Raw genomic sequence first — 72,089 nt, forward strand, 5'->3', positions numbered from 1 at the left:
AATAGAAGTGGTAAGCGAATATATCAACGTAGGCCAAGTTGAGACGCCGGATCCCCACGATGAGGCAGAGGTAATTAAAAGGATAATAAAGGGGTGGAGTGCATTTGGCAGGCATTCTCAGATAATGAATTCCAGCCTACCATTGTGCCTGAAGGACAAAGTGTATGAGAGGTGCATCTTACCTATCCTCGCCCATGGGGCAGAAACTTGGAGGCTCACTAAGAGGGTTCAACCTAAATTAAAGACGACTCAGCGAGAAATGGAACGGAAGATGATAGGTGTAACACTTGTGGGCAAGAAGAGAGCGGACTGGATAAGTAAACAAACACGTGTTCAGTTGAAGTTCAGTTCAGTTTCAGTTCATTATTCGTAACAAAGTAGGGATATATTAGAAAAAAATTGAGAAGAAATAGACGTGGGCAGGGCATTTTATGCGAAGGCAAGATAACCGTTGCTCATTAGGAGTAACAGATGGGATCCCTAAGAAAGGCAAGCGCGGCAGAGGGTGGCTTTGGTTTGATGCGCAGATGAGATCGGGAAGTTTGCGGTGATAAATTGGTGGCAGTTAGCACAGGACCGGAGTAATTTGAGATTATTGGGAGAGGCCTTTGCCCTGCAGTAGCGTAGATAGGCTCGTGCTGATGATGATGAGATCTGCGCTTGCTGCATATGCCCCTTACATACAATGCAGTGTGTAAAAAATAGCTGAAACAAATGACTTACATTTAGTGTGGTTTCTTTGGCGGGCTGTCATATATCTCCAAAATTCGTCCGCGTTAGCACGCGCTCGAAGCCGCCACCAAAGCCAAAGAAAGTCCCCGCGCTACACACCCAAAAGAAGTGTGAGCTGGGAAGCGATATAAAAGGATTCTGATGGTCGCTGGTGTGAAAAGTGGCGATACTCATGTTTAATGCTGGCCACAAACACCATTTTGCTAATTGGTGCACATATTACTGATCTTCACCGCTGCTAACCCCGTAATCCTCTTGGCTTTGAGGGTGGCCCGTTGTTTGCAGAGAAGGTGTAGGAATGTGTAAAAGAAAATGTGAGATGGTTTTCAAGAAATTTTCATTTTTGTAACACTGTGTTCAAAGCTTGGCTGAAACCATTCCAGTTTGTATAACAACTGTAACGTAAATGTATCCGTCCATGCGTAGATGTCTTTGAGAAGTGTTGGAATATCTTCGTGTATTGAGGTATGCTCACCGTACATTTTTTAGTTACCGGAAACAGGCTCTACCATTTCTCCCATTAGTGTTTTTCAAGTAAGTTAAATTATTTCAACTTTTGCTGTGTTAAAAAAACTTGAACAGGTGATGGTATGGTGACGGCAATTCCTTATGATTTTGCTGCTTCACGCATCCTTGGGTACCCGGTTCTCCAATGCATACTTGTGCATTTCAGCCTTGCCCATTGTTTCAAAAGGTTAGTATTTTACCTCACCTCTGACATGAATGCACCGTGCTATAGTCAACCTTAGGAAGGCGTTCTTGAAATATACTGCTAGGAGAATAAAAGAAGAGGGTAAAAAATGTATTTACAAAATTTACAGGTGGCAGCAAGGCAGAGCAAAAAGTAACATTAGCTTCTTCTTTGAAGAAGCTAAAAATGTCCTTTAACATCTTTATCACCCATCAGCATTACCAATGATTAGCATAACACCGCCAGATAAGGTGTCGTCCAGAACCTTTGTACAGTGAAGTTCAGTTCGGGCAAACATATGGCTTTACCTGCCCGACGGGCACAATTCGTCTTTCTGGCTGTGTGAAGATTGCAGAAGTGGTAAGATTTGAGAGGTCAAATCAGTGACTTGAAGCACCAAGATAAACGCCAGAGTAGTGGAATTACAGTTTAACTGTGAGGCCAAAACGACGCTTATGTACCCACAGAAGCCAAAAAGGACCGGGAAGAATTTACCTTCACCGTGGTGCTCATGGTAGTTAAGCTTGCTTGAGGACTCGGGTGTATTGAGACAGGTGCGTGCAATTTGAGAAGTCGTATCGGCCTTTTGATGGGGCCGCTATAATATTGGAGTAGCTCGCTGCAGCAGAGGCAAGTAAAGTTTCCAATGACACATTCAGGATTCGATAGTATGGGCCTCGTGCATTGCAGTTTAAAATAAACATGTGGCACCACCTGGGAGCGGCGGCGGAATTTTTTCTGAAGAATAAAATAAACATATACAGCAGTTCACTACGCGGCTTATTTAAACAACAACCGCAAAATAAGTATACAACAATTACCGCGTTTTTTTAAATTCACAATTGCTGTATAAATAGAAATATTACGCGGCCGAGTTGTGCGAGAATACAAGCTGAAATAATTTAGAAAGCGCCCCTTCTCCAATAAAAGCAGACGACAGTACACGGATCAGCTGCCTGCGACGCCGACGTTCACGAAGCACCTAGTACCCGAAAAAAATAAAACGAACAGATCGATAGGTGCAGTTGCGTATGTGCACGGTACTTGGCGTAAGACCGCTGCAAAAAAAATTCCCCCGCATTTCCCCGAGGGGGAGAATGTGAAAGTGCGAATGCACGGTTGTCGGCCCGCTTGCGGCGCTTGCGCTCGGCCCCCGCAGCCCACCGCCTCGCCGCCTTCTCTTCCATCTCTTCCATCGGGTTTGTAGTATCACGTGTACACCACGCAGTTATCAAGCCGCTATAACGCCGCTGAGTCGCCAACGCACGCTGCTGACGACGTAGTTTGAATGCGTTAAAGATATAAGGCGCGTCACTAACACTGATATCAGCGTCGCGTCCGTGGCTTGGTCGGTAGAGCGTCGCGCTGCGGCCGCAAGGTCCTCGGATCGAAAACTGGCGCCGGATGCTGTTTCTTTTTTAAATATAGAGGAGCACTGCGGACGCCGCCGCCGCCGCCGCCGCCGCCGGCGGCGGTGGATGGTTTGGGGTCGCTTATAAAGTGCATTCGCACTTAAAATGCCGTGCGTCCAGTGCATATATTTGTAGCGCCTCAAATAGCCTTTGGTGTCAATATAATCTGTGCACGCATCAGAAAATACATGGAATGGAACAACCCACGCATATGCATGCTTGAATTGTACGTAGTCACTTGAATTGTAGGTCACTTGAATAATAGCTTGAATTGTACGTAGGCAAAATATGAAGCTTTAAAATTAAAACAGAAACGTAAATATTCACGCTACATTGCGACACAACCGTAAACAGAAGGAAACATACCAGCCACAATTCGGAGAGTCGCATCTACACTTTCATTGAAAGTACTCTCAAATATCTCGAACATATTTTCCTGTAAAACTTGTAGTTTGCGTTTCTGTGGCAGTGGATGAAAAACGAGTTCAAGTGGGGATTGTTGCGCAAAATATTTTTGCTGACAAATATAACTTAATTGCACCAGCACACCTATTCACGCTGACATGTAGTTTCAAAAACATCACGTGCAACTCTGTCAGCTTGAAACAATCTCCATCATTCCAAATGGTCTTATATTTTCATCGGCAGAAAAACCATTTGTGCACAATTAAAGCTCCTGTTGTGTGATATACCATATCTGTGCCCGTGTCTATGTCGAACGATAAACAACAAGGTAAAAAAACGTTCAGAGGCTTTCATGAAAGCTTCATCTCGCGCATATACCTCCAAAAGTATTCACATATTAAGTACGCGTTTATGAACCTATGAAAGCACTTTGAAGAGCATCGCGATATTTTTATGAGCCCATCCAACGAACTCATCGTAGCTTCAGCAAATTCAACCCGGAGCTCCAATGTTATGTACAACAAAGCGAAATTCCAGTTGCAGGATACACGCAGGCGATAATTTTGAAAACGTAGCAAAGACTAAAGTTTGAGGTAGAGTTTAACTCAAGCAGTTGGCATTTTGAAATACCTGCCTCTACAAACCTGAATCTTCGGGCTCTTGAAGCCGCTTATCCTTGGTGTCACAATATACACACACACCTTTCGCCGCGATTTCGCACACACAACACATCAAATCACTTCCTGACATTTACAAGGCACAGTGGAGTGTAAACACGGGAGAAATTCGCTTCTACAAGCACCACGAAGTCGCGTGGTCAGTCTTCAACTCACTATAAGCTGTCTGCCAACTGCTTGGTTATACTAGCAGTTCTAACCCAGCTGTTCTGATCTAAAGCTCAATAAATCAACTCCACCAAAGCGACCACAGCAACCAAGGCGTCGCTGGCATCGTTGGGACGTTATGCCGTTATTTCATGCTCTTCGGTTGCCGAGGGCCCCACAAAACATTTTCCTCTGGTGGAGAGGTGCACCTTCACTCACACATACATTATCGCTTCCGGGAGGCGACGCACACACAGACGCACACTACTGCACTCCTCTCGTTCTCTTGGTAACATCGCAGGCTTCCGTCTTTTTATTTTTATCTTTTATTTAGGCGGCGCTGCTGGTGTTCAGTGGAAGCCGTTGCGAAATGACAGCGTGACCGCGCGCTGCTTGGAGACAATCCCGCGCTTGTATAAAAGTATTTTTTGTGTGATGAATCGCTTTCCTTTCGCCTTTGCGAACCATATTCTATTTAATAAAGTACCGTTTGGCTGTTCGTATCGCATGGCAACAGAATAGCGGTCATTTCTTCTTTCTCTTGCTAATAATCGTACTGCGTGGGATACTATGCTCCGGACGTCATTGGCTCACGGACTTCAGAAATTATGCCTCTGTTGTCCGCAAGATGGCGCTGAACACAGCACATCAGTGGCGCCACCATACAAGCGCACGAGGCCCATAGCGCGCAAAACGGGGAATATCGGGCAGCGAGATTGCATAAAGAATTCAATGCAAAGGCGCGTACGGCAAACCATCTTGCCAGCTCTGGTGCATGGTGAGAGGTGCACACACAAAATATTGGTTAAAGATTGAGTGGGGCGCTGCGCTAAGCCATTTGACCGTGAACGGTAAGCGGTTGCCCATATAGGTCTAGTCCAGTACAAGGAGATTATACCACCGATCACTTTAGAAATAAAGTAGCTCCGGCGATAAGTTAGCAGCTATTTAGTGGCTGCAGGGGTGAAAATGATGTCGTTTGGCGCAATGTCTGCTACGTCTGTAGCGCAACTAATAGGAGCAGCACGGGTTGTGGCATACCAGATTGCATATTCAGTGGAGACTGCAATCCTCTTGTTACACGATTTTTACGTAAGGAACGGCCCCAAAAGGTACAAGCCATCTCAGAAAAACGGTTTACGCTACACGTGGAAAGGTTCAATGCGCACAGTTTTCATTAACGTAACGCTTGACAATACGGTATATATTTGCCAAAAAAGATGATGCTTGATACGTTCGTAAGTGTGCGCTCCTCCAAAGTGTAAAGCGGCGGGCCAATCGTAGAATCTGTGAGGTATAGCTCGGCGAGAGGCCAGGGGAGAGGGCATCCATCAGGGACCGTACGGAGTCGTGGCGGCCTATTTGGTTGGATAAGCGGAGGAAAACTGGAAAAGGCAAAGTCCACGCCACTAGTGCCATGAGAGGCCATATCGGGTTGATCGAAGGGATAACAAGACAATGTGTCTGAGTGCTGGTGCAGGTTTGTAATTATAGCAAAACAAAAGAGCTACATTCGTGGACACGCAGATCCCAACTTTCAACGCAGCCAGTACTATGCGCGACAGGGGCTGCAAGTAAGTGCCTGCCTTAGAAGTGGAATTAATATTCCATGCACGGCACACAAGAGGGACGCCCCTACGTTCTGTTATCAACTAGTTCCTTAGAAGACAGATAAAAGGTGGCTGGCCTTGTAATCCCTCGGCGGTGGCCAGGTTGGTGTGGCGACACGACACCACTGATACCGTAGTCGCTGGCGCCTGTAGAGAGCTCCATATGGGACCAAAGTTAAGAAAATACCGAACCTGTAGGTGTGTTTATCGCAGCAATCAAAGTAAAGAATGTTATTCTTGTTGAGGTCCTCCTGGGAAATAAACGTAGTTTTAGTAGGTCAGTCAGGGTTCAGCAGAGATCAGCAATGTTGTTACTCAAGCGCCGAAAGTAACAAGACAGCCCGGAAAAGCGGCGGACATCGTTCAGAGATAAGGGCGGGCGAAACTTCATTACGACACGTATTTTATCTGTGTAACGCTGACCACTACTGATATAGACCATGGGGAAAATGTGGCACATTGGAACCGTCCAAAATGGCACTTTCCGGCGTTACGTTCGAGGTTGGCAGAAGGAAAAATCTTGAGAACTGCGAAGAGGCTCCAACAGCAGAAGTCGAATGGTTGCAAAAAACGATAACATTTTCAAGAGAGCACTTTCAACTTTGCGATTTAAAACCATGAAGGAGCCATTCCATGCGGCACACGAATGCATTCCATAACCCCAGTGGTGGGACCTTAGTTTGGTAAAGTTTCTGAACGCTGATTAAGTGATTTTCTATACTTCCTTATCGTTCACAGTAACGTGGCCGTACCCGAAGTGAAGGTGATAAATGAAACGCATTGAGTGGTGTGGACGGAACGTGGGCATTGTTGATGTTGGGAAAGAGTATTTTTTTGCCAATAATCCCGAAATTTTTCTATGTTGTATCTATTTGCCCCACTAAGATGACGGGCAACGCCGAAGGGCTCAACGAAGGCTTGATTATGTACTTAAGGGACTTTTCGTGGGTGTGTTTACTAACTTGCCGTTAAGTCATGGGTGGACGGTATGGGCTTCGCTCGCTAGAGCTGCGCCAACTGTGTATGGTGGTGTCTCACGAAAGTTGTGTGGCCTGAGAGACGATTGCCGAGATCAAAAATGTTACAATACATGTTTAACACACGGTGAAGGACTTGCTCCTGAGGAAGCGTGAATTCACAGGCGACCATGTGGTCAAAGGTGCCTTAGGGAGAACAAGAAAAATGCGGACCATGAGAAGATAATGGCCGTGCGTAAGTAGAAAACTGAAGAAATCAGAAATTTCTAATGACGGAAGAATACGAAGATGCATTTCAGGTAGGATGATTTGCAGTATTCGGCACCACTGTTCAGTTCTTAAAAATCAGGCGGTTTTAGCTATACTCAACACATCGGCATTCAGCACTCATCGTCTCCTGGTGTGTGCAGTTCATAAACACAAGGAAATTGAATGCATGAGCTGCAGTACCTTTTAGCACGTGGCCGGCTTTTGCGGAATTGGAAATGTTTCGATCAACTTTTCGGCATACAGCCAGCACTTCGACTATGTGTGCAACATAGTGCTCAGTAGTAGTCTGGGTTCGGGAAGCAAGTTATTCTTTAGCGGCAATTTGGCGACCAATAGTCAGGCCAAAGGAATGCCTCCGGTTATCGTAGAGCCTGTCCTAGCTGGTCATGGTCTCCTTATTCGTCTTGATCTAAGCCTGTGCAAGATCTTTTAAGTAATATATAACCTTGGGTAATATTATCGCCCGGTCTCACCGGTGATGGGGTATGACGCGTTTAATCATTGTGACCAAAATGTCATCGTGGTATCTATGCCGTGGCGCATACCGGGTTCACAGGGCTGCAGAAGACTATAGAAGGAAGTTTATTGGGGCGGTAGCGTAAGCACCTTGCATTATGGTGAACGCCCAAAATGTGCACTACATACGTAGTTGCGGGATCGCTGGTAGAGCTTGGCACCCCAACTCGACGCTTGCGTCCAAGGAATAGACAACGTCCCAATGAACTGTGTTCCAATACCCAGGACAATGACGCAATAGCTTCGTACTCGGTATATGTCATGGCCACAGTTTTCATCCTATAAATACATTCCTAGAATCTCTTTCTGAATAGACCACTTTGATATAAACCATCGATCAACCATCAGTAATGTCCCACCATAAAACCCTGGTGGATGTGCGCCGTCTTGCCCGAACTGGCCAAGGTTTTGCACCCTTTAGCCTCAACAGGATCATCACGTGTACGCAGGCCATGTCTTGCCACCCCGACTCAGCCGTGACCATCACTATACAACGTTTCAAGTCTATGTCTATAGCCACTCACAAGCCCACCAATACCATTCCCCACAACTTCAGAGCCAAAAAGGTGACGAGGCGTTGTGTACCCAGAACATCTTCCAAAGACGGTACGAGGACACAGGAATACAAAACACTCAATGTTAACCCAATTTTAGGTTTTCGCAGGCGTTAGCGTATCAGAAAGGGACCTGACATGATTCAATTCTTAGTTTACGCGCCAACAAACGTCTCTTGTATTTGGGGATGTCGCTATAGCAAACCGAGTGGTAACATTACGCGAGGTTTCCGAATTCTTTCTTTATGTTCCTCGGTGACTTCAGGAAATCAGAAGTTCCATGGTGTACACTCTGTGTTTCATCGAGTGGTACGCAGGGCCAGGGACATCTGCATTATTACGTATATTTGTGTATTGTGCCCGCCTATTGATGACGATACAAGTTCTTTGAACAAACGTGCAGACATTCTTGACTTACTTTTTATGTCTGCTTCTTACGTGTTCGGTGATTTAGCTTATTACAGGAGCGCAATTATTCGCCGAGAAAAAACAACATCAGTGAAAATTGTATAGGGCATTTCAGCCAATTTAAGATTTACGAAAATGTTCTCGAACAATCATATTGGACTGAACAGTTTCAAGATAGCCATTTCTCACGTTGAAATAAAGTTAAGTTGAAGATGTTTTGAATAACCTTTCTAACTAATTCATCACTATATACCAGTGTAAAAACACATATCTAGACCAAGAAACATCGTTTTGTGTTTTACTTAGTAGCTATATCAAAAATATTGACAAAAACTTACGGCTGACAAAAAAAAAGGTTATCGAACTCACGTCGTCCAAATCAGTGACACAAGAAAATCAAAACGCTTCCACATTTACGTGTGCTTTCTTCGTCAATTATATTTTTTCACCAATTCTAGTCAACATAGCGAAATTTTCTTGCATTACAATGAATTCCAGCTATCGTATTGATGTAAATGTGGCACACATTTATGGTGCCTCCCTTTCAGAGTCTGAAAGTATTCAGTAATAACGGATTTGTTTCTTATTCTTTTGGATTGTATTTCGTAAATAAACATTTATAGAGTTTTCGTTATTACCAGCCATAAAGGTTTTTGACAAAATAGGCGTAAACTTCATTAAAAAACTAAACTTTCATTTAATCCTGTAGCAATCGTTTACGCAGAAAACGTTAATCCTTTCTTCCACTATTGATTGCTACATGAGCGCACACCTATCGTTAGCTTTGTCTTAGTGCACACATTAACAGGACTGGCGAATAGCAGAAGAAGAGTAAATGTTTAAATCAGGGAATCTTCCGTATCCATGTAACTTCAGCCCATTTTTTTACTACCATCAAAACTGGTTTGAAACATTCCGAAACCCACAATTACCAAATTAAAGTAAAAGAAAATCATCTTGAAACCGCAGCGAGCTTTTTGCAAGGGCTATTTATGTGGCACACATGCTTCAATGTGCACACTAACATCTATTATGACTATTTCGGGTGAAACACATATTTCGGAATTTCCGAACGAATCATAAAAATACACGATGGTATGCCCAGTCACGCCGTATTCCTCAACTTTTCAAAAACAACCGATCCGGTTTCTTACACCTCTTCTAAAGAAAACTAAGGCAGCTTAGGGCTCACCCGCTCGCCCTCGCGTGGGTAAATGCCTCTGTTTCTAAGATAAAGCAGTTTACCTCTGTCAGTAATTTAACTCCGCCCTAGCTCAACTTTTACATGGCGCTCATCATGGAAAAGGACCTGCGCGTTTTGTTTTTGAATCTGTCACAGTGTTAGCCTCTTCGCACATAATTGTGATAGTTGCCCTTCTATTCTTCCGATTAAAACGGTCAACCTCTACAATAGGATCCTGAATCTACGTTCGTGGTGCTCACCATCGGTATAGGCGCGTTATTCTTCCAAAAGTAATAATGGTATTCTGCACAAACTCGTACGGCATTCCAACGCTACTCTATTGAAAGTTAGAGTTCGCATAACAACTTGGCGTTGGGTGGCAGGTTGACCTGTCATGGTACTGCCATTTTGCGTCACTGTCGCATCAGCAAAATACTCCCTCGGCTTCCTTAAACGTAACTAAAAGCAAACAGAATAACATATTCGTAGATTGGGTCATGTAACCCCACATACGACTCTCACTCAACTTTACAAGCTTACTGAGCTTGTGCAACAACGCGTTTGTGCAACAACATTTAATTATACGAAATCAGCCTGGAAATCCGTGCGCTGTTTTCAAAGACACAAGTGACGATAGAATTCTTTATTGCTTCCCAAGGCGGCTGCGACATGATAACTTTGATAAACAAATTTCCGAACTGCACACGCGTGGAACTAGTTAAAATGATATTAATGCTCGTGTATTTATCACTTTCCGCTCAGAGAGGTATTGAGAGTAATTTATGAAAGCAGAATTGCTTTGTTGATCGCTACAAAATGAAATATTATAAAAGGCTCACTTTCCTTCTTTGGCTGTGCAAAACTCATTGATTCTTTGCTTGGGCGGAATGTAAAGTCTGCCTAAATAGCAAAAGAGACCATGCAGAAAGAATTCATGAGCAAAAGCATTAGCCGCCTGCTTGCAGCACAAGAGCCTGCTTAACAAAAACATACAGCTACTTCACAGGGTTAAGATAAACACTTCCTTTCGACTTTGTGTGCTTAAAACCAATAAAAAGAAGTTTTGGAGCACTTTAAAGCCGAAGCTGAATGCTGAGTGACTCCATCAAAAATCGTTGGTAGCAGTTAACTACAACTCAATGAGTGCAGTAAGTTTCTGAACAAGCAATTAACTGTTTTTATACTAATGAACTATCATATTGTAACTAATCAGCCCTTGCATAAACCAAAATAGCACAATATTTTCTCTAATTGCAATACCCACCAATGGTGCAGCTTCCGAAGTTGATAGCCTATGGTGGGCAATGGTCTGGGGCAAGATGGCATCGTCACCAAAACGTGAAATGTCGATATCGGTAAAATAACATTTTTATGTGCTCCAGTATCTCAGCCGTCAGTAGACGCTGGATGCAATCCAGATGGCTGCTGGTGGGCAAATGTAACTTCCAAGTTTGAATCAAGTGACAATAGGAATTCGAGTAATATACATCCATTTCCATTGTGCCATTTTGCTGCAAGCAGCTATAACACAAACTGTATATTCAAATAAGAACTCACTTGAACCTTAGTAGTCTTCGTCTTGCAAAATTTAATTCTTTTTTCTCTTGTCCCATCTGCTTGCTTTGAAAAATCCCTGAGTATATCCGGTATTTTTTTTCTGCGATGGTGGACGGGGGAGCGCCACGATTTCAGCTTCATAAACGCGCAACGTATTGGCAAATAAACGTCCGGCACAAATGTATGCAGCTAATTCAGTAGGTCTTGCGTTTTGTCTGTTTGGTCTAATGGAAATCAAGAATAGTGCACCCGATATTTCATTTCAGATTGCCAATTTCAGTCGCCTTTTGACAGAAGTCAATGTTTTGGATCGCAAGCTTTTCTGTCCTGCGCTAGCGGCTTGTCATGGTGCTGATTGTGCCGTACTCGGTGTTATAGATCAGCGTACTTTTCCGTCCAAAAATGCAAGGAACCTTCAGTACCTTTCACAATATCTGTCAAATAGATTCGTTGGACAAACATTTTCTTTGTTGTCGTTAGCAAGAGTCTTAAACATCGTCTTTTCAGTTCTTCAAGTCATTTTCTCTCCTGCCCATGAAGCCTTTGCGGCCTGCAGCTAGAACATTCCCAAAAGTGCCAGTGTGCCTCACCCTTAGTCTTATTTTTACCCTATATTTCCAAACATGCCCCCCCGTCTGCTATTTCGACGAGTAGTCGCTGCACTGAGTTGTACACTCGGGAACAAATAGGCACTTGTACATTGCTGCGAATTCTTTATCAGGTGACAGAATCATGCCGTGGCAGTAGTACCGGAAGCGGAAACACTCCAAATGTTAAGGACGGCTCCTAGTGGAGCCACATATGAGCTGGCTCGGTGATGGTAGCGCCTATAAGCTGACAGTAATCTTGGTGAGGTCTTGGCAACTCGTTGGTGGCGCAATATCCTTTTTCACGTCGACCGATATGCGCTTTAGGATCAGGGCGGGGCTGCGATCGCATGACTGAGTCTGAATTACCTGTGGTAAACACTGATAACAAGTGTAAATCAGGACAGGTTAGTTTTGCCGCTGCTGCGAAATGTCAAAGAAAAAAAAAAGATTTGGCAATATTCATGGGGCTTGACATTGTAGTTGGAATCAGGGGAACCACACAGCAGAAACATGGTTTTACTGCCGTGGTGCTTACCGGGGCTGAGTCTCAACCAAGAAGTTGCAGACAAAAGTCTATGTTGTGAAGTTATATTTTGTTCACTGCAAATCGTAACATCGTAGAATTCGCAGGAACAACTTAACTACGTGAAGTAGTACTGGTGAGATGAAGCTTGCGCTAGGCATCACCACGTAACACTGCACATATTTTATCATGTTAGAGCCCACGCGTGTCGCCTTGCTTCGCATATTTGAAACCCCAGTGACGGTAAAACGTAGCTTATTACCATAGCTCGGGTGGGACAATTTGCTCCTGGATTTTAGCATCCCAATAAACGCGGGCCTTGAAAGCGTTTGAGAATAGATATGCCCCACTGCACTCGGCCCTGCTTTCTTATGGCCACCAGCCACCTCGGCAAATATCGATGCATCACAGCAACATAAGGAAAGGTGCGACATATAGGCGTAAATATTGAAACACGAATACAAGAAGACGAAGAAGAAGAAAAATAAACTATAGAAAATTGCGAACAACAGCAATGTTTCTACATTGACTCCTGATGTCATCTTCATGGTTCAAAATTCAAGTCAGTGATTCAAGATCTTTTAGGTGTACCTTAGCTTTTTCGCTCCCTCAGCCCAATAAACGCATGTAAGGAGTGCTGCCTGCTCCGTAAGTAAGCATCATTCGGGAAACCAGGTGGTTCAAGAATGCTGGGAACGTTCTTTGGTACAAAGTCAGCACTTACTAACCATAAAAACTTTTGGCCACCCTGGTGCATAATTAGGGCTGACACCTCCTATCATTTGCCAAAGCCAAATTATGCCCCAGTACCCCGCAGCTGTAGAACACGCGACCACGGTGGCGGTCAGGCTGGTGCTACAGGAGAGTGTGCTAAAAATGTTTGGTCCGGAGAGGCCGCCTCTGTAACTTTACCTTGGCAACGTTCAACGCACGAACCCTGTCTAGCGAACGAAGCTTAGCGTTACTAGTAGAGGAGCACTCATACATAAACTGCGGTATTATAAGGTTTAGCAAAGTTAGAAGAGCAGGAGAGAGCTTGATTGAGATGTCTTGCGGGCATATTTTAGACTACAGAGGACCCCGTGAGGAGAAATAGGGCCGAGTGGGATTCTAAATCCATGACAAATTGGCGGGCAACGAAGAACTCTTCAGCATTAACGAAAGGGTCGGAGCTGCTGTGATCATGGTAAAAAAGCATTACTTGTTAAAAATAGTGCAATGATGATGAAGAGAATGAGATAGCTTCTATGAGGACGTCGAGTTACCTGTGAAGAAAGGAACACAGTTCACGATTCTGATGGGTGATTTTACGCTAAAGCCTGTAAGAAGAAAGTGAAGAATGATCAGGGCTAAACTTTCGAATAGCCATTCACTATAGTCGCGGAGATGCACTGGTCGAATTTGTGGCGACAAGTAGTATTTCCGATGAACACATTCTTCTACAAATGAAAGAGTAAAAAATGGACAAGGAAAATTCCCCATGACACAAGCAAAAATGAAATTAACGTCATTTTAATTGACAACCCAGATGGGGTGCACGATGTAGAGGCTATAAGTAAATATCCGTGCAGGGACCACAAAGTGCTTAGATGCAAGGTAAGCCTGACTCTCAAAGGAAAAAGAAGAGAACTCCTGAAAACAAAGAAATCAAGCATGGAGTCAGTCAGAGCCAAGAATAAAGAGTCTAAAATAACTCCCCGTTACAAACTTGCGCTTCTAAACGACGAGAACGAAGATAGTGAACACATGGTAAATACCTTACCAACAGCAATCCTAGAATCAGCAGCAGCTGTTGGAGGAAAAGTATGTTAAAAAAAACGCGACAACTGACAAAGCATACGCCATACAAATTTGCCAAATGCATGTGCACGAAAGTTGCAAGGCTTGTGGATAAATCTGAGTTACCAGAACTGGCTGAATGGATTAACAGAAGCAACACAAGCGACTTTCATCCTTACAGCATTGTAGGCATCGAGGTAACGATGCAAATAGTAGAAATCTGAAACAAACTAACACAAAGCAAGCCTTCGGCAAATACAGAATATACGCACTCAAAGACTAGCAAGGTAACATTACACCCAACGTGGACGAGATATTAAATGTAACAGAACGATTTCACACCAGACTGTATGCCAGGGACATTAGATCAGGGAAAACTACTTGAGTACGAGCTTTACTTCCGATGTACCACGATTTACTAAACAGGAAGGAGGAAAGACTCTTAACGCCATGCAAAGAAGAAAAGCTGCAGCTGACCAAGGCATAAGCAGGGATTCCTTGAAGGAGGTGTGTGACATAATACAGCAATATCTTGCTGTAATATTTTATGAAAGCTTGAAGACTCAAAGTGTGGCCATAGCCTTACAACACGCCAACATTATTCTTATTTATATGAAAGCAGCTCCCTAGGACCTAATCAAATACTGAGAGACAGAAGGCTCTTTATTGAAACGGCACAGAGGTTTGCCAGCGTTTGCAATCGCCTACATGCTTCTCTGCTAAGGGCCGTGGATCTAGGGAAAAAAACAGGCCCAAGAAAGAGGTGGGCCGGAAAAAAAACACTGGTGTTGCTTGACGGGCTTGGCGGACTATTTTGTACATTGTGCCACCAAAATCAAAACCTTTAAATGTGACCAATGTCCTCCAAATAGGAAAACAGAGCCTGATGCTGCTTTGATGGGCAAGTCTATGGTCCTAGGCCAGTCTTCAAGGTTACCAGAACTTCATCTAGACCTTCAATATCTTAAGGAAAGCGGAATTTTTGTTCCAAGTAGGCCTCGCGTTCTAATAAAATATGTTCAACGGTTTCTACAGGAGAACTGTTATCGCAGTACAGGTCGGTCGTCAGTCCGAGGCGGAAGAGGTAACTGTTGGTGTAAGCCAAGTTCAGTCGTAGACGATGAAATGTTGTCGCTAGCCTATGAGAGGGCTGTCTTGAAAGTACTAACTCCGATTCAGCGTCTATCGCCTGCAACAAAGACTTCGTTATTCGGTTCGTTTCGCCATAGCCGCTTTTTTTCCCTTACTGCAAGGTGATGCGCCTTCGTAGAAGCCTCTGTATTTGTAAAAAAGCTTTCCCTATGATTAAGACAGTAACACCACATTGGCCAGGTATTTTTTGCCGTTTTATACTGTGTCCGGCAATGCAAGAGAGGTGGTGAAGGTAGGAGGCAAGAGAGGCTGCAGTATTAGGGGGAAGAGACCTGGTCCTCATTGGGAAAATATGCAGAGCTGCCTGCACTGAAGCGGCTCGTGGCGTAGGACGTAAACAATTGCTTCTTAAAGAACATATATATCAGCCGCTGAATATTACGTTGCTCGCTCCAGACGAAATGAAAACATTTCACCCGTAAGCGGCACGTACAGTACAGATGAAGAGCCTTGCGGGGATGACGGTGCATCCCTAATTATGTGAGTTCTAGATGGTTGGAATTTGTACATGTGTTTAGTACAATATGTAGTACTTCAGTTTGGGGCATTGTCTTCTTGGCGCCAATTATATTGATGCGACATTGAATTTATAAGAGAGTAATGTTCCAAGGAGGGAAATGTGAGGCATTATTTGCTTGGGCTTGTTTGGAATCAACAGGGGTATATGCTAATTGCTTGGGCGAAGCCAGAACTCAGGCAGATTGAGGTTACCCGACCTAAAAAGAGATTTCATGATTGAAGCCGATTCCTCAGCTGCACACACAGAGTCTCCTGTTTCTTAATCACGTCAAAAGGCAAACAACGTGGCTGTACATGGGTTCCGGTGCTCGAAGATCTCTTCGGAAGCCGAAGACCGATGCGGAAATTGTTGTTCCTTGCTCCTCCAAATATCTTCTTGCTTGGATGTAATATTCGTCGCAGGATGGGGAAGCTGTACATCTACACTCTTTCCATATAGCTTGATGAGCTGCATTACCATTGAAGGTCAAATACTGCCCCAGCACAACACATACAACGCATACAACACATTTCAAAACCGGAGTGGCTGACGAAAAGCGGACCCGTAACTGTTTAACCTCGCGTGACCTGGTCCTATTGCGATATAATAAATTTCCAAGAAATCTCTGAGCTCCTGCATTTGGGAGTGCGCGGCTACCTGGAATCAGTGGATAACAACCCATCTTTTTTCGTATGAATTCCTTAGCTACGCTTTTATAGGTGGACAGTTGAAGGCCACGGGCTGCGAGGTAGCCAGGGATGTTATGGATGCCTTTTTGTAGGCGCTGCTTTGTTGATAGTCCACAACGTGAGGCACACCCATAGCTCGGTAAAACTGGATGCCACTCACTGACACTCACACTCACTCAAAAATTATATTTACCCTAACGAACTCACTCGCACTTGCACTCGCAACTCCGCCCTCACCACGTGCACTCACTCGCACTCACGCTCGCCACTCCGCCCTTACTACTCACACTCACTCGCGCTCACGCTGGCCACTCGTCCCCACCACTAGCATTCACTCACGTTCACGCTCATCACTCCGCTCTCACAAGTCGTACTCACTCGCGCTCACACTCACCTCTCCACAGTCCCCACTCGCACTCACTCCCGCGCAATCTTTCCCCTCGTCCCTACCACTCGCACTTACTCGCGCTCGCGCTCACGCTCACCCCTCCACCCCACCACTCACACTCACTCGGCTCACGCTCGCCACTCGGGCCTCACTACTCGCACTCATTCGCGTTCACGTTCACCACTCGTCGTCACCTTTCGCAGTCACTCCCACGTACGCTCGCCACTCCGGCCTCACCACTCGCACTCACTCCCGCTCACGCTCGCCACTCGTCTTCACCACTCGCACTCACTCGCGCTCACGCTCACCACTCATCGTCACAACTCCCACTAACTCACGCTCACCACTCATCCCCACCTCTCACGCGCTCTCACACCACTCATCATCACCACTCACACTCATCCGCGCTAACGCTCACCATTCGCATTCGCCGCTTACACTCCCTCGCACTCGCACTCACCACTTGCAATTGCCACTCGCACTCGCAATCACCATTCGCTTCCTCCACTCACACGCACTTTCCACTCCACTCCCCTCACCCACTCACGGTCACTCAAAACCACCGCTAATTCACATTCAAACTGGCTTTGTTCTTTTTACAGCACGGGAGTTTTAACTTCGCCTTTATTTGAAACCACATGTATCGTTCCATTTTCGCAGACCTTCAATGCGGTCATATTGACACCGATACCGCTATGTTACGACAAGCGATAAAAAATTGGGTGTTTTTAGAGATTAGTTTTACATTGATTGATTGATTGTGGGGTTTAACACGCCGACGCAACGCAGGCGATGAGGCGCGCCGTAGTGGAGGGCTCCGGATTTTTTTCGACCACCTGGGGATCTTTAACGTGCGCCGAAATCTCGTACACACGGGCGTTTTTGCTTTTCGCCTCCATCAGAAAAGCGGCCGCCGCGGCCGGGAAACGAACCCGCGACCTCGTGCTCAGCAGCGTAACGCCTTAGCCACTGAGCCACCGCGGCGGGTAGTTTTACATTCGCTATGAAGCTTGCCGCCAAAACAATCATTAACTCTTACAAACTTCATCCAGCTGGCAAAAAAGCCTGTATTAGGGGAATCAAAGCGCGAAGCTTTCTTCCTTGCAACCTGAGTCAAAGTCACTGTTTATATTCGAAACTAATTCAACAGTGTTAGGATAGCGCAATTGGATAGACGTGGGCCTCATATCGTGGAAAACCCAGGTTCAATTCTCACCACGGGAAAGGTTTCTCTCGAGGCGCTTGATGGGCCTTCACTTAACATCATCATGGTTTTCTAAAACCCACTGTGTAATGCTGGTTTTCCTACAGTGCTTTTACTCAGGCTCCCGCGCCATCAGCGAGGAATAAAAACCTTCACAGAAAAAAATCGCGAAGTTTGCACAATGTTGCCCATTGTTTGAACCACAATGAAACTGGATGATTACTTTCTCTCTAGGCAATCTCTTTTGGTGTAAGCAACGCGACGCATTGCGTTATCTTTGAAATTGTTTATTTACATGTTGCATAGTCGCTTTTCTCTGCGGTAGTGCTAATCACTGTCGTATCCATCTATACCATTGTTCATTCATGACTGGCGGGTTCGTGTCGTTTTGTCCGCAGGTGGCAACCGACTTCGCGAACTGGGCGTCTGTAGCGCGAGCTGCATTGTGCTCCCCCCTTGAGGCGCATACGTGAACCCTTGTCTGCATTTTTTTGCGAGCACCACGGGCAAGCCAGGATGATATCGGGCGCTCCAACTAAAACGCTTGCTTATGCGCTAGGCAAGCTGCCGGAGTAACTATTTGAGTTTTTTTTATGACACCGCACACCGCATACATTACGGCCAGCAAAGACTGCCTCACTGTAAAAGCACTCGCTGAAAAAGGAATAACACGTAACCTCCCAAAGCGGCAATGCAGATGTTAAACGCAACAGGTAAAAAAATATTTCTCTTTGGCGACAGTTTTTCAGCTTTAACGGCAGACTCCAGGTAGTGGCGTCTGCTACTTTGCTAGGCCGATTATTGCGTCCTCAATACATAAAAATGAATTTGAGATTCGTTTTCAAGAGTGCGCTTTAGGTTACATGGCAAAAAAAAAAACACACACACGAAGTGTACAGTGTGAGCGCTACTGTAAATTTATTGATTACAAGTACATTATTTCCTTGGAAACCAAACATGCCAGAAGTGTTACAAGATACAGATAGAAAGGGGGGGAGGGCAAGTGTGGGCAAACTTTTCACTGTAACTCACAGGTGACAGGCGGCAAAGCATCATAAGCGGGTAAAAATCACTTTTGCGTTGTTTATTTATTAAGTAGCCGTGTATTCTCTGCATCACGCTTTTGATTTATTATATGGTTTAATACGCCGAAACTACGCAGGTTACAAGTCCCGCCGTTGCGGAGGGCTCCGAAATTATTTTTACCACTTGGGGATCTTTAACGTGAGCCCAAATCCCGAAAAAACAGGTGTTTTTGCTTTTCGCCTTCCCCAGAAAAGCGACCGTCGGAGCCGGCAATCGAAGCCGCGTACCTGGCGCCTTTTCTTTCCATGTATCGACTTTCTGTAAGCTGCATTTCGTTAGGTCTATTTCAGGCGCGGTCAGAATAACTGAGCACGAGTTCACGTATGCGGGCTGTTTCCTTCATATGCGATAGGCTTCCGAAGTTTCACGTGTGGTTCATCTGTTATTTTTCCAAAACAAGAATATTAAAACACTGGGCTGCACTCTCAATAATCAAGTGCAGCGACAGAGTGCCTGATGGGGCTGTTTGCTGGCATGTGTTGCGCTTTTCTTGGGGCTTCTTATTGAGGCATCTTGCTGTCCCTCATGGTGTTCATGCAAATCTTGTACTTGTTATAAATAAGTTCATAGCTGCGTTTGTGCTGTCCCCTTCGTGTGATCTCGCCAATTTTGTGTACCATGAAACCTAAAACGCAGTCCACAATAACGCGAAAACAACACTTCTCCTCGCCACTGCTGACACCGCTTTCACAACTGTTGTTCCCCTCGCCACCATGAATTTCTCTTTCACAAGCTTCGCAATCGGCTGATAACGGCGGTAGCGCCCTTATCAGGCGTTACCAGAGAAACTTGCTGGCTTTGAACATCAACGTGAGCCGATAATTTTAGATGCGACTGCATCTCATCCACTCGCCTTGTCCCTCCATACGGCGTTGTTGTCCATCCACACCCCTCCTCCTACACAATAAAAAATATAGTTAGCGGCGCCCGGTTTCGATCCCACGACCCTGTGGGCGGAACGCGAGGTACATGGTGCTCTTCCCACTGCGCCACAAAACCGAGACAGAATGAAATGCTACGAACGCGCCTTATATCCTTGACTCATTCAAACTACGTCAAGATGCTACTGATACAACGCATGATGGGGCAATGATTAACACTTGCAATAAAAGAAAAGAAGCTCCCACTTACAGCAACAATGATGGAGTAAAGGTTGTTGCGACGGCGAAGCCCCAAGCATACCTTTTAGAGAGATTGACAAAGATTGGCCAATAAAACATAATAATAATCATAAAACATAATAATCATACGCGTTCACGACACGTTTCATGCGATTTCAGAATCAATCCAAGGGAAACACCAAGTGAACCCCACGATGCCGCGCATCTACACAGGGTTCCCCTCGCGGGGAGGTGGGCGCAATTCTTCATCATGAGAGGCTATCCGCGCGATATTTTCGCACGTGTTTTTTACGCCTAAGCACGCGGCCATCCCCGGTTGCCGGGTTATGCGTGCACTGGTTGAGTTGAAAGAAGGGGGAAATTTAAACGTTTAATTCTCGCTGCTCAATTCGACCTATCAGCTGTAATGATACGTTGTGGGTTGGTGTGTTACACAGACAGTGGGATGCTTACGACCGGGGACGGTAACGTACAGCAACCTGTTTGCCCACTAGCTAGAATAAAGCTCGAGTACTTCCAGGTTTTAACTCCCTATGAACAGACGCATGTCGTTCAGTCGGAGGAAGAACAGCGGGAATCGAAGGAACGTCTGCCGGGACGAAAGCGTGAATGGGTGCGAAAACAGCAGAAAGCTGCTGCCGCCGCCGTTTCTACCGCACGTTCCAGCTCGCCGAGTAGCTGGGAATCTCTCCTGGATAAACAGCACCGTCGACGTGTGCCAATACATCTTGTTCAGCTCGAAGGGCTTTCTGAGCGACAATTTTGGCGGTGCCTTCCACTTCTATGCAGACGCACATAACGAGTTGTCGGTTTTCAGGCACGAGTTGGGAGTAGAGGGAAGGGGGGTAGCTTGCACAGATATCGGTTTAATGCCCTCACTGGTGGCATGTCCATTGTGATGGCGAAAGGTTTAAAATTTGTGCCTACCGCCCCATTGCAATGCGAACTTTCCGGTGTCCTCCGTGGTCCATCGGATTGGGCTGGTGTTACGCACCCAGGCAGCACAGGACTGTTCGGCCTAAAACAGGCCGGTGTACTTTGGCCGGTGATTTTCTCTCCGGCCGTTTTCCGGCAGCCATGTTCGGCCCATGTCCAAACGTGGGCCTTTTGGCCGTATACGGCCATACTCCCATGGCTGTCCAACGGCCAGTGTCCGTCGGCCAGTTGACCGGCTTACGGTCATACGGCCAGATTCCAGCCGTAGGGCTCCGGCCATTCCCAAGCCACCCGTGTACGGCCGAAATACGGCCGCCGGATTGCAGCCGAGATGCGGTCGTCGGACTCCAGCCGGACTAAAGCTACCGGAAAGACGGCCGTGCTACGGGCATTGGAGTTCAGCCACAGTACGTTAACTGTACTGAGGCCGGTCACTGCATGTCGCGCAAGCAGATGACTCATTCGCGCAGCGCAGAAGCAGCACAAACCCAGCATTTTGGGTCGAATGCAGCCACATCAAAGTGAGCTCGCGCGCAACCACCAGCCTTCAAGCTTTCAGCGCAGCCTTGCTTAATTACCAGCCTCAGTTGACAGCAAAATTCATTTATTAAACAGTGCTCACAAATTGTCGTTCCTTTATTTGCAGTGCCTCCTTTACTGCCGAACACAGAAAATATTCAGTTCTTTGTAGAGCTTGAATAGATGCATTGTCCAGGTCCTGATATCCTCTGTGGGGCGGCTTACCTGTAATAAACGGGAAAAGAGGAGGGGGGGGGGGCGGCGGAGGGCGCATACTTTAGTGGGTTGAATTTCAGAGAGATAAATTGCGCCTCTTTTAGCCAATTTCTCTTAGGGCAATATTCCGGAACACTTTCATGCTATGACTACATAAACTATTTTTATATATGTTGCTTGACCAATTTTGTTGTATATAAAACTGGCGTGAATGCCTTCAGGAAGCGTTTTGGTTCTCAACAAAACACTCAGGAGCATTTATTATAACTCCTTCACAAAAAAAGTATGCCCAGTTTTTGCCCATTTTTCTTGCAAACACATTTTCTACTCGATCAACTTTTCTGATGATCTTGCGCAGGGCTGATCCTATGAAGGGGCGAACAGGTACTTTCATTTTCAATCTATTTTAATGTTGTTTTCATGAGTATAGGTCCACACCACTTAATAGTCCAAAAGAATGTAATTTACTTCTAATGTCATACTACGTTCAAAAAATTCTAGTTGCGTTGCGAATGACGCCCTATTTCAGGTGGCTGCAGTTGTATCCCTCTGTGTTCACGCAAGGAAAGGGGTAAAATTAGAGTTACATAATTTGTTTCAAACCAATAACATAGCAATGGTAGCATGCATACAGGAAACCTTGCATACTGCAACGAATAGGGCAATAAATATTTTATTGGTCAAGGTTGAATCCGTAGGGTTCTAAACCCGTCGGAGGCAAACTTGCGCCTCTGGAAGTTTATTTATTATTTTTTTTATTATTTATTTATTTATTTATTGATATTTATTTATTTATTCACTGTTTTATTTATTTATTTATTTATTTATTTTTTTTATGCATGCTTGCCTATGCATGCATTACACAAGGGAGATATATAACACTAAGCATTAAATATGAGACAAAATAACAAAATAATTCTACAAAGCGCGCTGAAAATCGTCAATATAAACAGTTAATGCAATCATACGTGGAAGATAATTACACTGCAGTATTGATGAAAAATAAAATGAATCGCGCAAGGCGTCACCTTTAAAGGAAAGTTAATAATTTGCTTTAAGCTAGCGGTCCACTTTGCGATATGTAGAATGGCGCTTGGACATACTTCTCCCCTTCTACTCCAGTTTTCGAATGATAGATATTACGAAAAAAGTTCAACCTGTGGTTTCGTCTGTGATCTTTTACGTCCTGCCATTTCAGTTTACTTTTACTTTCTCTCATGCTAACTTGAGCGTGACAATTACCTAATACGAATCGCACTGACATATTCTGTATGTTTTCGAACGTATCAACCAGCTCTTTGGTGTAGGGATCCACGAAAACACACGCGTACTCCAAGATTGAGCGCACATGAGTGAAATACGGTTGTTCTTTTCAGTTAGATGGAGGTTCACTGAAGTTTTGTCTCAGAAAGCCAAAAACATATACAGCCGTACATCTTATGGTGTGAACCTGCCTATTTAACCTTTAACCACTCCCTAAATAAACTCCTAGGTATTTATATTCCTCGGCCGTTGTCATAGCAGCATAATTTACGGTATACGTATTCATTTGGAATGAAGGTTTTCTTTTAAAGGTGCCACATTAACACACTGTTTAACATCCAAAAACTTTTCTGAATCAACACACCAGGATGTTATTAAATTCAAATAAAGCTGCAGGTATACGGAATCACGTTCATTCGCTATAGTCCGGTGAACTACACAGTACTTTTGAACAAAGATATAGGGCCAATAGTAATAACAATGCAAAAACCGATTCATTTAGTTCATAAGATAAAATGTACTACGCAGAAGGAGATATGGAACACCATCATTTGCTTTTTTGCAGTCCAAGAATATACAGTCAACCACTTTAAGCTTATCTATTTCAAGAGCAAAATCGTGCGTGAACTCAACAATCTGCGTTGAGCAAGAAAATCCTGACAAAATCCGTGTTTGCTAGGATGCTGGCGATTATATTTAACCAAATGAGTCATGTCCCAAGAGTAGCTAAGCTCACCTTCAAAAATCGGAACTAAATTAACAGCTAGGCTTCGTCAGTGACCAGGCTCTGTTGTTATCGCAAATTTAAAATAGTTTTTTTTCCAAATAGGCATTCGTAAAATCCTATGAAGTAACATAGTGCAGGGCATGAAGTTGATCCTACCAATGCGCGAACGAGTCTCTTCTACGTTTATCACCAACAACATAGTGCAACATTGCTTGTCGCAGTTTAATTGTAAGCAGAATAACTTGCGCTTTTGATCGCACTTGCCTTTCTTTGGTGGGGAGTCCTTAACATGGTGGCGTTTTAGCTCCTGGGTGGTGGCCGCTTGCTCGACGCCCTTGAAGGCCAGTTATTCTGGTGAACCATCTCCATCTGGGATCGGACATCTCTGCCGGGTCGAAGTCTCCAATGCTCTCCATTTCTTGAGGGGGCGAATAGCCTCGAGCTGATGCGTCGACGAAGCCGGCGGCAGAGGCGTCGTAGCGGCGATGACTGGTGAGGCTTAGCTAACCCGTCGGTGTAGCACAGTCTTCTTGTGGCAATAAATGCCATTTAGATGGTCTAAAAGGTTCCCTGCTAATGTCCAGTGAGTCCTTGCACCTTGCCCGTTCACCGAGAACACTCATTACTGTTTGAAAAAGGCTGTTCGTTCATTTAAAACGTATAAACACGGAGCGGATGAAAAACGCGTCCCCGTCGCTTGGCTCCCTAACGGCTTTTTCTGCCCCCGGGAAAAAACCGGTCGGTCTCCTTCCAAACACGTCTGTACATGAATTCTCGGCGCCCAGGCGCTAGCCATTGTTCGGCTGTATGCCGTTCGCCAAAAAGATGACGTATAACCAGATACCTTACGTAGGCCGGTCTCCTCTTGAACACCGCTTTCCAAATATTCGGTGGCCATTCGCTTGCCGTAATTCGGCCGAGGACAGCTAACCGAATGAAAAACGTATATTCTGGGGCCGTACGTCGGCCGGTATCCTTCATAACACTGGTTGCCCGAAGAAAACGAATATTCTACCACCGGACGCCCGGTTAACCATTGAAACAACGAATGCACGGCAGCCGCACTCCGGCCGGTCTCCTTTCGAACACCAACTGCCGCAAGAATACGCATATTCTGTGGCCGGTCGTTAGCCGTGCTTCGGCCTGTTACCAGTTCCCGAAGAAAAAACGGATGCCCTAAGGCCGTACTTCGGCCGTTCTCTTTCTCAACATCGGCTGCCGTAAGAGAACTGAATATCTGGCAGCCGGTTAGCTGCCGTTGTGCGTCCGTACACGGGCGGACGGAAAAATACCGAAGCGCTGGTTGCCGAATGTTGGCCGTTCAACGCATGATCAGTGGCTGCCAGAACCTGGATGCTGGCCGGACATGCCAGAAAACGGCCATAGACGGGCCGGTCTTGGGGCACACTTTTCGTGCCGCCTGGGCAGACACTAAGAGGCCTACGACGCGGGAGGGAAACAGACAGCTCCAGGTTATTCCACTAAAATAAATTTTGAGTCTTTCAAAGTTTTAATGCGCTAAATGCTAATTGCTATATCACAAATTACAAGCCAACGTGTCTTGCCTCGCGCATTTTGTGTACTGCGTACAGCTCTACAGCTCATCCTTCTTCACAGAGTGTAAGGAAATCATTTTTTTTATCGTGGTGCAGTCATAAAATGCAGGGAACGGCAGAAGCGTGAAATCTGTTTTGTAATTCCGACAGAAGGAACTGTAGAACAAAACGTTCGGGCAAGTCTATGGCCTTTTCGTTTCCATGATGGCTCCTACTTTCTTATTGCGCTCTTGCTTCATCTATTCTCAGTTCGCATTAAACAGAATTAGGGTTCAGTACTGTTTTAACGTGAAGGGACGAGTTGTACGAAGCCGAAAAGGCGGAGGGTCGGCCGGAAAATCGGTGGTCCGGGATAGGGGCCTTTGCAAGAAAAGAGGAAAAAAATAACAATATTTGACAATAGTTGACAATAGGTGACAGCCTAAGTGTGAACATGGGGGACAATGCTAACGGTAAGCGATAAATCATGTGTTCTTGATTCCCGTCTAAGCACATTTAAGGTCAATACCGGCGCGTCGACCTTCGGATACGAGGTGACAATGCTGGTCCGACGGCGGGCTGGGGACCGCATAATACTACCCCATGGGCTGCAAGATTGCCGACGAGCAGGTGGCCGCGAAGATAACGAACAGAGTCAGTTACGATCGTATGTAACTATTTGGGTCCCACACGTGGTATGCGGCTATATTGTGTTATGAAAATATTTAGCATTCTTGCACGCCCTCAGAGTTTCTGTCAGGCCTGGATGAATTGATGAAGCGGCAACAAGAAGCTTCCCCATCATTTGCAGATGGGAGTTGCAAGTCGTCGAGTTTTCAGCTCCCAAATGGCGACAGGCCATCCAACTTTGCATCTTTGTCGCGGTCGGCGGGGCTTTTGCGGATGGATACAACGATTAGGCTGCATTATATTTATGTACTACCGTACTTCCACGGTTCTAATACGCCCCTGATTGTTACCCGCAGGTACGTTTATGTAGGCATATACGAAAAAAAAATTTTACAGGGATTCTATCACACAAATGTTAAAGCCATGACACCACGTACCTGGTAGAAGACACTTTATTTGACGCACGCAGCTGTACCATCAATATTCCTTGTGCTTCATAACCTTGCTTATCCCGCGTCTGCTTGCATCAAACCTGGAGCAGTAAACATTCACATAACATTCAATTTAAGTGCCTTGACCTTAATCTTAGACGTGACGGGAGTTCATTTGTGGCTAATTGATGAAATCGACCTGGAAATCTTCAAGCTCTCAAAAACGTCCGAGCTCAGGGCCGGTGAAGCCTTTACACAAAAATTCGGCCCTAAGTAGGAACGACAGTGAAAACATGAGGTTCCCTTTCTAGACAATTCAAGTGTGAGTGTATGTGTAAGGGGGTGGTCTGTTTTTTTATTTGTTGGTTCTTGATCATCAGTTTTGCTTAACCCACGTGTTTTTATAATAAATCTTCATCTAAATTGTGTCTTTCCAGCTGTTCATGTCCTGTTTCCCTTCACGCTGACCATCTTTATCGTGCAGGTTGTTCGCTTTCTTCGCAAGTACTTTCAAATGAACGTTTCCAGTGTGTCATGTTGGCCGAATTCCTTCGTACACAAGCCCCTGGGCGCACGAACAAGTGTGGCAGTGAGCCGATAAACGGCTAGAAAAGAGGAATGGGGTGCTCGCAGATAAAGGTGAGAGGGAAGCTTGGTCTAGCATTTACAGTATGAACCAGCTCCTACTGCAACCGTTGTGCTTCCCAACAGCCCCCAACAGGCGCCAGCGGGGCGTCGTCGCCTTCCCGACCTTTCAACCAGCACTGACGCAGGCGTCTCACTTCGGAGAGCGGAGAGGCGGCGATGCGGCCGCGGTGGCGCAATCGCAGTTACGTTTACGTGGGCACTCCTGTTTCGGCTGCTTCGGGAACCAATGCCTCAAATGACTCCTGAAGTTTATTTTCTATCTGTGTGTATGGAGGGAGGGGGCCCGCAGTTTATCGTGTACGACTGCGTGCTGCAATGGCACCTGCAGACCTCAGTCGACAATCGACGGAGTCCCGGGAAAGGCGTCCCTGTAGACACATGGACGCAAGTGTGTGTGTGGGGGGGCCAGGAAGGAGGGGAGGAGAAGGCGGGGACATACGGCGAGCCCGTGCTGTTTCGAATGTACGTCCGTGTCGCGGCGACAAATGGAAAACACACAAAAAAGTAAAGGGTAAAGATAAAGCTTGCGTCGGCGTGCGGGCGCCGCCGAGGTACAAAAAAAATCAAAGTGAAAGTGTAAGAGGAGGTGGGATTCAGCACGACGGACAGCAATGGCATAGAAACGCGGTTACACGAAGACTGGAGCGAACTTCGCACATAATTGCAGTCGCTCATAATTATACCGTCCTTCTTGAGCCATGTTAAAAATACTGCTTTATTGTTAAATTCGAGGCGGTGGCTTACCAATGTTTGAATGTGCTTGTTTATACTATAGGATATTTTTGCATATTTTGTCAGTGCGTATTTTGTTTCTCAATGGCTAGGAACATTAGTATCTTATTGCCCGTGTGGCAGGGAGTTACTAGCCCGCCCTGCGAAAAAGCCTGTAAGCAATGGCCCATATCCTGAATGAAACATATTTCAGGGTAATACTACGCATAAAGGCGGTTAACAACCACAAGTTTGTAATTGCAGTGTACTAATGCAACTTTTTCAAGCCTTATAAAAGATTGCATACTTGGGTTTTGAACGCCGAATCTACATTTGGGGAGTAATAGAACCTCATGAATAATTTTATTTAGTGCGAAAACGCCTTGCAGGAAAGTCAACTTCCTATGATGATGATTATGATGATGATGATGAATGCTCGTTGGTGAAGTGAAAGAAAAAAACGCTTCCCGTAGCCGGAATCGAACCTTAGTCCCTCACGGTATGAAGCCCACGTCTACCCGATTGCTCGATTTCTCCGTGATCGAAGCGGTTTGGAAAACTCGGACGACAACCAAAGAATCCGTCGTGACATAGCTCCGCGTTCAACTGTCGTCGTCGTAAGACGGAGCGGTGTAATGATTTCTTTTTTCGCTCTCGTGCATCCCTAGCGTGGACCAAAATATCGGATTTGCGAGTGCTGTGTCTCGGCAGCCCAGGCACTGAGACACACCGGCGGGTTCCGCTAGTGTTGGAACTTTGTTGCTAGAGGAAAAAGAAGTGACATTGAATGGTGGCGCTGGGCCTGCATTGCATGCTTGGGGTATGGGCCCGGCTCGTGCACTTCGTCGTCGTCCTCTTCATGTTCGGTCATGGAGGCGCACTGAGGGTGGTCTGCGAGACGCTCAATAAAGCCGCCTGTTGTCCTTAAAGGGCGCCGTCTTCTTGTCAAGCGTGGTGCCGAAATCCGTGGGGACCACGAACCAGCGACGGCATTCCCATTATCGAAGGGCCGACGACCGTTTCAAGGACACCGCAACCGTGCCAGCGAGACCTTCCGAACACCTCGGCCCGCACCATCATGGATCAGCTGAAAAGCAAGCGAAAGTCGCAACGCTCTCTACTAACGAAGCTGATTTCTGAAACCGAGGCTGCCTTGGACCGAGACGGGGTGAATCTGAAGGACTACGTTACCTTCCATGAGCGCGTTACTGCAATGTCTACCGAGCTGAAGCTGACCGACCGCGACATCGAGCCTCATTTGACGGGACAAGATATGGAGCAAGAATATCTTCGCACCGCAGAGTACAACGACAAAACCGTCACGTGTTTGTCTAAGCTAAGCCAACGCATCAATGAGTTGAGAGCCGCAGCCGCTGTGTCTTCGGCCGCCTCGACAGAACCAGTTCCGCCGCGTGGGGCCAGCCACTGTATCAAGCTTCCACGCATCGACTTACCGAAATTTGATGGCCGTCCGCGCAACTGGAACCAATTCTGGGAGCAATTTGAGTCCACTGTCCACAACAACCCGACGCTAACCGACAGTGACAAGTTCGCGTACCTCAGGTCATCGCTTGTAGGAACCGCATCGGCTGCTATCGCAGGCCTTACCGCAACGTCTCGATGTTACAAAGACGCAAGAGACATACTTGTCGACAGATTTGCGAAGTCGGACCTGATCGTGCAAGATCACATCGAGAACCTTATTGATCTGCAGCCCGTCCGCTCATCGGAAGACGTCCTTGGTCTGCGTCGTCTCTATGACACACTTCAGGCACATATCCGTGGACTAAAGGCCTTACACGTCGCAGAGGACTCTTTCTCTACTGTGCTCCGCCCCTTGATTTTTCGGAGACTTCCAAAAGACCTCATTTTGGAGTTCAATCGTCGCTCGGCCCATCAGGACAACGCAGCTACTTCTGGTGATGCAACTGCTTCCAATCCTGTGAGTTTGGCTCCTCTGCTTGATTTTCTCAAAGCAGAGGTAGAGTCGAGAGAACGCACGGACGGTTGCTTGCGGGCGAACGAACCAAAACGTCCGGGTCGTCGCGAAGGACCTCAGAATTTGCAGAAGAGTTTTCGACCTTCCACTACTCGAGAATTCGCTTCAGTGACATCCGGAAGTCGCGAAACCTTTCCTTGTTTCTTCTGCAAATCGAAGGATCACTGTACCGACAGTTGCGACGCTCCCATTACAGTTCGGGACAAAAAGACAATGCTTCAGCAAGATGGTCGATGTTTCCGCTGCACAGCCCGGAATCATATGGCCAGAACCTGCGGGAAAAAGGTCAACTGCACCAAATGCCACCGCCGGCATGCTTCGACGATGTGCGAGCCCGACGTAACTTCTAGTTCAAGGCATCAAGGACCGCAGGCTACTCCCGTTCAACTAAAAGCAGCCGCATCCCCAACCGTCGCCACAAGGAAAACCATTTTTTTACAAACTGCCGTGGTATACGCGTCTTCACAGAGGAAAGAAATTATGGCACGAATCCTATTCGACGGAGGCAGCCAACGAACCTTTGTTACGGCTGGATTAGCCAGAAGATTAGCCTGCCCCACAGCGGACCGGGAAAAGCTTTCCGTGGGTTTCTTCGGCGGACACGACAAACTGAAGACGTTCCGTAGAGTTGAGATTGCTCTACGTGGAATCAACGAAGGCCCTCCTTTTAAGATCGACGCCCTTGTTACTGAACAAATCTGTGACCGGCCTATTCCCGTACCTACCGAAAATGCCTTGAAAGAGCTACGCGAATGTGGTTGCACTCTAGCAGCAATAGATTTACACACCGGTAAGGCGGTTTCAGATGAAATAGATATCCTGGTCGGCACTGAGCATTATTGGGACTTCATCACAGGCCGAACAAAGACCTTGAGAAATGGCCTGAAGGCCATCGAGACAGTTTTTGGGTGGACTCTACACGGACCTACTTCTGAGTCAACAACCGCACCACTTTGTTCACAAACCGTAGTACTGAAATCTCATGCGGCCACCGCCGAACGTTTCCTAGAACGGTTCTGGGACCTCGACACTATCGGAATTCGCTCGGAGGTGTGTGAGCAACCGCAAGACGAGGCAACACTGGCTCAGTTCAATAACTCTATACGGAAAATCGATCGTCGGTACGAAGTACGACTTCCCTGGAAGCCATCGGTCGAGCTGGACAATAACAAGGCGAACGCTGAACGACGGCTGACTCAACTTGTGCGAAGACTTCGACAAAGTCCCGACCTCTTGAGTGCGTATCACACAGCGATCTCGAAATACGCCAACGATGACATGGCTGAGAGGGTGGCTATGGGCAGCACTGAAGGCCCAGTTTATTACATGCCTCACCACGCTGTTATCAGGGAGGAGCGGACGACAAAAACTCGCGTTGTGTTTGACGCATCGGCGCACGCACGTGGTCATGCATCTCTAAACGAAAGCCTCTACAGCAGTCCCAACCTGAATGCAGACCTATTAGGTCTGCTACTCAAGTTTCACACGCACCGTATAGCATTGGTGGCAGACATAGAAAAGGCTTTTTTGCAAATCGCCATTCACAAATGTGACAGAGACGCTCTGCGTTACCTCTGGTTCGAGAGAGCGCCTATTCCAAACGAACCCCTTCCGAGAGTAATGGAGTGGCGAATGAAACGGGTGCCCTTTGGTACAACTTAAAGTCCATTCTTACTTGCCGCCACAATTAACTACCACCTCCACAAAATGTCATCGCAGTTTCCAGACACTGTTGCTCGGTTACAAGGCTGCATTTACGTGGATGACATTTTAACAGGAGCCGAAACCATTTCCGAGGCACTGAAACTTTCCACCGAAGCTACAACACTTTTCGCAACTGCTTCAATGAAATTGCACAAGTGGGCATCAAATGACAAAGCCGTCCTTGAAAACCTTCGACTAAAGCAAACCGGCGAAGAGCTTCCCCTCGGACAAGCTCTCGGCCTATTCAAGGTTCTCGGCTTGGTTTGGCATGCAGACACTGTCGAACTGGCCTTTTCTCCTGAAAGCGTGACCGATTTCGTTCAGCGTCGGAACGACACCAAGCGGTTCGTGCTACAAGCAACAAGCAGGTTATATGACCCGCTGGGATTTCTGGCACCTTTCACTATCAGAGCCAAACTTTGTTTCCAAAGAATTTGGAAATTGAAAACTGATTGGGACGCAGCGGTACCACGAGAAATATTGTCAGAGTGGCAGAACTGGTGCAACGAGCTTCCCGCATTGAGCACAATCGTGGTTACACGGTTTTACCGACACAACCTTTTACCAGGAAGCACAAGAGGAGCTCTTCATATATTCGCAGATGCCAGCCCCCTAGCTTATGGAGCCGCAGCGTATTTGTGTACTTTCGACCAGCATGGAGAATCCTTCTCAACACTCCTGCTCAGCAAGTCTCGGATCGCTCCTATCAAGGAGATAAGCCTGGCGAGATTGGAGCTGCTGGCTTGTCTCGTGGCAGCACGACTCTATGCATTTATAAAGGCTCACCTTCCTGACGCCTTCAGTGACGTGCATTTATGGACTGACTCCATGATTGCGCTTCACTGGATAAGGGGAGATGTAAACCGATGGAAACAATTCGTGCGAAACAGAGTCACCGAAATCCACGCCAAGACCAAAACATTCTGGTGGAAACATTGCCCAGGAAAGGAGAACCCGGCCGATATGGTGACGAGAGGCATCACGTCACAACAGCTAATTTCATCGGACTTATGGTGGCATGGACCCCCGTGGTTAAAAGGTACCGAAGAGTGGCCGCCACAACCAATGTGCGATACAGACTTCACGGCCGAAGCGAAAAGGGAAGCGGTTTTGAACGATGCACTACAAGTGCTCGTGCCTACATCTCAGACACACCCGCCGGTCATCGACATAGCACGTTTCAGCTCCATCGTTCGTTTAATCCGAACGACGGCATGGACTCTCCGCTTTCTCGACAAGCTACGTCACAAAAGCGTGCTGAAAGGACCCCTTACTCCAAATGAGATCGATAACGCGGAGAAGTTCTGGCTTCGAAACGTTCAAGCAGAAGCTTTCCACGACGACATCGTAGCGGTACAAAAAGGAGAATTGCCACCTCGAGCTTCTCCCCTTCGAAACACTACCATATTTATCCATGACGAGGCTCTGCTGCGCGTGTCTGGAAGAATACACCACAGTCAGCGGTTGTATTCGGAGCGCCATCCCATTATTTTACCGAAGCAACACTTTTACTCTAAGCTTCTTGTGCAGAAACATCATCGTAAGCTTCTACACGCCGGTGTGAGAGACACGCTCGTAGACCTTCGACAGCGGTACTGGATTCTTCAGGGACGACAGCTTGTGAAGAAAGTTATTTCTGAATGTACTGTTTGTCGACGGCACCATGCAAAATCCATGAAGGAAGTGGTTCCCCCTTTGCCAAAGGACAGAGTCACAGAAACCGACCCGTTCACTGTTGTCGGAATCGACTTCGCGGGACCGTTGTTTGTACGCACGGCACGGAAGTTCACAAAGGTGTATCTGGTGCTGTTTACTTGCGCTGTAATCAGGGCTATACATCTCGAACTCATAGACGACCAGACAGCGCCATCCTTCTTGAATGCGTTTCGTCGCTTTGTTTCGCGCAGAGGTTTTCCCTCTGTAGTGTACACCGATAACGCCCTCACCTTCAAACGCAGCAAAAAGGAAGTCACACAACTTTGGGAGACAATCCGTGATCCACAAGTGAAAAACACCTTTGCCAACCACAAGATTGAATGGAAATTCATCTTGCAGCGGGCGCCATGGTGGGGAGGATTTTACGAGCGCCTCATCCGTTCGGTGAAGCTAGCACTGAAAAAAACTCTGGGACAACAATGTGTGACAAGAGATGAACTTGTTACCCTCCTCACCGAAGTGGAGGCCGTTATAAACTCCAGGCCACTCACGTACGTTTTCAACGATAGCCAGGAACCCGAGCCACTGACTCCAGCCCATTTTCTAACAGGGAACCGGCTGACCTCTGTTCCTTGCCCGACATCATCAGAACTCTGTCGTTTCCAACATCCGCATCTTCATAACCTGTGGGCAAAAAGGCAAGATCTCCTGGAAACGTTCTGGCGAAGATGGGCAACCGAGTACCTGCTGGAGCTATCGTCTCGCCCCATCAAGTCAACAGCAGCTGTCAGAGTCGGAGACATCGTATTAGTCGATGATCCTCTCAGGCCTCGCCAAACCTGGAGACTGGCGCGCATCACAGATCTTCACGTTGGACGCGACGGAAAGATTAGAGCCTGCTCCGTCAAACTCGCTGATGGATCGCAGTTACAGCGTTCCATTCGGATGCTGTACCCCTTAGAAGTGCGTTCTGAGGAAAACTCATAAACCCCGCTCGTGGGGGGCAGGTTGTTGGAACTTTGTTGCTAGAGGAAAAAGAAGTGACATTGAATGGTGGCGCTGGGCCTGCATTGCATGCTTGGGGTATGGGCCCGGCTCGTGCACTTCGTCGTCTTCCTCTTCATGTTCGGTCATGGAGGCGCACTGAGGGTGGTCTGCGAGACGCTCAATAAAGCCGCCTGTTGTCCTTGAAGGGCGCCGTCTTCTTGTCAGCTAGTATTTGGCTAACATTACGTAATACCTACCAGCAATACTAACAAAAGACTTCTAGAGGAAAACCAAAGCACAATAAATTTTTTCAGTGTTGCTGTGCAGGCCTTCACGTGTATACGCTCATCAGCTCGGTACGCGTGTTTGTAAAGTCAGTCCAAAATTTGTTCACAGAGCGCGCTGTCACCGTTTCTTTTTTATGAAAACCATACCAAGAGTATATTCTCTGATAAAAACGCTAAGCTCAAGGAGGCACTGTGATCCATATGTTTGTGTGCACTGGAGGCTGGTTCGATTTTGGCTAAACGGAAACGGCAAGAGATAACAGCAAGCAATGTCGTAAAAAACAGTTATTTACAAGCCTATTCACGGAGCCCTAACTTTAAGTCGAATGCCCTATATCGGGACATCTTCGTGTAAACACTCCTATTCCTCTAACCAGCATCACCGCGACGGCGCAGGCTCTCTAACGTAGCGTTATACTGCCACTTTTGTGATGTTTGCAACACTGAGGAAAAAAATTGTTTGTTTCCCTTCATTAGCACCAGTGATGCCTTTACGAGAATAACCGACAGCCGAAATTGACGTCATAAGTAACGCAATTTCCCATGCGACTTCGATAGCCGAGCAGAGCGCCACCAATAGTACTGACAATATCACGGCGCATCGCTGGTCGAATAACAGGTGCACACGGCGGAGAGGACGGGAGGCCACCCTCGCACCTGACAGCGTGCCCACTCGGGAACACGTCTTCCCCGTGGAGATTTTACAGGCTAGCTTCTGACCATAAGTGCATGCATCAACGAAAGACGCAGACAATTTGATGGGAACGCCAACTTTCTGGTAAATGCGCTGAATGTAAATCTCAATCCAGTGTGCGCTTCTTGGAAACAAAACGTACTGAAATTGGCTGCTATAGTTGGTGACAGCTTAACTCTGCAGCGGCTTTTCAAGATCAAAAGGGATTTTGTGTTGATCCGCAACCAAAGGCGTCTCGCCGTTTATGTGACGCCTGTGACATACGTTTGGAAGGTGAACTACTTCCAATATGGCCGCGCTCGCTTGCTGACCGCTGCTGCGCCGTCGAGCGACAACGAGGTAGCAGAGAACCAAAAGCTCTGTATGCGATTTGTGTTACGAATGTGCTGTAGTGCATCAAGAAGCCGCTTATCGTCTTCTGTCCCGTGTGTGTCTTACCGCGTCGTGGTTTGTGCGTACGTGAGGAAATCGTGGTGGAACTGGTGGGCTGTTTGTACGAGGAACGTCGTCACTGAACGCGATCTGAGAACGGCGAAGCGTCGAAGCTGCATCTGCTGCATCGGCGAAGCGTCGAAGCTGCTGGTGTGATTGTGGAAATTGTGTCGGTGTAACGCAACCTCTGTGAAGAAATAATACGGTTTCCTTTCGCCTACGGCAGTAGCGGTGACAAGTTGCAAGCGTTTTCGTTTGTTGCTGTGAGCGTAGGCTGCGCCCGATGTTGAGCGCAGGCCTACGTGGTGTCCGTCTGGCCCGACGCGGATTTTCAAAGCGTGTGTGGCGTGTTTTTTGGCCGGATACTGCCGCTCGTACAGCCTTACACGTTATTACCATGATTGTCAAATCTTACAATGTAATGTATCTTTCCTTACTGATTCGCGCATTGCTTTAGCTTACCGGGGTACGAACGGAGCAGCGGTGTGGCGTTTTTTTCCCGTGCGTAAACAGGTATGATTAAAGCATCATTGCAGAAACTCACGAACAGTTAAACGTTCGTGCACAATTATCTGAGACTGGGTAGCTTTAAGAAAACCGGTTTGAACCTGCCTTCTTGCGAGAGGTTGGTGCCTATGGCGTTCTGTTTATGACAATGGGCACATTATCGCACATACAAAAGTATGAGCGAGTGTGAGTATTGTTGAGGTAATCAAATGTGGTGGCGTTTCGTTTCTTGACTATCACTGGTTGGTCGTAATCATCAATACCATTTTTAAAACGTATAACAGGGGTAAATAAACATTGAAACTTTATGATTGCTTGATTTTGAATTAGGCCGCTGAAGAAAGCTGGAAGTGTGTGCCCCGCGACATGACCACATATTTTTTATACATTTCCAAAAATACACATGCATGCAGCTTTTTCTTATCCCTGCTAAACGCTTATGGTGCGTATGTTTCCATCACTGCACAAAGTGGCATCAAAGACTGAGGATGCGTATTCTGTGTGCAGTATGACATTTCTCAGAAGTGCCGTGAGTTGTTTTGGAATAGCTGAATGCGTTTCGTAGGAATGAACCAAAAGTTTATCTTCCCTTTATCTTCATGCAAAGTTTGTGTGATGGGCAGCTGTGTTTCATAGTGATGGCTGTAGTTTAATTATTGCATTCTGGTGCTTGTGCAGCTTAAGTTTCAACTAAGAGGTTACATAGTGTATTGGCTGACATTCAGATTTTCAGTGTCTCTGTCATGATAGACTGTTATTCTACAGAGCGGAGGACATGTTTCAGCGTCTTCCCGTGGAGCGTACTTTAATTTAGATTCAACACCGCTTCCCACTTTTAGATGTGTTTATTGTTCCAGGAACTGTGACAAGAGTTGGAGAGCCTTCAAACAGTGACTGAAGGTGGTTCAGCTTGAAGAGCTGCAGTAATAATTGCTAACGCTTGTGTATTGGGTAGAAGAGAGTTATGTCACCCTTTCAGAATGCTAGGTTCATACTTTTCAAGCATGCACTGTTGCTTCTGGTTATACAGCTGCAAAAATAATAGAAAACAGCGATGCGGCATATCAAAATGGTTTACCTTAAGGCCTCCAGAGTGTCATGTCGCTGCTTTTTGAGCACACTGTTGCTTCCGGCTGTTTCAGACGCAGTGAAAACTGGAAAAACTCGCTCAGCAGGTCGCAATGGTTTTACGTCACTTCTTCAAGATGATATGTAACCCCTTTGCAAGGTTGAACTGTTGCTTCTGACTAGAAAGCTATGTTAAGAAGTGAAAGCTCTAATAAAATACATTGAAATGTGTTTATTTCAGGCCTTCAAGCTGTGATGTCGCTGCTTTGTATGCGCAGATTGTGCTTTTTCGCCATGAAGTTGCGGTGAGAGTTGAAGACACTGACATAGTACGTTAGACTAAATTCATGCCACACTTTCAAGCTATGCAGTCGCTGCTTCTCTCTCACACACATTGTAGTTTCTGGCCATGAAGTTGTGGTAAGACTTGAAGATGCTTATGTAGTACATTAGAATGAATTCATGCCACACCTTCAGGCTGTACAGTCACTGCTTTTCACGTACACACTGTTGCTTTTGGCTTTAATGCTCCATTAGGCATTGAAAACATTGGTGCAGCAAATCAAAATGAATTCAACGTCAAGCTTTCAGGGTGCGACTTTGCTGCTGCTGGCTGGAAGGTGTTGGAAGAATAGAAAAGGCTGGTGCAGCAGCCCATGACACCTTCACAAGAGGCAGTGACAATTAAATGTTTCTTCTCGTGTTCCAGTTCGGTGGACTGATTGGTTGCAGAAATGGACAAAATGGAAATGATTGCCTGGAGATGTAGGCACATTTTTAAATAAGTCACTTAGATCTCGCGTTCATGCTCATATTATTGGGCCTGTTGAGTGTAGTTGTCTAAATAGGTGCAGTAAGAAATGAATGCACTTGTATAGCCCTTCGTTCAAGTTTCGTATGGGGCAGTCCGTGTTCGACGTCACTGTTTGGTGTACATACGGGAAGATTATTGACTTCGAGAAGGTTATCAGAAATGAAAATGCTTCCACAAAAGCTTAACTAGGCTGTGAAGAAACTACATGTTGAACCGAATATTTCCTTTGTGTATTCTAATTAAAAACCTCAACAGCAATTAAAATATATTCACGGTAGGCTGCTGCATATCAGTGGACAGCCAATGAAAATTTAATGTTGCACAACTTGGAAAGTAGAACTTCGGAAGGATTTATTTGTAGGTCACTACTCATTTTTTCGATAAAAGCTCGCAGCAGTTTTTTGAGGTGGCTACTAGTGCTTTTTTACCGCCAGTCAGGGTTCTCTGCCTTATCATTCCGCTGTAAACTGTGGGGTGGTTATATGACACTACAGAAACAGCGGCAGCTGTTTTATTACATCCCCGGGAAACGCCTCGGAAATCGTCGCCTGGATTGAAAACATGACATCGTATAATGCCAATCAAACGAACTGACGTAGATCATCTTGCCAGTTGCGTGTCTAGTAAAGTAGAAATGATTAGACTTGTGATGTTTCACATCCCGCAGTTCTATGCTCGCGCCATACGGTGTTGTCGTCTCGTTCAAGCGGAATAAAATAACGCTTATTTCTTAGCACCTACACCTGATTTTTCAACGAGGGACATTATGCGGCATCGCAACCTCCACCGTTGCGTGCGTCACCGCGGTAGGTGTTTGCAGGGCGTAACTATGTTCGAAACGGTCGCATAGAACAATACGTGGCCCGTTGATATCGCGGCCGATTTCAGAATGACACCGATGAATTTTCGCCTCTGGTTTCCTTTTCACCTTGGCTTACACAGTCCGTGCACTGCATCCAGCCATTTCGGCGACGAACCGCCCCTTTCTTCCATCCTGCGTTTACGACGCTTGATTTAACGGTGATTATGGCGGTGGAAGATATGTACCGACTACACTTCTTGACAATGAGTGCACACGCAAAGCGAAGAAAAAGTGGCACTGTGACGAGCCCTACCAAATGTAACGACGACCATAGTGTTGATTATGTTTCTCCAAGCAGATGAAGGAAAGCGACGTGCAGCGGTCGAAATTCGAACTATTCAGACCAACAAATTGTGTGCGCTTTGTTTATGTGTTTATTTCAGTTGTCTAACAGTAAAACAATCACAGATAGTTTGGATTTAGGTATAAAATACACCGGGAATAGTTTCTACCAAGAATAACCTTTGTTTCGGTGAGTAATTCTTTTTTTCTTCTGAGCCAATTTTCAATGAGGACGACTTTTTCTTTTTCCTGTTAGAATCATTCATTCTTCGGAATAAAACATATAGAAACGACTTCATAATTAGATGGTTATAGTGTCAGCCACGCATAAAAGTAACTATGGGTATAAACAGCTCCAATATAACGAGCTATTTTTTCTAACCGCGGAGAGTCAGGTAGCGGCCACACAACGCTTGTGGGCGAAGCTGCACTCTTACCCTGTAATCGACTATAGGACGAATTTAACGCTACTCCAAGTTTGTTTCGCATTTGATATTTAAGGAATTCACAGTAAAGTTTTAAGAATAGTGGAATTCTCGTCTGCTGTCAATACACGGGATTCTGCGGTTCTACGGAACGAAAACGGGAAACCCTTACCATACCGCGACTAAAAAAGTTGGTTCCAATATATGTAGTCCTTATTTAACTAGGAAGGTGCTCATCGCAAATTACAAACAAACCGGCCTGTGCGTGCGCGCGTGTGCGTGTGCGTGCGTGCTAGTTCGCTTGCGTGCGTGCAGGTATGCGCGTGAGCGTGCGTGCCTGCGCGTGCGTGTGTTTGTGCGCGCACGAGAGTGCGTGATTGTGCGTGTGTATACTTTTCTGACTGCGCCCCTCTCAACCGAGCTGCATACAGCGCCACTGGTCATCTACCTTATCACTGGGGAGTGGCACTTATTTTTCTTGCGTTTCCGCATGTTTCTTTTTTTGCGGTTGTGTACAGTGGGTAGGTATTATTTTTCAGCCATGTTGATTCGATTGATTGATTATAGGGCTGCGTTGATCATCGCCTGCGTTGCGCAACGCAGGCGATGAGGCGCGCCGTTGTGAAGGGCTGCCGATTAATTTTGACCACATTGGGTTCTTTAACGTGCGCCAAAATCTCGTGCACACGGGCGTTTCTGCTTTACGCCTCCATCATAGAAGCGGCCGCCACGGCCGGGAGTCGAATGCGCATAATGGTGTTCAGCAGCACAACGCCTTAGCCACAGCCATATTGACTTGCATTGTGTGATCGAAAGTAAAGTGTTCTCAGTCGGCAGTATTTGTATTATACCCTCCACAAAAAAAAAAAAAAACAAGTCAACATTACATGTAGGTGTGTATATTAAAGGTTTATTGTGTGCGGAGTCTTTTAATTTGCGTACTGTTTTCAGACACAATAAACCTTCGAGTGTGAACAGCCACCGCTACCACTCGACAGGAAAAGTTAAGATATCTTAAGCACAATTCCGAACAGCTTTTTCTGGTTTCCAAATGTGCATAATTCATATAGAGCCGCTTTAGGTGCGTAAAACGGTGGCATGGTGGGTTGGGCATAAGATAATATGCATCTCTGAACGTACAAAAAGGTAAACGTGTATGAACAGCAAGAAATAATTTTATTTTCCTCTTTTTAAAATAGAAGTACGGCTGTTGCTCATCCATGCAGCGACGGGTTCCAGATGAACCGGCTGACGCCCTTACGACTTGTGCAAGACCACTCTCTGTACCTAAAATTCAACCTGAAATATTTCTCCACGAACAAAAAGTGTCGCTGTCCTTCATTTATACGGACGGGGTTGGTTCTAAGTTTTCGCGATGCATGCATCCCGTTTTAAAGAGATTATTGTACAGCGCAACGCCGCTAACAAAAGTGTGTAGGAAACTGACCGATCATTTTAAGCCTGCAGCTGTGCCATAAATACAGAACAACAAAATGTTTGTTGAATTTTTGCTGTGCTTGTGATATATTAAACGTTTAAACTTCCACTATTTGTACTGTGGAATGATGCAAACAAAATAAATGACCACCATGCGGCCGCTGAAACTATTTTACTTTCTCAGTGTTTCTTTTTTTTTTTACGCTGTCCGTTTGTTTACGGATTTCAACAACTACTTAGTTTTCACCTTCTCAATAAACATTTGTTTGATACAAACGACGACAGAAAGAGCGAAGAACGACGAGACAGATGCGCTGATGACGACCGTACGCGAAAACGCACTGCAGGAAAGACAATTTTTTTTCCTATGATGATGATAATTGTGGGTGAAGTGAAAAGTGGCTGAACCATAGCGATCAAAGTCCACGCCTCAAAATTTCGCGTTTCAACCGTTTTTGTCGTTACACGAATGGGCATTTGAATTTTCCAACAGCGAATGCTGTATAGGCTGGCGCTTGAGCCGGCGAACGTGCGTAGAAAAATATCGCGAGCAAGAACGTTATCGTTCCCGCCGGCACCACTGGACCTTGGAGAACACTCTTACTGCGTGTGCCAGTCATAAACATTTTTCCGCGGCACGTTCGGAAATCTATGTGAGGTGCAAAAAGCCGGGTCTCCAGCGAATAGAGAGATGGAGCGACAAAATAGGAGTGTCATTTCCGAAGGAGAAGAAGTGGAGCGCGAAAGCCGCTTGCACCGCTACATGAAAACGGGGGCGAAGACTTTGGTCCAATTCCGAATATCCCACCGGTGAAGCGGCGGCGAAACGTCAGCGAGTTACTGAAGATCTAGAGTTACGAGCTCACGTGCATTGTTGGTACAATAATGACCGAGAGTTTATTCCTCTTGGCCTTATCTTGAAGCATACCCACGCAAAAAACTTGACTGTAGTTCATAACCAGGCATATATACTTAGCCGAACCCAGAATAAGCTAGATGGGGCAGCAAGCTTCGCTGTTTTCCGAGCCACTATTGCGAAGCTATCCCAATTATTTTGTTATCATTCTGCATTGGCCTCTTAGCGTAACTGGGGCGGTGTTACGCATGTGACCCCATTATGAAAAATACGCTTCCACAAGGGCATTTACTGACACTGTAAATAAATAATTAAGAAAATAAACGTGGTGAGTTTTGGGGGCAATAACGTTGCGTTCCGTAATACTTTTTGCGCGTATATATCTGTGTTTGCGCACATGTTTTGTATACTTTTTACATCTATTCTCTGAAATGCCTTCCATTCAAGGAAACTGTGTAGCCGTCACAAATACAGATACATTCAAACAGGGTAAGACAGCCTTCATTAATCTAGCCTGTGTAGCAGCTCGTATGGGTTATGTAGATATTTGCTCAAGAAAAGATGCGTCACCTCTTTTATGTCACGTCCTATGTCGCGTGATCATCAATAGGCCGTGATTTTATTTTTCTGTACTTTGATTGTTTCGATGTTAAAGTGGATTGTGATTTTTACAACTACTAATGCGTCGATTTTGTTATGACTGGCATTCGTCGTTTTCGCTGAAGGCGGTACAAATATTTTCGGGCTTGAAATAATTACTGATTTGAGCTTAAAATTTACCTTTCTCAGGAATGGGGTCTCAATTTTTCCTAATTATGTATTCGGTTATTATAAGCACATGTCTTGATATGTCACTTTCAAAGCGGTAATCGTCGACGGATTCTTTTACGAAATTAACAAATTCTCGCAAATTTGCCCGAAGCCATTAATCGTAACTTTTTAATATTGTCTAAGCTATTTCGCTCAGATTCGACAAAACAAAAGAAAGACTGAAAATTTTGACAGCGGTGGCAAACATAAAAGAAATAGTCCAGTTCGGAAGAAAATCTTAGAAAAGCTGTGGCCGTCTGTCAAAATACTGGCTAGCGCGCGCAAATATTCCTATCCCGAAGCGCGCTATCCGCGCCACTAAAATTGCGCAGTCCATTCGCTCTGGACAACCCTCCAAATGGTGTATTTCAAGAGCAATCACAGGTGAAAAGGGCGCTGAGCGAGAGTGTCCAGCAAAACATCGCCACGAAAAGATTTAAAACTTCTTCTTAGGTGGTTCGGGTAAAAAGGAAAAGGAAGTGCACTGGGGATATTATTTAGCCCAACTGGGGGCTCACCTGCATACGACCCAGTGCGGTGGGGAGGAGCAGGAGGGGGATATAAAGATTAGAGAGGAGAAAAGGGGGGATAAAGAGATAGGCCGGCGAGTAACAAAAGCGATGAGCCTCGACATGGATCTTGATGAAGCAGCAGCAATGGCGCGTCCAGCAGACTATCGTCTACAGACGCTGGGCAAATCTGGTGGTTTCTAAATAGGCCAGGAGGAGGCATAAGGCGTCACGGCGGGTGTCGTCAGGGCCCGCTGGGTATAGCAGGCTCTCCAGGCGCTACTAGGGCAGCCCAAGACGCTGGAGCGAAGTCTGCAGCACTCCCCGCTGCGCCGCAAACTACGGGCAGGAGCATAGCAGGTGCTCCAGCGTCTCAGGCTCGGTACAGTGGGCACAGGTTGGGGAGGAGCAGCGGCCTTGGTGGTGCAGTCGGGCTGCCACGTCACAGCAGTTCAGCCCCAGCCGGAGCAGCAGGCTGCGGGCGCCCCTGCTCAGACGCCCCGGGAGGACTCAAGGGGCCTGGCCACTCACCACACGGCGGTCTGGGTGCATGGTGAGGGCCACTTGGGTGAGCTGCTGGCGTGTAGCATCGAATACGGTGACATCCCGGAATGCATGGGTGACGGGCTGGTAGGCATCCTTGGCCAGGGTGTCGGCCTCGTCGTCCCCCGGGATCTCCATGTGGCACGGCAGCCACTGCAGGCGGACGCCGCAGCCGCCAGAGGCCACTGCATGGAGCTTGGCCGCCAACGATGTCTGATTGAAAACGGCAAGCAAGGTGGAGGAAGGCTACTCGAGCGGTTGGCCTTGAGCGCTTTGGAGAGATCAGGTGAGGGAGAGAGGTGGCGCCGCGTTGTCGCTCCAATTGGGCGTCGCCTGGCTTAAGCAAGGGCGTCCTCATGGAGATGAGTGGCCTGGCGCCCGTCACCCTCCCCATCGCTCTTCCCAAACGGCGCCAGCCTGCCACAGAGCAAAACCGCATCTTGATCCCAAGTTCACGTCGAAGTTTATACGAAATATGGGGAGAATAAGTCATCGATCACACACACGCACACGTACCCACACGCACGCACGCTCGCATGCCCACACAAACACGCACGTACGCACACAAGCACGAACACACACGCAACACAAACGAACACATACACGCGCGCACACCCACAAACGCACATACACGAGCACGCACACCGACGCACTTGAACACGCGCACGCGCGCACACACATACGAACTCGGACGCACGTGCGCACAAACGCACGCAGACGCACTCACGTGAACACGCACACGCACGCACGCACTCATTTACTAACTCACTCACTCACTCACTCACCCAGTCACAGATTACGCTATCCAATGTCAGAGAGCGTACTATTCGTCAAACCCCACAGTGGTCCCAGTGCTTCTCCGATAGTCTGTACGCAATCGGCACGCGGACGACAATCTACAGACGGGGCACAAAATATGAGGAACACTAGACTGCAAAGCCCTTTTCAGCGAATAAGCGCACCAATCATGACGGGGACTACAGTGTTTGGGCTGACCACAATGCTCAATACGAAAAAAAAGCAGCAGAAGCAATTTCGCCTTTCATAACTAGCTGGTTGGTGAACGTGAAAGGACAGAATGAAAAAAAAAGCGATGCCCAGGTCCTAATTTTAAGTTGGGCAGGCAAATTCTTAAGTGTGACGGTAAATGACCGTCAATGACAACAAAGCAGCGCGAACAGTATCTTACCTTTCGCGATCTGAAGGTATGAAATATATTTTTCACTAAATGCACGCCGCAGTAACGATTCGAACTCCGCGATTCGGTAAGGCGAATGAGGAGTTAGACAAAACGTACGATACCTGTGAATCTGGACGAACAGATACACAAACTTCAGAGGGAGACAGCGAACTAAACGAAGGGGTGCAGTCGGCAAATCATCATGACAAATACTATGTGAGGTGATGCTAAGGCGAGCCTAGTTCGTTTGCTTGCCAAAGGTACGCACATCGGCGTATATTAGTCAATGCAACATTCACGCAACATCACGAAACGTAAACATTTTGATTGAGCTTCCAATAAAACAGCAGCGGTGAAGTTTTCAGGTGTCTCAAAGACCCGGACAGCAGTAAATAACATCCCTCAATGCAGCCACCTTAACTGCAGTGGAAGGATGTGCAACGCCAAGTCTGCGTGGAAGCGAGTATAACAGAGCGCCGCCGTAACAAGTAATGGCGAATACTGATACGTTTATTATGCCAAGACCTCAAAAACCAAAAACGAGCTATTGCTTCCACAACACGCAACTCGCCCATCCGAACCGTTTCGAAATCCTGATACGCGAATCCGTGAAAGTCCGCGATACCTTTTCAAACGAATACGGGCACTGACAATTTGCAGTTCCGAAGAGCCGAGCAATTGACAGCTGCAGCAAGCCGGCCTGTTATGTAAACCATATACTACGGCACTAGACCACGGTGCTTCCTTATGCCCCCATCGAAGCGCTCAGCGGAAGTGAACTGCAATTCCTTTGTTGCGATGACGTTACCGACACTAATTCCAACACAATACGCTGCGAGCCAGAAACACCATTGGGTGAGAGTGCGCTAAGCAGCCCCTCAATGAGTTATGACAGGGAGAGTACCAGTGCATTATGGAGTCAGACGTCCACCCAAATCGTATTCCTAAATCATCAGGTCACTAGAGAGTTCATTCCACGGTGTTTTATTATAAAAGGGAGTAGCCGCATATTCCCGAAGCTAAAGGCAGTCGTTCCATTTACTAGTTGCAATGCGTACGAGTCAGAGGTCGGCGAACTCACTCATGAGTCCACTTACTCAGACTCATTTGGACTCAAACTCACACGTGAGTTTCGAGTTTGAGTGAGTGCGAGGCTAGTGTGGCATGGTAAGTTTGAGCTTGAGTGAGTTTTAGCCGAATGAGCCCGGCTGAGTTTGAGTGTGATTTTTTGAGTACGCCTGAGACCTAGTGAATTCTGCGTTCTTTTTGAGTTCTGAGTACATTTGAGTTTGAGTACGTTTGATTACTGAGTACATTTTGAGTTTGAGTCCATTTGGAGTTATGAGTACATTTTGAGTTTGAGTCCATTTTGAGTTTGAATACATTTTGAGTTCCGAGTACATTTTGAGTTTGAGTTCATTTTGAGTTCTGAGTACATTTTGGGTTTGAGCCCATTATGAGTTCTGAGTACATTTTGAGTTTGAGCCCATTTTGAGTACTGAGTACATTTTGAGCTTGAGTACACTTTGAGTTCTCAGTACATTTTGAGTTTGAGTAAGCTTTGAGTTTGAGTAGATATTGAGTTTTGAGTACATTTTGAGTTCTCAGTACATATGAGTTTTGAGACCAATTTCAGTTTGAGTACAAATGAGTAGCCTAGCAGGCAGCTATGGTTGGCTGTTAAGTTTCATGCGTCGCTGTCGGCTCGGAATTCAGGTTGCCTGCAGGTACGGCACCATTCGCGTTCCGCATGATCGGTTGGGAGTAAGGGGGTGTCTGATTTTGTTTAGTTCCTTGTTGACTTTTTATGACCCTAAGCACTTGCTGTATACCAAGTTGCGTGGCTGGGCGCGTGAGTCATATATGACTGGTGAGGTTATAAAAAAGGGTTGTCTTAACTTTTCCTCCTGATGAATCCACTAAGAGGGTGGGAAAGGGTGGTGGGAAAGCACACGGATGCGCTTGCTTGCTGGTTGTTCGCCTGGTGCTGTAACGGCTTGATATACTAGGGGTCACAGATGAAGAGGTGAGACCCGGGGGAAAGAGGGGCCGGGGCTGTCCCTTCTGCTGTTTCAAATAAATAAGCTGAATTGACTGGGAAAGCCCCTTTAGATAGAATAATCACCGCATTAGATTGGGTGAAAAGTCAAACTGATGACGCTAAGGCCTGTAAGGTATCAAATGAAAGGTCCCGATTAACGGAATCACGCAGGGTAAAGAAAACAAAATGCTTCCTGATTGTAGTCATCAGGCAGTCATAATGAGTCATAGATTTGGTTAAAATTCAAAATGACGCTGCGAGGGCATGTGGGGAACAAAATTCAAGGTCTCGATGTGGGGAATCATTCGGGGCAAAAATGCGTTATGGTTATATGATGACGTAGTCACGGTTAGTCATAAATGTGGATAAAATTCAAATTCATGACGCTAGGGCGTGTGGCGTATCAAATTAAAGGTCTCGATGAGGGTAATCCCGTGCATCCTGATTATTATCATGACATAGTCATGGTGGGTCATAAATTAGGTAAAAATTCAGAATGACGCCACTGGGCGTTTGGGCATACAATTGAAGGTGCCGATGAGGGAAATCACGTGGGACAAAAATGCGGTATGGCTATAACATGCGATAGTCAAGGTTAGTGATGGATTGGTTTAACATTCAAATTGATTACGCTAGGATGTGATGGGTATCAAATTAATGGTCTTGATAAGCGGAATAACGTGGGAGAAATACAAAAATGCTTTCTGGTTATAACCATGAGATAGTCATGGCGAGTCTTACATTGGGTTAAAATTCGAAGGGACACCACTAGGGCGTGTAGGGTATCAAATTTACGGTCTTGATCAGGGGAACCACGTGGTACAAATAAAAAAAACCACTTCGTGGTTTAAATTATGAGTTAGTCATTATGAGTCCTAGATTGGGTTAAATCGAGGGTGAGGCCGCAAAACGTGTGGGGTGTCCAGTTGAAGGTTTCAGTTAGGGGAATCACGTCGTACATTTAAATAAGGCGTCCTGGCTACAGTCATGGGAGTCATGGTTAGTTTGACTGGTATGAATTCCATATGATCCTGCTAGGGTGTGTGGATATCAAATTAAAGGTCTCGTCGAGGGGGATCACGTGGGATAAATATAAAAAAATTCACAGCATATCCACAAGGTGAATGATGATGAGTGGGCGAAGCTCCGGAGGGGAAATCATCGGTAAAACCGTGACTCTTCAGTGAAAGTTCACCCACTACATCTGTGTCCGAATGTAACGTCTAGAAAGTCTCGCTTAAACCGCGCGTCGGCACCTTGGGGCTGAGCTCGCCTGATGCGTTTGGCAGACGCCTTACGAGCTCTCACTGCATCGGGGTCTGCCTGCCGATACGCGCGCTTTCTCGCCGCTTCCCGTTCTCTGACGTTTTGGAGATCCTCTTCGCGCCGCAGCCATGCCGCTTCGCGTACGGCAGGGTCCTCGCGCCGTTGCCGTGACGCTTGGGCCTCTCATTCTCGAACGCTGAGATCTTGGCGGCGTCGTCGCGCAGCCAGATGACACGCTTCGGCCTCCCGCTCTCGTACGGCAGGATCTTGGCGGCGGCGTCGCGCAGCTTCACGGAGCGCTTCTGCCTCGCGGGCTCGCACATCTGCAGCCTTATCCATCGGGCGACTCCGAGCGCGCGCCAACAGCGAACGGATTTTATTACAACGCTCCCGCCATCTAGTAAACAATCCAAGAACTAAACTAGAGGTAGCCACGCCATCTAGTAAACAATCCAAGCGCATCTTTTCATCATATACAAGTACCGCCATCTAATAAACAATCCAAGAACTAAACTAGAGGTAGCCACGCCATCTAGTAAACAATCCAAGAACTAAAGTAGAGGTGGCTACATACATACGTCGAGGATGGACGGACCCACGCCCTAAGGGGCTTCGCCCCTAAAAGGCTTTCTGGTAACAGTCATCAGAATATAGCAAAAGGTATCTTTAATTGCTGGGTCAGATTTAACCAAAATTTCTTGCCAACCCGTAAGGCAGTTGTGCTATATACAGGCGAAAGTTTATCAGAGCTGTCCATCAATGCGGTATATAGAAATAAAAATATTGGCGTCTAATTGCTGAATCATCGAGGCAGGATGGCATGGGGTGAAAACAAAAGCCATGCCAAGCTCTCGAACCTAAATCACCATTTTTAAAAACTCTCTGCTTATAGCTGCCATTCAAACGTTACTTCCTCCATTTCCCCGTGTCCGAACAAACAAGCAAATCCTTGGACACGTATGGTGTCGTGGAAATTGTGGACGACAATAGGTAGCAGGGGCATCAGAGCTTATCAGAAAGGCGAATTTCACATTTCTTTATAAAAAGAGCCTTGCGGTCACGTTTCGTGTCCGTAATTTCCTTCCCACAGTGTACCAACGTGCACTCGAATCCAGAATTAGCCATTTAGATGTGGGACAATAACTCCTTGCTAGAGTGTAGGTTCTAGAGAGGCAGCAGAGCCACCAAGACATAAACGGACATTGCGACAGAAGGAAAACACTTAAGAAAAATAAGCAAGCGTAGTTTGTTTGTGCGTTCGAACTGATTTTATTACAATAAGAAATCAGCGCAAGGTACAAAAATCAGCACATGATAACAATGTAAAGGAAAAGAATTAACTCGGGATCTGCAGTTCTCCAACGACTACATGTCCAACACAATGAAAGAACAGTTGACTGACGCAACACACACACACACACATACGCACACGCACACGCACACACACGCACGCACACACACGCACACGTACACGTACACACACACACACGTACGCACACACGTACACACACACGTACACGTACACGTAGACGTACACGTACACCTACACGTACATGTACACGCACACACACACACGCACGCGCACACGTGTGCATGCTGTCAGTTAACAGCTGGGTACGGTGGCGGTAATTGCTTACAACGATAGCATTGGGCTTTTTCGAGCTACGAGGGTTCATCCTTGACACCTAGCAAATGCTAATAAAAACTAATAAAAGTGCCCCAGCAAACGACGAGGCACTTTCTTGTTTGTCCCACGTGATTTCCCTCTTCCAGACCCTCAATTTCATGCCCCACATTCTTTAGCGCCACATCTCTGAATTTTAACCCAGTCTGAGACTATCCATGACTCCCGTGTTACACGGTTCTCCATTTTCGATTATTTTTCGTATGATTTCTTTTTTTAGTTTTTTTAACATTTACTTTGATCAATTATCTGCATTTACGCTTTTATAATGACTACAGGTTGAACTTCCATAATATCTGAATTTTTGTGTAAATGCAGGGCGTTACACGATCCTGGCGGGGGGAGAGGTAGGGGGCAGTCGGCAAAGAATGCTACGCATTAAAAAAGCAAAGGCATATCCATGAGCGCCTCACGCTTCAGAGATTCGCAGGGACAGTTCGCTTTGACACAAGACGATTTTTTCAGGATGCAGAGCAAGAATGCATGGAAACGTAACCCCAAAGAGCTTCGACGTAAATGAACGGAGCAGTGAGTGCACGTCCCCTCACCAAATCTTGCTTGTTTCGACCCAGGGACCCAGCACACCATCGAGTCTGGACCACCTCTGTAATGAACACGAACACGGAGCCTACATCAAGAGTTTGGTATCTAATATATACCTACACTTGCGTGCAACCAGCGCTAGTCACCGTGGGCAGCAGGAATAGCTGTATTAAATCTGCAACGAAAATTGTTTCCGGCCTGACAGGAGCTACGGTGTCATGTCGTGCCAATGCAAGAGTTTGAGCCCCCGAATATGCACCCGTAATATTTTTACCAAGCCTGAATTTGAAAACACTGAATGCTAATGAAATCAGAGTCCATCTGTGCCCGAGTAAAGTCCTAGCACGAGAGAGTTGTGAGGCCATTTGAGTTCTGAAATCGTTTAGAGTTCTCAGCCCATGTTGATTTCTGAGTTCATTTTGAGTTTTGAGTACATCTTGAGTTTGAGTACATTTTGAGCTCTGAGTACAGTTTGAATTTGAGTCCATTTTCAGTTCTGGGTACATTTTGAGTTCTGAGTACCTTTTAAGTTTGAGTTCATTTTGAGTTATGAGTACCTTTTGAGTTTGAGTCCATTTTGAGTTCTGAGTACATTTTGATTTTGAGTACATTTTGTGTTTGAGTACATATTGAGTTTTGAGTATATTTTGAGTTTTGAGTTCATTTTGAGTTTAAGTACATTTTGTGTTTTGAGTACACTGAGTTTGAGTACATTCTGAGTTCTGAGTACATTTTGAGTTTTGAGCACATTTTGAGTTTGAGTACATTTTGAGTTTTGCGGCCGAGTGAGTTCGGAGTTTTGCGCTTCATGTGAGTTTGAATTTGAGTGAGCGCAGATGTGCTGCTCAGTATTGAGTCTGAGTTTGAGTGAGTGGTGATTCCAAAAAAAAAATGTGAGTGGGTTTGAGTGAGCCGCGCCAACTCTGCCGAGGTATGGTTCGAGTGGATATCGCCAGCAGCAAGCGGCTGCTGCGACGAATGCCAACAACGGGTTATGCTCACCCCGGCAAGCGCCGCACATCGCGAAAGAAGCGCGCGTTCAGTCGCCATTCATGAGTGGTGAGCAGGGCTCGCCGGGAGCGGAACTCGCACACGCGAGTGGTGAGTGGGACTCACCGCGAGTGGAACTCGCTGTCGCGAGTGGGGAGTGGGGCCCACGGTGACTGGAACTCGCACTCGCGGGTGGTGAGTGGGGCTCACCGCGAGTGGAACTCGCCCTCGCGAGTTGAGAGCGGAGCTTACCGCGATTGCAACTCGCATTTGCGAGGGGTGAGTGGGGCTCACGGCGAGCGCAACCGTCACTTGCGAGTGGTAAGTGGGGTTCACCGCGAGTGGAACTCGCACTCGCGAGTGGTGAGTGGGGTTCACAGCCTGTGGCTTTCGCACTGGCGAGTGCTTGGCGGGGTTCGCCGCGAGTGAAACACGCACTCGCACTCGCCAGGACAAAACGACGGTAAGGTTCAATTACCACTCTCTCATTTAGTGGTGAGTGGGGGGTGTGTGAGTGCACTCATGAGTGAGTTTTCCGACCTATGGCCACACCAGATACACATGTCATCTGCAAATAGCGTGATCTTCACTCCACGTGGCAGGAACTGAATTCAGAAGAGGCAGCTGCCTACCCAGGCAGGCTGCCGAAGGTCATTGCTAGAGCCGTATTAGCACAGGACTCAGTGCAACAGTTACAGGCGGTCCAGCGGATCGAGGCAGCTCTCTCTCGCCAAACGCGCAGGGATGCATCCGACGCGATCCAGGGGATGAAGCCTCGCGGAGAGCGTTGGATTCCCCGACGTAAGCGACGGGACACGACTTGATGACTGCCCCCACATAGTCAGGTAGCAAGAGGGCCCTGCGTGGCACCCTGCTACCTCCGCCGGAGACTTCAATAAAGTTCACTTCTCTCTCTCTGCCTCGGCTGAGTGAACTGAGGGTAAGGTAAAATAGCATTGGACTTAGTACAGCCTACTGTGGTACACCTTTTTCTAGTGCGAGTAAGATGTGGGGCCGCTTAAAGTTGAAAATAAAAGGTCCGGCCATCAAGGTAGCCCACTATCTATGCGTATATTTTACCCCCGAGACATAGGTCTTCAAAAGCGGCAAGGAATTCTGCGTAAAGGACCGAGTCGAAGGCTGCTTTTACGTCAAGGAAAATGGCGGTTTGCGTGCAGCCGGAATAGAGTGACTCTTCGATTGAAGACACTAGAGCGATGACGTTATATATCGAAGATCTGGTTTGACGGAAGCTATTCCTCTCTTGGGGAAAATTTGCTAGCTCTCCAGAAAACAGATCATCCGTGAATGTATCCTTTTCCCACTAAATTTCAAACACAACTGACCAAAGCGACAGGCGTAAAAGATGCGTAGCTTGTTGCCGCTTCCACGGGTTTTAAATGTGGTAATATTTTTCCAAGCTCCCGCTCCAAAGGCACTTTCTCTCTGTGCCATATTGGAATATAAAATTCTAAAAGAAGCAGATAAGAAGGCCGTGACAAATGAGTTATGGTCTCTAATGGCCTCGTGTTGAGCGCTTGTTCCCATCGAAGGTTGCCGAGGAAAGCGAAAAAGGAATGTCAAGGTCTGGTTCCGATACTACCGAGTTTGTAGTGGACGACAATTCCACAAGTCGGGGTGAAGGTGCAGATGGCGTTGACAGAAGTCTGCAATATTCGTTGGAGACTTCTTTCAGGGGTGTGCGCTCGTGCAGAAAGAGGACCGTGAAGAGATGCAGCTAATGACTTCGTTTCCGAATTCCAATAACACACGCCTAGTGCGCGTCAGAGGTTGCCTGATATTCAACGTAGCACAGAAGCTCCTCCAACGTTGCTGACGTAGCTTGTTTAGGCGGTGCGTGACATGTCTTTGTGCTCGTCGGTAAGCTCGCAATTCATCCATACTTCTGGTTCGTAGTGCCTTTCACTCCCCTCGTAATCGTATCGTGAAAGCCTGTGATACTCGGGATCGCTTATTGGTATATCGTGGCGCTTGCTTAGGCTGCGTGTCGTTTCCTGCAAAGAAGGTGCAGTCGCGTCTGTGAGTTCATCGTCACCAGTCTGAGGTATTACACATCTTGTCCTAGAGATAGTGAATTAGCCCCTAGTTCGTGCAGTTCACTTTCGCAAGGCGCGTCGATTGCGAAGCGTCCAGGGCGCGTATCAAAATTTGGGGATCCATGTATATCACCCAGCAAACGTAGATGAGAAGAATGAGAGGTCAATGCAGTTGGGGATGTACGGGGACTTGAGGTAAGTTATGCTGGCGTCATTCCAAGGCTCAACACTGGGCTTATTTAACAGATCATCCAGTTTACTCCCTCTTGCGTTTGTGTGCGTGCTCCCCTATTGTACATGATGTGCTTTGAAATCCCCACAAATTATGTGGGTCGAGGAAGTAGTCCTAATAAGATTGTGTAGCGATGAAGTGTCGAAAGGAGCGCCTGGCTCGAGGTAGGCGGATATAAATGTGAGAGGTATACGGCCGATAGCAGTAGTGCCACAAAAATACTCGTGAGTACCGTGTGGTGTGAATCAGTTTAAACGAATAGCATGTAGTCGCGAATGGCCCGAAATAGCCTTCTGGGTTTGTAAATCGCCGCGATTGCAGCATTTGGTAGCCCGCTATACGAAATTTCTCACCTCCACGCGATTCAAATATGACCATTCAAGGATAGCGGTAAGTGTTCCAAGATAGTGAAAGTCCGCATGCTTTGAACGAAAGCCACGTGTATTTCACTAAAAAATGGTAGAGTTCCTGTATTAATAGTGCAGTGGTAGTCCGGATCCTTAGACTCTGCTCGAGTATTTAAAAATACAGAGCCATTAGCCTACTGTCAGTGGCTTACAAGCTGTAAGTTTTTTACCCGCATTGGTGACAGCCTAGATTCCCAACAACACCGAGAGTAGGTATGATTTAGTACGCGGCACTCAACCATATATGACCTCCATGTTGTATATCAAGTAAGAGAAAACCCTAACCATACACTAACCATTTTACATTTCATTTATAGACTATAAGAAAACATTTTACTCAGCACAAAACAAAGCCGTGTTAAAAATAAAAAAAAGAGGAGACCCACATCAGACGTCCAGACGACCCATATAAGAGATGAACGAGTGGGAATACACTTCATGAGAAAAGCGAGAAATTGCCCATCCCAAAAGGAAGTAAGGCAGGGACACACAGTTTCCCCAAAAAGTGTTCGCTGCACGTCTGGAGGCGTATTTAGAAAACTTTACTGTGAAAACAGGAATAAAGAGAAACCGATAATAGTCGAGTCGTTTGATGTTTTCAGGTGACAAAATATTGCCGAGTGATGCATTGTTAGACCTGCGAAAAATGCTTAACGACCTGCGAGCAGAAAGCACTGCCGTGGGACTGAAATAAACATGAGTAAATATAACGTATGATGAATAGGCATACCGTGAGCGCCGTAAACGAAGGTCTTGAAGAAGTACAAGAATATAAGAATAATATTTTAATAATATAATAATATACTGACCCTATACTACAAGAGGTAAACGAAGTGACAGGCGTACATTTTCCTCTATTGGCAGCCAAGGCATGTACACATGCCAGACAACCTGATGAATATTCATCTGCCTCAGTTTTCGTGGAATCGGCTGGTAAGGAATCCGGTCAAACAACTTTGAATATTCGGAGAATAAGCCCTCACATTTTATGCCGTCATCAATGAATGCCTAATTCGTGCCGCAAACCTGCAAGCTGTATGTCGCACGAATTAGTTATCAATATATACGATATGCAAACTGACTCATGTATTTGGCCTATAGAGCACTTGGGGAGAACGTATTGAAATTCGAGGATGATAATTTGTTCCTCTGAGTAGGTAAATTTGGGAATAGTTTTAAAAGTTTTCAGATGGGAGTACTCAAATGAAAGGTTCGCCAGTAATGCAGCCAATGGCCACGACCACAATTAAATATTGCCACTATACCTAATATTCGCGAGTCATCGTTATTTGTGGTTCGCCATAAATATAACAAAGCGAGTTTTTTCAATCGGTGGCAAATACTTCAAAAAGACATTTAGGTAATCTGTTGTTGAAGCCATCATGACCGAAATATGGGATGTTTTAAATAATAAACACCATTTTCTTATTTGCTCTTTTAGACGTGGTATTAACAAAACCGGAGTCAGAGTTTATTCATAAAGTAGTATCCTCAAGGATGCAAACTGTCGCAAATCAATTATTTACTGACTAAGCACACTAGGCCTCTAAACAGATGTACAATGGGTGTCATTGAGGGCTACGTAGTGAGGGTACGCGAACTATATTTAGCGCCAAGGTATTTGGAGTATCTTTGCTATAACTGTTTACAAATCTCGATTGAAAAAGTCATGACGAGGAGTTTGCAAACTGTTCAAATAATTTGTGACAATGTTATTGTGACGCTATAAATTCGGTAATCTCTCTTCGCCAGTTGTTATAGTCACCTGTTTTTAATATTGCTTCCATGCAGGTTGTGAACAAACCACTACGCAATGTTCATGGGTTGATGGTCATAACTGATATATGTTGACAATTAAGGTTATAAGGAGAGTTATAACAGATTACAGTTACATAAATTGAACAAGATAAATTGATATATAACCTCATGATAATGTCTTGATGGTGATGATGGTCGGGTTTTTATGGCGCAAGGCCGACTAAGGAAAAAGAGCTCGCGAGAAGTTATTTAATGCTTGATGACACTGTCAATACTAAAAAGTGGGTAGAAATAAACCTGACACTATACAAAATACAATACCACGGATGGGTCCTTTTCACACCTCCCCGTATGGAGCACCTTGAGTAATCTTGGTGACGGTATTGGCGACACCGCGGACCTCAAACCCCGTACTCCAGCTGAAATATACCGTGGCTAGGAGTTTTCAGGTGAAGGGCAGAAACAACAAGCGGTGGCTGTCAGAGTACAGGTCAAGCTCTTGCAAATAGGCTCCCTCTCGGTTTACCAGGCAGGGACTCTGCGACATCTTCAGCTATCAGGGTAAGGCTGACGAAGTCATTACCCCGTCTCCCTGCTTCTACACTATGCTCCATTATATTTTCTAACCCCCCCCCCACACATATAATGATCGGTCCCTGCAAAGGTGCCGCGCAGAAGTATCTTTCCCCATTTGCCATCCTTAACATTTCCTGAACCTGTTCAATACTCTCGATTTATTGTCATGGAGTCCCTCAGTCCATCCCACTCTCTTACATCTCAGTCTTTTTGATCGCAAAATATCTTGAAGCCATAATAGGAAAATCGTATAAGGACAAAAAAAAAGGTCTGGTGAACACCGTATCGAGGTAAATGTCAAGCAGCAGTGCGCAAAGCTTCTAGCTCAGACTACACTGCCTGATCTAGACATCAGGGTCACACCCCATCGGAGCCTCAAGAGCTCGTTGGGTGTGATATCCGAGACAGATCTTTTGTAGGAAACATATGCGGATCTCTTTGCGGGCTTGAAGGATCAGGGCGTCAATGCCGTGAGACGCATCACGATCGCAGAGACGACATTGAGATACCCAGCAAGCATATCACCTTGACCTTTGAGGGCGCAGTACTTCCACAATAGATAAATGCAGGTTTTACCCCGTGCTCAATACGTCCCTACATACCGAACACGGGGCGCTGTTTAGGTGCCAGTGGTTCGGGCACGGTACAAACTCTTGCCATGGCCGAGCGACTTGTGCAAAATGCAGGGCCCATAATCATCCGAGCGACAACTGCCCATCCGGCACCCTCACTTGTACGAACTGCCTGGCACCGCATGCAGCGTACTCCCGCAAATGCGAAAAATTTCAACTAAAAGAAATCACGCCGTATTCACGGAATGAATGATGCTAAGTGGGGCGAAGCTCCCGAGGGGGAGGTCATCGGTAACCGTAACTCTCCCGTGAAAGTTCGCCCATTACATCATTAAGAAAGACGTAAGACTGTGTGCGTACATTGTACAAAACAACTTTTATTTTGTTCTTTTATTTTGTTCTTGTTCGTTTGTTGTTGTTGTTGTTGTAGGGTTCGTGAGGCTGCAAGCAAGCGCTCGTATCGGCAGGGAAGCGCCGATGCTGTGAGAGCTCGCGAGGCGGCTGCAAAACGCATCAAGCGAGCTCAGCCCGAAGCTGCCGACGCGCGGTTTAAGCGTGACTTTCTAGACGAGATGCTTCGGCCTCTCTTTCGCGCACGGCGGGATCCTGTCGGCGAGCGCGCGCTGCCGCCGCCCTGCGCGCCCTCCGCTCCGCAGCCCCTTCAACAACCACCTCCTCCATCCGGTGACTCGTTGCGAAAGAGGAAGCGCGTCAACAGCGATTGCCTTTTATAGTGTCAGTCACGTGCGAGTTACGTCATCATGACGTCACTCACATCAGCGCCACCTGCGAGTGAGTCATCGAACTAGACAGTCACGTAGCGCCACCTGCGAGTGAGTCATCGAACTAGGCGGTCACGTAGCGCCCCCCGCGAGTGAGTCATCGAACTAGGCGGTCACGTACCACGAGACACAAGGAATGGACAAACCCACGGCTTTAGGAGCTTCGCCCTAAAAAAGATCATAAATATTAAGGTCACAGAGCGGCGTCTGGATTCCACGGGGACCTAGTTCAGCGAGTCTGACTTGGTCCGTCCCCGCCCCCCACTGAGTGGCCTAAGGCAGCCCAACCCGTCACGACGCCGGTTGCTGAGGCAGCAGCGGTCGTGGTGCCAACCGTCTCTGCCGGGACCGATCCCACTCCCGCCACTGTCTCCCCGTCCTTCTGTGTATTAGAGGGTGCATAGGCGATGGACACCGTGGGCCCCGCATCGGCTCCCACCGCCACCGCACCGCCCGTGCCAGCTCTGGCGTCCCCGACGCCACCGGCGGTGGCGGCTCAAACGAAGGGTGCCCAAAGGGGGTCCAAGGCTAGGGGGCCAGGACCATGGGGCAGCCCTCTAGCATCTGACGGGAAGATGGATTCCAGGCCGTTCCTGCCTGAAACGCCGCGCAAGTTGCGGCCTCCGACGTCCAAGCATAAAGAAAAGCCAGAAAACCCCAATCCCACAGTAACAGCCCCAAAAGACGACACATGAACAAACACACTGCAGGTATTCCTACGTGTAAATACTAGGAACCAAAAATATTCATCTAGTGGAACTGCAAAGGCCTGCCTAAAAATCTTGACGATGTATACCAAAGACTGCATGCTAATCAGCCAAGTGTAATGTGTGTTCATCAAATACATTTGAATTGAAATCACAGAAATTTCTTAAATGATTACATCGTATTAAAAAAGAACAGGCATGGCTGCACACACTCTTCTGGCGGTGTGTCCATAATCACACGGAAATCCTTGGCATGCCATCCTGTTACTTTGCACACTGTCCTTGAGTCTGTATCAATACGCACAATAATATTTAATAGGTTGATAACACAATGCTCCATATACAACTCCCCTGTTCTTGCAGTTTTGGGTTCTGACTTGGAGGCGCTGGTTTACCAGCTGCCGAACCATATATTCTCATAGGCTCACAATCGTCTTTGGGGCTCTCGTCCCACGGATGCCCGAGGTCGCTTGAAGAAGACGTTTTCAACAACATCTGGAGGATGTCTTTTCAACAATAAACAGCCAACATACCATAACATAGGACGCAGCACATACTCATATCTTGACTTGGCTATTGGTTCCGCTATTATCTTTCCTTGTCTTGAGTGGGGCGTGGGCACGGACCCGATATGGTAGTGACCACTTCCCCACTTTCCAAACATATATAAGTAAATGCCCATGCAGTCCATCTTCCCATAACAGGCCTAATGAATCAAGAGCACACTGGAGTACACTCACAGATACACCTAAACTACAGCACACAGGCATACCACACTTACATGTAGACGAAGCCGCCCGACTCCTCACGGCCCACATCCTCTATGTGGCCAGGAAGTCCTTTCTCCAGGCCTCCGGTTCCCCGTGCCACCCAACCAGGCCCTCGTTTAACGAGGACTGCAAAAGCGAGCACGAGCGGCCCATACGCAGACGTGGGGTGTCCTTCGCCAGTACCCCATGCTCAACAACCATGTATCTTTCAAACGGGCAAAATCACTTGCGAAACGCGTGCGCCGTGAGGCGAAACGACAGAGTTGGCGTTTATTCATATTGTACATAAACTCATACACTGACACTCACAAATTCTGGACAGGAATACGCAAACTCAAAGGACAACACACACACACCCTGCCCTGATTTGTACAACAGAGGACAAACTGGAAGACCACGGTAACACGCTCGTACAACACTTAGACCACGTGTCCAGTTCAGCACACTACACTGACACTTTCATAAAACAGAAACGATCGGCCGAAAAGAAGTCTTTATTCATAAAGACAAGTCAACCTCCTCTTATAACTCCTAGTTTTCATTGCATGAGCTGAGGGCCGCTATGAGCACTTGTAAACAATCAGCTCCAGGCGCAGACATGACATATACAATGATACAGCACATACTACTCAGACACTCTTCTAACACTCATCGACCTTTAAAACAAAATTTGGCTTTCGAGGCATATTTCAAACTCTTTGTGGGAGGCTATAATTTAAGCTTTCCTGAAAGAGGGGAAGAACCCTTTCTCTCCTGCTTGCTCTCGAACCATTGCCCTGACAAGCTGTCTGTGCAAGCGTTTCGAGAAGATGATTAACCGGAGGCTCGAGTACTTCCTTGAGTACAACGGACTTCTCGAGAGCTGCCAGGCAGGCGTCAGGGCGGGGCGATCTACAAATGATCAACTCGTTGCCTTAGAATCCTACATATGCATTTATTTATAAACAGTAATGTATGACGGTATTTTTCGATATTGAAAATACGTATGATACTGCATAGCGCTATGGAATTCTTAGCGACCTTAAGTCTTTAGGTTTGTCTGGCAACAAGTGAAATACGCTTGCAAGCTACATGTCAGGAAGATCTTTTCGTGTGAGAGTGGGCAATACGCATTGCTGAGCTCACGTCCAGGAAAGCGGGGTGCCTCAAGCGGGTGTTTTGAGCTGCACGCTATTTATTATAAAAATTACCTGTCTTTGGTAAGGATTGCCACTCACCATTTCGTACTGTCTATACATAGACGACGTTCAAATCTCCTTAAAATCCTGTAATTTTTTCGTTTGCGAGAGGCAATTTCATCTTGGTGTCAACAAACTCGCTGAGTGAGCAGACGGGAATGGGTTTAAGCCTTATCCAGACATGTGTACTTGTGTTGTATTTTCAAGAAGGTGCGGAATCTATGCTGATCTTGATACCAAGCTTAAAGGTGTCTCAATCCCTCACAAAAAGAAACACAGATTTTTCGGCGTGGTATCTGATGAAAAACTGACATTTTTTCCCTATACAAAACACATGAAACATAAATGCTCCAAAACCATAAATACCCTGAAGGTCATCTCGCATTGCTCCTGCGGAGCGGACGAACAAATACACCGCCATTGTTTTACGAGACTTATTGGCTCACGGTTGGACTACAGGAGTGTCGTCTATGGGTCGCTTAGAAAACTGCTCTGAAAATATTGGTGCCAGTGCTGAACTTGGGTACGCGTCTTGCATCTGGAGCATTCCGAACGAGTCCCATTGAAACCCTGTATGCAGAGTGTGATAGGTGGAGCCCTGAACACCAGTGTTCTTACACTTCATTTCTGTATGCTATTAGGGTGAGCTCTATAAAATCACCCATGTATTTTGATAGTAAACAACATCTCATCACATGCGTTGTTCGCAGCATGGCCATCGATACCCGCCCCTTTCTCTACCCGAGTTTGAGCCCTCGCTGAAGAACTAGGGATTTCGTTGGAAGAGAGCACAAACTCTTCTATTGCTGACATCATTTCGCCTCGGGAGAGGTCAGCAATTTCGTGTGATATTTCTTTTGAACATACCGACAAACGACATGCGCCCAGATAACTTATACTACAGCACTTTCTTCAGTTGCAACAAAAATACCCGCACACCGCCTTCTACACCGGTGCTTCGAAATCTTTTTCAGCCATCGCATGTGCTGCACACGGCAACTTTCCAGTTCGAAGACATTACACAGAAATAGCAGCATTTTAATGGCAGAAGCATATGGTATCTTATTAGCAGTTTAACACAAACATAACAATCTTTATACTTCACAGACACACTAAGTGTGGTAACCGCCTTATATTGCCTCATACCTACAAAAAACATTCTCCTCAAGCATGTAATAAAGCTCCAGCCTTTGTTGATCAGTAAAACTAAAAATAATTGTTTGCTGGGTTCCCGGTCACAGTGGCATTCTGGGGAACGACATTGCTGACCAGAGTGCCACCATGGCTGCCCTCCGCAGTAGCATAGATGTACCGTGTGCATACCTCAGCCTGAAGCCACTGGTACGTAGAGCAAATCTTGACAGGAAACATGGGACACACAAACAAAGAACAAACTCTACACTATAAAGCCGCACTTGTGTAGATACACAACGTACAGACAAGACAGACACACGGAAGCAGCCTTAGTCATGCTACGGATAGGCTAGACTTATGTAACACATTCACGCTTGCTCACTTTGTCCTCAAGACCGCTGTGTGGCAGGTATGGAGAGGGCCTATCCGTAGTTCACATACTAATCACATGCAAGGCACACTCACGCCGCATGATGCCAACACTTTCCGGAAATCTACAGGTGACTAATCCCACTCCACCCATCGCACTTAGGTAATAAACCAATGTTTTCTATCAAACGTGTTTTTAAGTATTTATCTAAAGTTAAATTTCTGAATCATATCGTATCGTGCATAATCACAACCTGGCCCTCCACACCAGCCATCTTTATTCTCTTTTTCATTCTTACCTGTGTTACTATTCAATTCAAGTAATTACCTTTAATCTATGGTAACTAACCATCTGTTTTCGGGCTCTCTGTCCTAGTTGGCCTTGCGCCACTAAGATGCGACCATCATAATCACCCTTTCCACACCAGCTACAAATGTGTTGAGAAGATCCATTGAGCAGCTGGGAGTGCGTTACGTAGGTGGCCTATCCGCAGCCTACCCAGGGTGACTTCAGTGAATAGGTTATGTGATTCAGGTGTGTAGCGTCTTAATTGTGGTTTTAATACGTGCAGTTTGTTGTCTAGTTGTTCACTGCAGGGTAGTTGCCATGTGTTACGAAGCTGTCGTGTAATGTGAGTGTTTATGTCGATTTAAGGTACCTTGGTTATGTCAACTGTGGTCTTGAGAGCAGGAGCACCAGTCTTTTCATCAGCCTCTCATTGCCAGGGATTCCACAGTGCCCAGGTACCCAGGGTATAGTTATTTAAAAAAGCAAGGCATATACAGTCATTATAACATTTAAAAGAACATTTAGGGCATAATTTTTAAACCACCTTCCTAATTACAGTGCCTCACAACGCTTAAAAAATTTTGTACACGATGGATTTTGAAATTTTGTGTTTCATGATGGTTTTTGAAACAAGTAAGATGACATACGCTTCTGCTGTGTAAATACTGCTATGAAAATTTGTTATTTTATTAACGCTAATGTTTGGTCTCTTCGGGGCACAAGATACAGCAGAATCCGCTTTGCACGCGTCGCTCAAGAATTATGCGCACCTCTACCTGTCCTTCAGGAAGAGTAAGTGCTGCAGAATCGCACTCCTGGGTACCATATTTCGTTCTACTAACGTGAATGTCAGGTGGCACGATATAGGAAGAAGATGCCACGGTGGAAGCCTGCGCCCGGCAGAGCACCCTGCAAGTCACCGGACAAGCGCGAGCTTCACGGGAAAGGTTCCCCAACCTCCGTCACAGGCCGATCGGAATTTGTTTCGGCGACTCTCCGCCAGGTGCCAACGTCGTCTTTTCGGAGCTACTTTGAACGGCGGTGTCTAGCGCTCTCTGTGATTATGAAGCTAAGGATTTCGCCATGGTTGTTTTAAGATCATAGAGAACTTATTTGGACACATAAAAAATTAAGTGCAGTTGACCTATAATCCCATCTCCGCGTCCTTGTGATCTCTAAAACTTCTATTCAACAACAATATGGCTTAGCAGCGAAAAGTTACAGTGCCGCCTGAAATGATGTGTTAGGAATTCACTTTCCATCGCAATTCGGGCAGTCTTGGATGCGAGGGCTGGCTCCCTGTGTCCATTAGCGCAATACATGAGGCATTAGAGCCGCCTGTGCTTGATCGTACTAAATATCACTTCCCTTGAGTGTGTTTGCTTCTGAGCGGGTCTTGTGCACTCACTGTGGTGCTACTTTGCACCCTCTGGCGTATGTCTGTCTGATATTTTCTCACGTAAAGCTGCCACTCTTGTGGCGGTTTGTGCTTCAATGGTGGACTTGAAACCATCGGAGATGTCTCAAGTCTCTCCCGTGTGGCGGTGTGAGCCGCGTGGTTTCCATGTGCCCCTGCCATGTGCCCCACAAACTTGACCAAGTGGATGACGATTCGTTCTAGTAAAAAGTCTCGCATGCCATAATGTATATTTGTGGCCGTATACGTAGTTAGGTGAAAATCGGTTGTTAAATTCTCTAAAACTGACATGAGTGCGCAATTATACGACCTGTTTTGGCTGGGAGAGACTCAATTGTCGCGGATGGAGTGGAAAGGGCGAAGGATACGGAAGAGTGTTTTTTTAGCTGTATTATATTTATTGGCGATTTGCAGGGAACCGTGAAGCAAGGAGGCGTCTTGAGATGTCAATGCGATTATTGCTCCAGTGCCGCGCATGTTGTTTTCCGTGAAGATGCCGACTTCATTCGCAATATTGTCGTAGTGTGTATTACACTCGTATAACCTACGTGCTGTAGCCCGCAGCCGAGGTATCAGGCGACGCCGAGGGATGCCAGTAACGGGTTTTCCCAAAGTGTAACGGATAAGGCTAATAAGTGCGTTGGAATGTACGGCCCTTTTAGTCCTATGAGCCTAAAGCCTTGCTTTAGGGTACTGCTCGAGATGTTCCAGAAGACGTATCTTTGTCTAGGAAGGCAAGAATTACAGCTTGGTAAAAAAGCTGTGCCGCGGTCAATTGAGAAATACAGGTGAATCTACAGAGGAGGTGCGGATTTAATATATACAGACCCGCTAACTGAGCTTCACGAATATCGTATACTGGAAATTCGTAAGGTAATCGCCCGTGCGTAATAAATGACCAAGCGTTGTACAGGCCGGTGGATGGCACAACCAAATCTCATGGGTGGGTGTAAGATGACATGCACATTTTGCGCCAAGTTGGTGTCCCGTTACGAGTATATTTACGGGGACTACATAAACTGTTAAACTGCAGCTGAGGAGATGGATGGTGTACCTGATCTGGATTGAAATGACTTGGACTGAATTTGTGCCATTCTCTGACAATCCCGAGTAGTTTTGTCTAGTTGGTGATAGCCTTAATTCGAACTGTGGAAGCGAGCAGTCAATGCGGAACGTAGCAGTCTAGGGTTGAATTTGCATATGAACTTTAGAAGGATACTCCTTACATTAGGTCCTGACCAATTTGTCGCCCGCATAGAACAAGCTTGATGTTGCTTTGCGTAGACTGAACACGGTAGAGTTCGGGAAGAACTTTATGTGTTAGCCACAAAATTTGTGCGCACTATTCTTTGCTTCTCTATTATTGTTGAATTTTTTCTGTACCCGCTCCTGCAATGTCCCAGGCATGGGAAAGCAGTATTTGTAAATAAATAAATTAATAAATAAAAGAAAATTGAGCAGCCGTGTCTGCGAGTTTCCGTGTCACCCGCTTCATGGCTAGGTTTAGAGAAATTTAAGATGAAGTAAAGACTTGTGGAACACCACGATCTAAAAGGAGAGTGGTTGGCTTTTGTATTCAAAGGATAAGGCGGACGGTTCGTTGTTGAATAAAATTTTACACACAATTTTGAACATTTTCGACGGGTGAACGCACTAGATTTTTCGTGAAGTATGCCTGATTAACTAACATACGTAGGAGCCACAGGTAGTCATGAGTACTCAGATTGGGTCGAAAATCGGTGAGAGTGGGGTGGAACTACCCTGAAGCCTCAAGGTGGAGCATTAACCTATTGTTTATTATCCTCTCAATTTGACTACATAGGACCCGATATAATGCTACAGGTAGAAAGTACTGGAGAGTATGTTGGTCCTCACCTTTCTTAGTTATTGGATAAATTCTAGTAACTTCAAGATGTTCAAGTACTGCTTCTAAAGTCCAAATAGCGTTCACATGGTGAAGTAGAATGGCCAGGGCATGCGGAGAATATAGCGCTAATCCTTCGATTTTATATGATCAAGCTTCGGTACGGATTTTGAGTGGCCCTCTGAGATGGCTGTTGAAAGCCTTCCTGTACTGAAGTGAGCATTTAGCTCTGGAAAGGGATGTATAACATCAATACCCGGAACATCATAGAGAGCCGATGGACCCTTCAAAGCACGAGGAAAGAAGACGTGAATAAGATAATCTTTTATTTGGGAGTTATCTTATGTTAGCACTTGTCATCGGTGATAGACAGGTTTTTCCTGGCGAGTCCATGCTGACACTAAAAAACTTGCCATAGACAAAAGACGCCCAATACATGGCTGCGTGGATAACCAAGATTGGGCGAATGAAGGTTGACCTGCTATTGTTGAAAGCTTTTATAATGATTTTTGAACTAGATTTTATGATAGCTTTGCTTGCAACCCGTACGATTATGATGAGCAAGGCTCTCTCGGTTTTCAAGAGACGAAATATGTGCGGAGAGGTAGCCTGACCTCTGCTGCACCCGTGCACTCAGTCGCACGGTTGCGGCGGGGATATCGGATACAACTATATCAGCACTGTTACAGCAAGAGTTTGCGGAAATGTATTATCTAAATTCAGTCCTTTTTACGTGAACCATTATCTTACGGGTAGGAATTTTTTTACTTTTACGATATAGACAGGTGGAATTGTGATCACTACTCCCGGTGCCGTCAAGGCATTTCCGTGTTCGGATGGTGATAGTGGTGGCGAGAGTTAGGGCCGGGGTTGTGTCACTTTTTTTTAAAGACGTCCTAAGCGAATACAAACACCAAGTTTACTCCGTAGGTATACGGGGCTAAATTCAACCAACTTCGAGTTCGAGGAGACTGCCGCTAGAATGAGTGCAGGAGCAGATGCAAAAGTGTTGGGTGCTTCGAAATACTCTTCCACAGGTATAGGTATTTACAAGAGGTGCTGTATACAGACACAAGAACAGTTGCCTTGCCTACAGGTGAAACTACTCTTACAATGACAACTTCGCGATGACCTGTACTGGCCTTATCCAGGGTTGCTGCAGTACGTGACATAAAATGAGGACAATAATAACCTCTAAAGCCGAACATCGTGGTGGTGCAGTGTGACTGCGTGTGTATGCTTGAATAGTCGTGACCACAAAGCTATGATTTTTGGAGATATTACAAGACGCTGCATGTTTCGCAAAATAAGAGTGAGAGGTGTCATTGTAACTATATAACAGTTCAAAAGCCGTCGTGTTAGCAGAAAGCCCCCCAAATTTCATTGTGTGATGTCGCGAATATTCGAAGGTAGGGTGTTGCAATGTAAAGACTCTTCTTGTTTGTTTCTTTTTGTATGGGGCTCAATAGTTTGAAACAGCTTACTGAACTGTATGACGATATGAATAATATCCTTGAGGTAGATGACATCAGGCACTTTGTTGTTCACGAAATTCAATGTGAACTTTATGTGTGTCGCCATGTTCTCCGCGGCCTTCTTGCGGATTGCATGAGGTTGGGTGCTATGTGTTCAGATGGGGCGACAGGTTCGACGAGGGTAATTTAGGATGCGTCAATGGCTTTCGAACGGCTGCCACGTTTTTTGCAGAACAGCGATCTTTGCCTGCGAAACCAGAGAGATTGCAGTGAAGCTGGGCATTTTCGCTAACCGATGAATGATTTCCGTGTAACTCTGAAGATGGTCCCGCTAGAGTAGCTGGTCATTTGACGCCATTAGGTAAAGTTCGCGGGCCCGTTGTTTGATCCTGTTGCGAAAGGGATTGCTTGAGAGAGGATAACAAACTTGTGTTAAGTTCTTCTCTATTTGGGACACGTATGTGGCCCACCATGCTAAATGCGAACTGGCTGTTCTCCTTGTCAACGACATAGCCCGTTTTCGTGTCACATTCAACTTCTGTTGTGTGTGTTCGTTTATATCACAAGACAAACTCAGAATACCGCGACATTGAGATATGTAGATTAGGCAGAAGGCCAAGCATTTAGGACTTCTATGTCGATATTGTGCTACCTTGAATTACTCCATGTTGTCCTTGAGGATTCTTGGAAGAATTGGTAAATATGAGGTAAGAAATTCTCGCTACAACATTAATTATACCGCGTGTCGGGTTCCTGCTGGGCGTGATCGCCTTAATGGATACTTTTATTCATTCATCGCGGTGGTCGTGTTAAATGTGCAAGTGATTTTTGCGGAAGTATTTAGCGTTTGTTTCATCGTACTGGGCTGTATGAGCGCTGTTCGCTCCGGCATAAAATGTGACAGACGCCATTTTTGCCACTTCGGCACTGGGTGCACTGTGGCCACTGATAGAGGCGATTGAATTTCGTGAAATCTGCCTGATACAAATTTTCACCAGGGGTCTGAGCTGCAATCTAGACCTGTTCGAACAAACAATGTGCATCTGTAAAACAAAACGGTTCCCGCAAACACACAAAAAAAAAACACTTCCCGTGGGGAGAACTTATTTATAATCCCAGATGCTAGGAAGCCATCGTCTGGCGAAGAGCCACGTGGGCACAGTGTAAATATGCAGAATGCTGTACGTGAACCTTGTATTCGATCGTTGCCTCGGACGTCACAGTTACAATGTTCAGCTGTATAGCGGGCGATAGAGTCTTGTAATAAATAGGATCAATGCCGACGCATGTTTTGTTAGCGGTAGATCGGTGGCACCGACGCCAGAGTAGAGAGGCAATACTGGACATCGAGATACGAGTGGATGATTTTAAAGTTGCCCACAATATAGCGTGACACCAGCCACGCCAAAAGTAGTGAATGTGTGTGTGATTACGTTATGCCCTGTGTTTATATGTCTGGAAGAGCGATCCTTCAATTTTTTCACGCCTGATATAGCTTTATTTCAGGTGACGTCAAGCTGCGCAAGTGGCTGTAGTGGTAGTTAGTTTGTGATGTTTGAAAGTTTGTGTTAGAGTTTTTTGCGCATTCATTTCGGTTGACTGGGGACGCGCTTGGACTACGTTAAGGGTTGCTGTGGGATTTGACATTTGTTTTTGTTTTACTGACTGCAGCAAGCGTGGAGCATACTTTTGTGATAGGGCAGTCGTTGATTAGCTATTTGTGGCTTGCTGATTACTGTTCCGAAATTACTGTGTAAAGAAGCATTACTTGGAATAACTTTATGTATTAGGAAGTGGATATTCGCTGTTCCTTTGTGTATGGTGTTGGCATGCTTTTTTATTGCTAAGCAGGTTTAAATTTGGTGCCTGTTTAACTAAGGCACCTCTCGAAGACTGTGTAATGCTCTCCTAAGACTTATATTCGTGTAGCTTTATTTCAAGAATGTATAACCACTTTCTTCATTTCGCGCAAATAAACACTGTGTGTAAATGCTGCATTACCAACCATTTTCGGTATATAAATAGCTTTACCTAATACCTCTACCATGTTCAAAACTCTGGGACAGTAAATGTTTTGAAACTACTTGTCTTATACTCATTTTAGCTCACCCTTTAGTTTCCGTTAATTTCTAGTGCACTGTAATCTTGCGGAAAAAAATTTGCGGAATCCTAAACATGTTTATTACAAAATCGGTCGTCGCGAGCTCTGTGATTATTCATTGAATCAGAAAATATATATTATGCATCTCAATACAGTAGAAAAGTAAGAAACCTTCGTTATAGGACCATAAAATCTATCAAAGCTGTCAATATTGGGGGTTTTTATTCTCACTGAATATCTCCGTATTTTTATACGCACAATAACGACAGTGCCTCAGCTGTAGCACGTCTTGCTCGAACGAAGTACACAAGTCTCGTGTGTCGTTGCCCTGCTGCAGACATGTCTAAGGGACGACATCCTCATTCTGTCACTGCCGCCTAAATGCGTGTCTTTTCTGTTCGCTTGCTTTTACGGACTAACTTTCCCGTATTGCTCACACAACTATAAACACGATAGACGTTTGCTACATTCCATGCAATGTGCAGTCACTGCACGTGCGCTACCTATTTAAAGGCTTTGTTTCGATTCGGATGTATTTTCAAGCCAAAATATTTTGTTCACTGCCTGGCCTTTTCTTTCGCGCTGCGAAGAATGCAATAGGACTTAAAATAACAAAGATGAGAAGAAGTATCGCACATGATGTTTACTTCGAACACACGAGCAAGTGGGAGGAGCTGCTTTCCGGGTGTTCAGGTCTCCGCGCTGCTAGGCAATCAATACTAAAAAGATATTTGTTTCAAAAATCAAAGTATTACTAGATTTTTTTACTCCCAGCTAATTTGCGCTCTACGCAGGGTGTAAATGCGCCCGTTATAGTTTAGTTTTGTGCGGCATGGTATGGGTCCCCGAGGATTGCGATCTGTCATGATTTTCTGGTCATTATCATAATAATACAAGTTCCCCCATCGTACAATGTTATTGTTTTGAAGGCATTGAATATTCTTTATGCAGCATTGTGGCTAGAGTGGCACATTAAGCTGGGAATGACGCATTTGTTTGCGAGAAACGCTGCCCTAATCTAAAGCAGAAGCAGTTTTCAACTTCCGCTTCAATTAATGTCCACAATGATTTTGACCTCATCTTGGCCCACATGTTATAATTACTGCAAACGACATACCCAACAGCAGAACTCGCGGTGGGTGCTGGTGATTATTGCAAGAGGTGATGTCATCTGTTTTTATTTATTCAATGTTCTGCGGTGTGGCGCCATGAGTGCGATACCAGCGTTTCCAGGTCTTTTCGCAAGTGGGAGTCAGGTAGACAGTGATCGTGCCATTTAGGTATTGTGGCTTATACGTTTTTATTGTTAAAACCCTTGACTAGTGAGCCCTGTGTACAACCCATTGTGGTTCAGAAAGGGGTTGCTTTAATCAGTTCTTGTTTCGAGGAGTCGTCCGAATGGCGAGATGTTTCGCAATTGGTCAATATATTCTAGTCTGAAACATGAGCTGATGAAATTTATAGATAAATTCATTTATTTCAACAGCAAAAAATTGTTCGTCTACGTACACAGAGACGTAGGCGTATGTCCACAGATATTCCTGTACTTACCCTCACAGGCTTAACTGCCCGAAAAAGTTTACATTGTATGGACTTCGAACATTATATGTAGTTAAAAAATGCAGATTGCAGTTCTATCTTCGTGGTTCAAGAACATCTCTACTAACTTAACACTTAAATAGGTGAACAAATTTGTGTGGCATTTTATGCGAGAATATTCCAGTACTGGCCAACTTTTTCGGTCGTATACAGGACGTTGAGACCGCGAAATGACCCCTGTGGTTGTGCCGTGGCGAGGCCTATTGGTAACAAGCATAAGCACGACGATTCAGTCGCCGGGACGATGGCTTCTTTTCAGGTACTGTTGAGAAGGAAGTATGAAGTTCATCGAATATTGGCTCAGTTTAAATACACCGAGATGGTAAAAAAATTGTTGTTCTGACGCATCTGGTAATTATGGTGTAGCTTAGAATCGTTAAACCGAATATTTCATTCAAATGAGTCTGCATAACATTGCCTTCTTGCAGCTCTGATCGGAATGATAATCGTTCTTCGCGTATATTTGCAGAAAAGATAATGTGTCCTTGTGAATTCTTGATACTACAACCCGTCTTCCTAATGGCCCTTGCACAGTATGATTACAATTTATGGCATGTACACGGAAAGAATACCACGAAACGTGGATTTGGCCAAAAGAGTAAACAGGCGGAAGAATTGCAAAGTAAAAAAATTGATTCTTACTGGTATATCCAACTGAAAAAATTAGAAGAGAACTTTGGCTTTCACAAAACTCGAAATATTTGCACAGCTTGTACGAGTTTTCGAAGGCTGGATAAGCAGCACGCATAACAGGCCCCCGCATTTTGTCGGACAAGCGCCTGCTTCATCTAACATAAATTGCCCAACTTCCCGCTAAAACCTTTCAATAAAAACTAAGCAAGGAAAGTTTAATTCACCGTCTGTCCAAATTCAGCGAAAGTGGAGCGCATTAGCACGCGCTAGATCTACCCGCTCAATTAAAAATGCCAACACCAACGTAGCGAACGCAGACTAAATGCTATGGTATAGTGAAGTGATGATAGCGTAATCGTACGGATGCCGTTTTCATAACGTGAGGTATTCATGTTCCACTGTGACCACAAGAAGCGTTTTTACTTTCCAATTGGCTGCAGGTGTTTTCGTTTTGCAGGCTGTACCCCTCGCACCTTTAAAGTGGATCAGTGGCAATTTTGCAAATACAGGGCGGGCGTAGAGGTGCCGGGTATCATTACCGGCAGGTATAGAACAACATGTTTTTCTTGAGCCTTCGAGGTTTTCAGATGCCGCGTATCAGCAAAGCTAAGCCAAAACAGCTCTCATGTTATTAAACGAACGCCAGACAATTGAGGTTGTACCCGGGTAAAATATACACTATCTGAGGCCAAACTGGCTATGGAATAATAGTACCAAATTTACCCGGGCCAACATGGCTGCCAGTCAATGAAGATATATCATCAGCCCTCATAGTTTGTGTACTCTTAAACCTGCTGCCACGTTACA

This window comes from Haemaphysalis longicornis, unplaced genomic scaffold (assembly GCF_048455015.1).
Source record: "Haemaphysalis longicornis isolate Haplotype H1 unplaced genomic scaffold, Haemaphysalis longicornis Haplotype H1 scaffold_8, whole genome shotgun sequence".
NCBI lineage: Eukaryota > Metazoa > Arthropoda > Arachnida > Ixodida > Ixodidae > Haemaphysalis > Haemaphysalis longicornis.